Source organism: Rhipicephalus sanguineus, unplaced genomic scaffold (genome assembly GCF_013339695.2).
Source record: "Rhipicephalus sanguineus isolate Rsan-2018 unplaced genomic scaffold, BIME_Rsan_1.4 Seq1005, whole genome shotgun sequence".
NCBI lineage: Eukaryota > Metazoa > Arthropoda > Arachnida > Ixodida > Ixodidae > Rhipicephalus > Rhipicephalus sanguineus.
In genome coordinates, this window is record NW_023614150.1 from 1 (window position 1) to 60,001 (window position 60,001).

The 60,001-nt window shown below is 46.6% G+C and overlaps 1 protein-coding gene across 1 annotated transcript; it reads left to right on the forward strand.

Annotated features, from left to right (window-relative positions):
- The first annotated feature begins 1,446 nt into the window (after positions 1–1,446).
- On the forward strand, positions 1,447–29,998 carry LOC119375896 (uncharacterized). The gene is made up of 5 exons (XM_037645927.2): positions 1,447–1,563; positions 18,617–18,774; positions 20,341–20,414; positions 27,898–27,981; positions 29,773–29,998. Exons 1-5 carry the CDS (start codon positions 1,447–1,449, stop codon positions 29,892–29,894), a joined length of 555 nt encoding a protein of 184 aa, XP_037501855.1. The 3' UTR covers positions 29,895–29,998.
- The last annotated feature ends 30,003 nt before the right edge of the window (positions 29,999–60,001 follow it).

Genomic DNA, 60,001 nt, shown 5'->3' on the forward strand with positions numbered 1-60,001 from the left:
TTCAAGTGATCCACTCAGGCAAGTTACTGCAGTGCAACCGCCTACCACCGGTGGACGAATGGCCTCACCGAGCGTCTAAATAAAATAAAAGCGTCGCCGTCGTGCTGTCTATCAGGTTTCCAGGTTTGACTACTTTGTGTTAATATGGCTACTTTTTTTATGCCGGTGGCGGCAGAAAAACATCTTGGCGGCAAAAAAACAAACAAAAAAAACAGTGTTGTTGGAAGTGAACAGGCTTTCGAAAGCGATCCGCATCCAGGACGCTCTGCAGGCATCGATGTTAGAATTAGAGTATCCGACAAGTTGTCTGTGTTATTTCTTAGAATTAGGCACGGACTGCCACCCGTGACATTCAGCTGCTCGGACTTTGTCATCGCTCCACAAACGGTTGCAAAGCTGACTACAACATAGGTTTCAGTCCCGGCAACTGTGCTTTTGAGCACACTGATCAAGTACGTATTTTTATTGCAGACACAAGGATCGTACATCTAGTACTTTTAAGAAAAGTCGTGCATTACGCGTGAATGGAGTGTCATTTCTTCTACTGCGCAAGAAACATGATGATTGTTAAAATCAACAATTTATGCTTGGCTCTCAGTAATTATGATTTTGAAGCCTTCTTAGTCCACTTATTTACATTTCCAACAAAAAGGCACTTGCATTTGGTCATTTAACTAAAACCTCGACGTTGTTTTCACACACGCGTGGCTACTTTTGCGGCCTTTCGATCGCGTTGGACACTTTCCGACAAACTTTTTTCCAATTCATTGGTTTTTTGTCTTTTCAACCTGAATTTTCTGCCTGTTTTTTTTTTGCTGTCTTTTCCTGTCTTTTCAACCAAATGAAATTATTAAGTATATTTCCGCTTCACTGCACGCCAGCCTGCACGCAAGCCGGGTTTCAGCCAGCTGCACTCGGCTGAAGGTAAGATAACGGACATTTTATGATGCGAGCTGCGAAAGCAAGCAGTGCTCTTTGCGCGCATACAAAAAAAAATAATGATAAGCGTTTCCTCCACGTGCACATCGGCAAGTAAATATAGCAACATAGAGCCTGCAGTTAAATCCACGCATTTTTTTTTGGGGGGGGGGGGGGTATGGGGGGGGGGGGCATCGGTGCTACTTTCCATCGGTGCATTGGAGCTCTTGCAACGATGTATGCGGGTGCATGGAGCATAACTCCTGTGCCACGTCAAGCCGCATTATTACTGTTTTTCTCTAAAAGTTCGTCCCCTTGTTACGACATGGTTGCGGCAGTTGTAAGGGGAACAGCCAAAAAACCACGCAGCAAGTAATTTAGCTGCTAAAAGCGAGGGCACGAGACGGCGACCATTCATTTCATCCTTTCGGCCTCCCACATATCACTCTGAGCGGGCACTTTGTTTATTCGGCTCCCTTACACCTACACCCCGGTTCTTCACCACAAGTTAAAGCTGATCAGGTAGAAATGGCTCCTTCGGCTGCTATCATGATCCTTTCCTTTGCAGCAACTATTTTCCAGACGCACTGTCAAGGTTTACCTGAGAGACAGCCGGATTTGGGCGTTTATCAAGACGAATCAAAGGTAAATAACCTCCCTTGAAAGCTCCAATAGTGAACTGAGTGCTTTCCTTCGACAGTCACTGTTCGCAGGCTTCACTGAAGCAGCCCTGCGAAAACCTAACTATTCAGCGTGATGCTCTCATTTCGGGCAGTAAGACTTCGCTGAAGCTACTGCATCCCGCATTCCTCCTTGACAAGTGCATCTAGCGTGCATTTGTGCTAATAACAAATCACAGTAACATATAACTGCAGTGGGTTACTTTACGTATCGTCACAGCATGAAACGACGCCGCTAATAGGCTTGCGCGAAGCCTTGTACTTCAAGCAAACGAAAAACGTCCCTCATGTTGCAAAAAGAGACGTGGAACATGTAACCTTAGCCCACTACGAGTCAGTGCGGTCTCTACCGGGTTCGCGGTTCTTGCCCACGGTTCTTCACCAGAATTTCTCCGAAAACTTCGCGTCTATCAATAACGAATCAGATTGATCTTGACACGGAGGGCCAAGTTTGTTCACTGATACTAGATACATGCACAGTCGAAGCGTTTTCTTTCTTTCTTGTCTGGTGGCAGACATGTCACCGCCCCGTTATAAAGGGGACGCTCATAGCATCCATCCATCCATGTAAATTTACTGTATATGGTACCTTTCGGCAGCAGAGTTCCGCGTAGGTCTGGCAAGCAACCAAAGCTATGCAGTATTGTCGAACTCCGTTTTTGCGGGCTACATATCTACCGAGTCGCCGATTGACATGTCTGGCGTTTCGAAGACCGGCGATAAACATTGGCTGTCGATGACTAGTGTTAATTCAGTTCGCTGCAGCGGCGGCGTCGAGAAATACCCGAAGTAGGAGGATTCGTCTTCTGGCCTTCGCGTTGGTCGTGCTTTCTTGGACTAGCGGCGGTTGTTCTGCCGCCCAATACGCAACAGCCGCCCCTTCGCTCCCGCGCTCGCGATTCGTTTTTCGTGGTCGCGTGGTTATTCGCCCCATAAATAGTCCTCCTCACTCGCCTGCCTTGTTCCTCTCAGCAGCCGACGCAGGGCGCTTTGGAAGGTGATTGTTTTTATAGCTTTAAAACAGAGCACGCGAACTTCACGGTATCCGACGCTTGATCGTTAGCAAACACATCAAAACATCATAGACTGCTTGAGTGGTGCGCTTTCAGATGCAGCAACCGGCGAGAATCTGGCAAAACGCGCTTTGCTGTACCGAGCGGGAAAAAAGACGCCAAGTGACGGGCCGCACAGAATACGGCGGGATAAATTTGTTCCCGCGAATGATACCCTCCTTTCTGAGGTAAACGTTGCGCTGAGTACTCGCAAATGTTGTTTCGGTGAATGTTTAGGTCTCCCCTATACTAGTGCGACGTGGTTCGCGCGGTTTTGCGGGGTATAATGCATGCACAGTAATGTTACCAGAGAGCTGTTATTGAGTTCGGCGTAAAATTGACACCTTTGGCTCACAGATAACGATCAGCGCGCCATGGAAACTGACTGTTACAACATTTCCACTGCAATCACTTTCCACTGGGTTCACTTTTGATCGTTGGTTTTCATGGCGTGCATGCTATTGTTGCTGTTTTCCATGCTTTTGCGGCGAGACAAGCACCAAGCTGCGAATTTCTGTGAATGTTCCTCGCGTGTTCTTTTTTTCTATATAAGGAGATATGTGTGGCGTACCTGTTCTTAAAAGGCCCCTAAAGAGCCTCTGAAAATACAAAGAACGAGCTTGGTATTCTCTCCTGGCGTTTCTCCTCTTTTCGGCGCACTTCGTGACGCCAGCAGGGTGATTCACGCGACGTCATTAATGTACAAACTCTGAATTTGCCATTATACGAGAGATATCAGTTGTGACTTGTCTCTTACCCTGATTTTCCATGCAGTCGCCCGCCTGTTCTTTCTTGTCTCGCATGGCTATCGTGCGCAGTCAGTCAACTGATTTCACTTCGTTTTGTCCGTTTTCGACTGCTCAGGCGGAGATAACGGTGTGTAGCCAACCAACGCGTAGTTCTGATAAGCTCAACGCTGAGCGATAACACTGTACACGTGCTTTATGAAGAAATAAGCGGCGAGGAGGAGATATCACCTGTAAGAAGGGTAGTAAACGCGAGAAAGAAACCGCTCTCTCGTCTTTGAACTCGGAGTGGTTTAGAGGCCCTTTAAATCTCATTGAAGCCATAGTGCCGATAAGACAGGGACCACAGAAAGAGGACGGGACGTGCGCTACTCACAACTGAATCCTTATTTCGGAAGACATGTAGTACTTATACAGCAATGAAAAAAACCGCAACCATCACCACAAGACCGTATCACACGCGCAAGCCTGCATCATCCAGATAGGCGATTTCTTTTGCACTAAGAACAATCGAGGGTGCACTAACACAATTGGTATCTTCTTTAGCGATCAACCAGGCTTCGACAATCTCCCGCGTATCCTTATCAAAGTTCCTATATAGAAGTGTGGCGGCTTGGGCTATTGTTTTGTCCTATACAGAACTACACACTCATTGAACAAGGGTCGGCAGCCGCAGTCATAACAATGCACTGATACATGCCCGTCGCGGTAACAGTTAGCCTTCTGTTTGTGCTCTCTGAGCCTATCATTCATAGCGTCTGCTCGTCTGCCCGATATATACCTTGCCGTACGAAAATGGGAATCTATAAGCAACACTTTGAGCACAGGCCACGAAAGGGCACTGGTGCTTCTTCTCGCATCCTCGGCGTTTCTTCTGGAAGGGGTCGGTAGCCTTACAAAAGCTCATTAGTTTTTGTTGAGCTGGAAACACCTCATATACTTCCGCTTTGCTGGCTACATTCTTAAGGTTGTGGGATAACCCACGCATGTGTGGCACGGATACTGACTTTCGCCTGTCTTGATTGTGCCTACTCGAGCTTGCCGGTTCTGTCAACTTTCGCAGTGCGCAAGAGTTGCGCAATGCGCCTTGGAAAGAGCAACGAGCAACTGTTGCTATACGCCGCTGTACCTTCACGTGATTACTGAGAGAGTGTGAGGGGGAGGGGCCAGAGCTGGCACCGTGCCAGGGCACGGACGGAAACCGACGGTCGGACACCGCGAGTATGAGACAATAAAGGCTTTCGCCTTAATAGTGGTTAGAATCATCCTTGATTACATCATGCGCGTCTCTAGTGTGTGTTTATTAACAGACAGATTACAGGAGCTTGACAATAAATGCCGACACCGGATCGCGTAAGTGCCGCGCCATTCGCATTTGTCTCATCGTGTAAGTACGCGTGCGTGCATGCACAATGCAAGTGAAAACTGCACCTATTTCATGAAAAATTAGTTGGAGAACAATGGTATGCTTCGTTCGGGGCTTCAAGAACGCACGCAATTTGTAAAACATGCGTTATTCCACCTGAGGTCAACACCGCGCCAACGCTGCTTCAACCGCACTGGACCAAGTATGGCGGCGGGCCGTACGGTCGCGGTACTTTTCCCGTTCACTGACCTTAGCACGGGGCAGACTACAGTGCAGGCCACCTGCGACAGAGTGCTTGTCAGCTTCGCTGGCAGTACACATGGTTTTACGAGTTTCTCGTGTTAGCTAGCCTTGACAAGAATGGCGCCTACAAAACACAAGAAAACTCAGGGACCGTGTTTTGCGCCAGGGTGCGATTCGGGGTACAGAAAATACGCGCAAAAGACATTACTTTTCCTTGCGCCGGCAGGCAGGCAGATTCCCATATTGGGAGCGGGCCCTACCAAGGTCTGACAGAGAGCTCTACAGGAGAGTTCAGCCGTCGGCGAAGAAAAATTTCACGCAAGGTAAATGCGTTGAGCCCGTTCAAGTGCTGCAAAATATTTGCGTGCGTGTGTGAGAAGCAAGGGCAAGTGGATTCACTAAACGCTTTGTGGCGCTCTTGAAGAATCGGCATTTGCTTTTAGGTAAATACATTCATCTGGACGTTTTATTTTCTTGCTCGGTGTTATTTTATTTATTTTGTTTTCATCGACTATATAGAGCTATGTACCGATGCTCCCCTTGTGTGTTATATTACTGGCTACGTAGCCGCAGAGCGCATTCTGCGTTCGGGCTGCAGACATTGCAAACAAGCCTGCATCGTGCCCATAGAAAGCACTGCGGGACAGCTGCGAAATCAGATAACTAGAAAATGGGGCCTTGTAGAGCTGTCGTACTTCTTGACACATATCACGTAAAGTAGGCTGACACATGTGTTCCGCACAGTGCGCTTGCATTAAGGTGGGGTGAAGCTTCCTTTCGTAAAAAATCCAATTTTGGGATTTTGCGATCACGTGATAGAGAATATCTTTATCTTTTAGAAAATATATCACACTTGGGCACTTGTGCTTTCAAAAATAAATTTTCGTCCTTTGTCTTTGACACGTTGACATTGAAATGCACGTGTACCCCTACATAATTTCTGCGTTTTCTTAAAATAACATTTTTGAAGTTGTTGTATCTTTTTCTCGGAAACTATCGGGTGTAAGCAAACAAAAAACTGTAGATGTGTTATTTAGCGGCATTCAGACAGCTGGAACTAGAATTAGAAGCCTAGGCGCATTTTCCTTTTTTAGCATAAAAAACCATTTATAAATGGTAATTTCCACACATTGACAAAAGTAAAAAAACATAACAAATATAGTTTTTGTTGTGCGCTCACAATTTTAGATCCACTTCTGGAAAGTGGTAGTAGCTACCTTTGTGCAAAATTGCAATGCTCTACAAATAGCAGATCTTTACAAAAATGTATATGTAAATAAACTAAAAAAAACAAAACAAAAATAAAACATACTAAACGCAATTTGAAGCTAATTTTGAGCTCCAATGGGAAGCTGAGTCTACATTTAAATACCTTGCAAATTTTACAGCCATAGCTTTTATTACCACTTCTGTACGTCCAAACTTTGAGACTCACTATTAAACTCTCAACCCCACCTTGAAAGATTGTAGGCAGTTTGCTGCAGCCCTGTAGGCAGGATTTTGCTGAAGTTGACTGCGTCGAGCATGTAAAGAATTGAGAAAATAAGTGGTTAAATTATTTTGCATTACTAGGGTTAGTTTTCTTTTGAAGGGGCTCAACCAGGCGGAAAGCGAACATAAATAAAGAAATGGGACCCATGCATGGACTCAAAGAGCACCCACGAGTGTGTTGTTCAGGAATTGCTGCTAATACAATTGTCTGAAGCGACGAAAGTGCCTCACTTTCTTTACAACTTTGAGCATACTGGCTCTGTGACGCCGCGACCACAAGTGTAATGCACATCCAGCATTGAATAAAAGGCAAGGCACAAATAGGCAAGGGAACTCGCACTATCATGGTACATTTAGTAGTAGGAGTGGTCCCGATGTATCATTTGTTAGCGCGTGATAATGTTGTAAGAAACTGGCGAGAACGAGGTTTCTTTTTGCTGCCTATATACATAGATAAATATTATGAAGATGTAGATGATTTTGCCTTAACAGACATCTAAACAGTGGTGCATTCAAAATAACACTTCATCGACAAATGGTTGCATAGCAAGGGTTGAATTATGCATGGCTTATTTGGGCAATTAACAGGCGAAAGGTTCGCACTAATGGCGTGATCGTTCATTGACAAGAGGCTATTGGTAATTTATAGAATTGTTGTTAAATGTACACGTCGATAAAGCTCTTTCACCGAGTAAACGTCGCCTACACTAATTACTTTAAGAGCAATATCAAGCTGTCGGACTCACCACTGTGCGTTCAATGTAACGTCTCAGAAGACCTGCAACACGTTCTATGTGAATGCAGGCGATACGTATCAGAAAGACGATCTCTGAAGGCGGCCTTGCACCTTCAACGGGACTCGTGTTCAGAACTGCGCCACATTCTGGGCCCATGGCAAAGCAGCACCTGTGCTTTACGCGCCACGAAAGCGCTGCTGACTTTCTTGCCGGCCACAAGCCTGACCGAAACTTTGTAAACAGTGTAGTCTATGTATGTGTGTGTCGTTATCAGTGTATATATCATAATCATCACCCAGCACCTGGAGTAGCATGTCAGGCGAATAGCCCGGCAAACACCTCCAGCTTTTCATTAAAACATTTCTCTCTCTCTCTCTTTACCGACGAAAATCTAGCAACGACCGACGCAAGTGTATTGCCACAAAGAAAGTTGGTGGCGCCTCCGACTGCAACGCCACCGCGGCGGGATCGCGAATGGGAGCCAGTTTGGAGCCGTCTTCTTTTTTTTAAGTGCGACATAGACTTGCCCTTAAGGCGTAATATTTTGTGTGTATTAGGTGTGGACCGAAGCACACCTTGCTTCAGTGGACCGTAAGCCCGTTGTTGTGTATTAAGTGAAGGAGTGTCTTGGGCAGTCTGGTATCATGTATCTAGCTATGATAGCTGGTCGTGTCACTGTAGCGAACGCCGGCTTACAGGAGGTGATGGGAGCGTCCCGACTGTAACCTTTGGCATTTCTATATAGGATGGCATATATCTGCTTGCATCACTGGAACAGAACGTTACGGACACGTAGCATCTAGAGGTAAATGCGACTAGTTCCACGTTCAGATGACAGACTGTGTAATTGCCACCCCAGCCCGGAGCCTCCTAAGCACGACTTCCTCCGCCCTAGTAAGGCGAAGGGGGAGGGAGCAGACGCGCGGCAGAAGAGCGCGTGTATCCTTCCGGAGAACTTTTTTATGGGCTCGGAGGGAGTTGAGGGGTTGAGGTGGAAGGAGAATGGATGGAAGACCTGTATAAGGAGGATAGGGGTGCTATGCAGAATGGCCCGAGCTTCTTGGGCACACGAGTTTGCTCCGAGCTCGCATTACGGCGGTCATGACAGGAAGACAGTGCGGAGCACGCGATAGCAGCGTTGATAAAAACGGCTACAAGAACGAGCATGGCGTCACATACGCATGTGCGGCATTTGCGGTGGTTTTCAAAGGAACGCCGCGTGCGAACGCGTGAGCGCCGCCACTCAGTCAACATTTTGACAGTATAGCGACGTCAGCGTGATTGTCGCGCTATCTTTTTGCCAACTGTTCATCGCGCCTCCCATGGGCGTGTTCGTGGGCGTTTGTCCTCTTTCGGGGAATTCTTTAGTTCCACCTGCAGCATGGAAATTTCCACTCTCGAAGGTAACAAGGCGCTCAATCAGCACTCTGGTGCAGCTCGTTTCGCTTCTCTGGAATATTGCAGACAAATAAATGGACAGGTTACTGCTATACTTACATTACATGTCTGAAGATATTTCTGTAGTAACGAATCGGCAGAAACAATGTCTCCACAAACAAGTAAATAATATTATTTCTCGCCGCAAATCCCACCAGGGGCGCTTGCTTCGTGACTGAGTGGTACATCGTGAGCGCGGTGAAGTTGAATGCGAGACATCGTAGCCACGTGATGATATGACCTTTAGTTCTTCGCGCGTGTGTGCATACTCTGTGCGATTAAGCTGATAGATTAATCGTGCCGCTCGCTGGCGTTGCGCCGTGAGCGCTGCTCCTCCCCAAGAGCAAACGCGATGGGCGGACCCGATCTTCGCCGCGGGCGTCTGTAAATCAAACTGACTGACGTGCGAACTCGGGCACATTCTCGTTGATTCTGAAAAGGCCCCAGTTCAACTCGGGACTGTCATAGTGCCGTTATGCCTCTCAAGTGTTTCATGCAGTGGACGGTACTCAGCAGCTTCTTCGCATATAAAATAATTTGGTCAGCTTGCACTACTTGTGCAAGGCTGGCGCCATCGGAAGAGCTTGTGGTCACCTAGCTTCTTCGAGCTTATTACGTGGCTCGTCTACTTAGTATGCTTGGTCTGCTTCGGAGTAATGAGTTCGGTCTCAATATTCATGCTATTGATTAGCTAGGCTTTAATTAACATGATGTTAATTGATGTTTTAGTTAACACCGCATTAATAATCAGATTTCATTATCAAGGCCCTCATTAGCACGAGTGTACCTAATATAATGCTAATTAGGGTAATCATAAGTACCGTGTACATGGAAAGATTTTAATTAGCTTGGTTTGAATTAGCGCGCTCCTAATATGCGTTGTGCTAATTAGCATGGCACTGTTTAGCTCGGTCTTAACTAATATGATGCTGAACAGTCCTGTCTTAATTGTTGATGTTTTAATTACCACGACATTAATAACTCAGGCTTAATTCGCAAGGTCCTGAATAGTACAGATGTAATTAGCATAATCCTATTTAGCACTACGGTAATTAACACAAGCTCGGTATTATCTTTGTTTTAATTTCCCGTTCCTAATTAGTGTCGTATTAATTAGTTTGTTCTTAGCTTTACACGGTTCATTAGCATGATCTTAGTAAGACGTGGCTTATTTAGCTCGGCCTTAGCATGATTTGGCTTATTCAGCTGCGTCATAGCATGTCCTGACTTAGCTAGGTATACCGCCCAGCCAATTAGCTAATTAGCCGGGCGCACGTGCTCTGAGAGCAGACGATGAAGAAGAGAACGACGAGGGCGCGCGCCGGCCGAGCAACGCGCTAGAATGTACTGGCTGACCATGGTGATTATACACGTGGCCTTGGCGATTAGCTCTAGCCGCGGTGTCGTAAGGCGCTCGGTCGGAACTAATCTCAGAGGCAAAGGTGCTGATTATTCTAAAGGATACTTAGTGCAGACATTAAACGCTTGAAAATGAATTCAAACGGCCCGCGCACTTTCTGCCACTTTTCTTGCATGGGTGCACTTCTGCACTCAGTGGAACGACAAACAAATGAAAGAAGGTGCCTCTAGTTTGACGACACCACCCAACCTTCGCGACCGCCCTTGACGTGGCGCCGCGTTCCATCGTAACCAATGAAACGGATCGCGCGCTGAGGGATGGATTTCACCTTCTCGTACTGTTAGCTCGTTCAAAAGGGGGTGTCGCCAGAGCTCGGAAAGATCCCGAGTTTCGCCAAACTTGGGCCATCCTGCATAGCACCCCAGGCCTGCTGGTCAGCAACAGTAGTGTGAGGGTTCGCAGTATGGCCTTGGATTCAGTGTAGCCTGACGCAAGTAGCTGCATTACGATTCATGGCGTGTATCGCCTCGCAGATTTCTATCGCCTTGGAAACATTCTTGAATTCCTGAATTGCCACTAAAGAATCAGTGAAGATGTCCAGTCGTTTGATTCCAGGCAGCTTAGAAATGGCGTCTCGCACAGCGTCATGGATAGCTTGAAGTTCTATTTCTAGCGAACTGGCTTCCCTAGATAATTAACGCCGGTGACCACTTATGAAATTGTGCCTAGTACTCAGAAATGATGTTCTGCCGCCGTCTTGTAGGGTAGCAGCATCTGCGTAGACTTTGCGTGTATCAGCGCATGATGCTTCTATGCTAGTGCGTTCTTCAGTAATAGATGTCACACCTCCAAATTCTAGCCATCTTAGGTGAGCTATATTTCATGATCATCATCATCAGCCCCATAATCAACTTGCACGCTGGCCTTGAAAATGCGTGCGGTACAAAAACTCGGGTGAGCTCTTCAGCTCCCACGATGATGATGATGGTTTCTCCATCGAGTAGCCTTAAGCGAATGCATAAGTGACCCTCTGAGATTTTATTTGGTCACTTTAGCGGAAATGTTTAAATTGAGACCTTGAAGCCGCGAGTGAAAACCTAATATCTGAACTGTCTAGACGTACAAGAATAATTTTCGGGGTTTTGCGTGCCAAAACCAAGATATGATTTGAGACACGTCGTAGTATAGAAGGCTACGGGAACCTTTCGGTCAGCAGCCGTGCGCAGTAACCACTGTTCCACCGTGGCGGACTGTACAGATATTCGCTGCGAATTGTAATAAAGGTTGCATTACCTTTGTACCTAGTAGTACTAATGTGTCATTTAATGTGTCCCCAGCGTTCTTTAGAGAAACTAAATTAAAGCGTGAGCACTTTCCACTGCACATTTTAAGATGAATGTTCCCGAATGTTTTTGACGCTTGCGACGCGCTGTCTGAACAGGTAGAAAGACGAAAAAAAAAACACGTGTTACACAACAGGAGTGCGAACGTGATTTTTTTGTGCGTCTTCCTTCGTGTTCAGATAGCGCGTCACACGTATCAACTGTGCACAACCAACTAGCCCCTACTCTGGCCCTTAGTGTTTTAAAAAGTGACTTCTCAAACATCTGCTTTAATTTCGTCGTACCGTTAGGTATATCGCGATTAAATAAGTTACACTGAATTGATTAATCTTATTGGCAACCGAGAAATTGCCATCTATGTACATGCTAAACCTGCATTTTGAAGTAATAATCTGCGTCGGGTAAGGTCGAGTCACGTCGATATTTGACACGCATGTTTAAACCATGAACGAGCATACATTTTTCGCGTAGGTTTCGGAGTCTGAAACACTCATTCGCCTAATGCCGAGCATTCACCTCATATGCCCCTGAGAAAGAGGAGCGCACGCGAATGCGCCCCGCGAAGCACTTCGCCCATATCGTTCCTCCTTCCGTCTACCTGTTTAGTTGCATTTTCAATAAGCTCTTCACAACGCACTACAACCATCACAGCTTTGGTAGCACTCAATCTCGGCTTCAATATCGCTGATATCGTGGTTATTGTTCAGCAAAATAAAAAGTTAGGGGTTCCTTTTTCTTACTAACGAGACTTCCGTAATGAAACTACCAGCCACCGACGCAAGGCGGCGCTGATTAGCACGATGATATGAATTATTACAGAGGAAGAATGCGTCTTTAAAAATTGGCCGCGTATCTGCGTGCTTCGCTGCAAATGTCGTCTAAAGACGATAGAAGAGGCGCTGCGTGAGATATGGACGCCATCTGGCAATACGTCGGGAAACATGAGTGCTGTGTTGCGGGCTGCTAGTCCCGGCGCAGCAGCAGGCGAAGACCGGCGGTGACCAACGCGACCGGCGGGGACGCCAGCCAGCCCGAACACGCGGTTTGGCGCGATGCGCTGAAGCAGAAGAAACGTCCGCACTCAACGAGTACTCTCCACACACTCTTTTATTTACACGTCGCCTGCGTAAAACAGGAATGCCAGAGCGGCGCCCCATGGCATTCGTACAGTGGAATACAGAACCGAAACCGAAACACAACAACGAGCTCGTGCAACGGTTACGGAGGAAGGCAAGTTTCAGCGCAGTCGCATTTTCAGCGCAGCTTAAGAAACTAGGGTCGTTAGAATTACGTAGGTATGCATTTTCTAATAAAGGAACACACCACCTAATATTAGCTAGTGATGTTGCGCCTCAGATATGCGTGACATTTACTTTTTGATCGACAACGTTCACAAGTATGAACAGCCGTACCAGTTCAAGATGGCTGGCCCTTGGGCAAGTGGTTCAACTTTGGCCGAGTGGCTGAATCGAGTGACGTGCCGACAAACAGAAAGGCAGACCAAAATTTCTCCGTTTAAGTATCCCAAGAAAGACTATCGTCTTTAAAATTGCAAAGGCTGCGACGCATCGCATTTACGGCACCAAGTTGATGCCGCTTTTTTTTTATCCAGCACACGACCCACTACAATGTCACTCTTTCGCTGATTGCAGACCATCACAGACAGTTACTGGTGTATCGCGCATGTCGCTCATTTTATGCACTAATTAAGTGCAAAATCCTTGCAAAGAGCTTGATATTTGTCCGCATTACTCTCAGGGTTCTTCATTTTTTTTCCTCATTTACTGATAAACGCTATTTTACAGCCACACATTTATATTTATTGCCGCAAGTATGCGGCGGTATAGCGGCTGCCCAAATTGAATAATATTATTTTTATGTCTCCGTAGTATGTAGCACTTCGTGGCAAAGTATGTGCTCAAAAGAATTTATGTGGTATAAATCGGCGAATGTCGCTACATTTATATACAGACACTTGCGCGTATTTTCAGCGTATTTCACATACTGTATGAAATTGTATTAAAGAAAATTTGACGGCGTCACATTTTACGTTTAGCTCTTTTGGTCTGTAAAAAGGTAACTGTACCCATGACTGTCGGTGGTGATGTCGCTGTGCAGTACAAAACACACTCATATCAATTCGAGTCTTGCAGTAAAAAAAGAATGTCTGGCGTCACCGTTCTTGTTCTCTCAAGAGAGCGTGGAAGTTCGCTCATAAAGTGATCGATCGCGAAACGACGAACACTGGAAGGGGCATTTACTTTGGTACTGCTACGTATTACATCAGTCTCTACAGCCGCTGGAAACGCGCCGCATGAACTGTACGCCTGATATTGTTGCAACTGCACACCAAATGCAAATGACAGTTACAAAGAGACACCTAACGGGCACTGATAAAGTAAGTTTTGATAGCACTGGAACTAATAATTCAAAGGCAGCTACACTGTTGCACAATCATCATCATCATTGTCAGCCTGACTGCGTCCACTGCGGGGCAAAGGCCTCTCCCATGTTCCGCCCATCAACCCGGTCCTGTGCTTTCTGCGGCCACGTTATACCTGCAAAGTTCTTAATCTCATCTACCCACCTAACTTTTTCTCTCTCCCTCGCTCTTCTGCCTTCTCTTGGAATCCAGTCAGTTTCTATTAATGCGCAGCGGTTATCTTGCCTATGCGCTATGAGCGCTACACGCCCTGCCCATGCCCATTTCTACTTCCTGATTTCGACTAAGGTGTCCTTAACCCCCATTTGTTCCCTGACCCATTCTGCTCTTTTCTTGTAAGTTAAAGGGCAGCTGCATCTTAGCGCTACTTACCTGCGGGGAAGAAACCTGGAGACTTACAAAGAAGGTTCAAAGTTATTTCATGTTATAACCTCATGTAAGGGATATCGTGTTCACAAGGATGTCCCTTTTTTTCTGCTACCACTCTGTATATTCTATGATGACATTTGTTGCACGCATTGTTCGTTCTAGTGGTTTAACTGTTATGTTGCAATGTCTTTGCTTCTCGCGTGAACTGATATTCTGCAAGACTAGATGCGTATATGCAAAGAGCGACCGTGTAATTTTACATCTTCCCGGTGCCGCAACTGGCGCCGGAAATGGTGGTGACTGAATGCTCATCGTTGTCTTCCATGACTCGCTAAGAGAAAGTGGCTTCCGAGAATAGCTTTATTTGTGCGAGGTCTCCGACGGTATTAGGATAAACGTTCTATTAAGATAAATGTTTTTATAAGTTGTAATTGATGAAGAACAAAAAAAACGCCAGGCCTGCGCGGAAAGCGCAGCACAGTCATAGCCAAAGCTGGAAGAGCGGCATTTCTAGAGCCCGTTATAAATTTTTTGTGGCTGAATCGGTGGAAAGGCCAGCGCCTCAACCGTAAACTCAGAAAGAAGGTTGCCGAGCTAAACAAGGCTATTGAGGAACACTGTCGTATCCTGTGTAGACAACAATGGGATGAGCTTTGTAATTCCGTTGATGGTCAGCTACATAACGGAAAGACATGGCAGATTCTCCGACACCTCCTTGACAGCACAAAGACCAAAACCCATCAGAGACAATGCCTCGCCAGGCTTCTCCATACAAGTGTGCGAGAACTAGGAGAGCAAGCAGTGGTCGATGTGCTAATTCATAAGTATCTTCCATTGGGCCCAGCTGTCACACACACGGATTACAGCGGTGAAGCAAACACACCACTGGACGAAGACTTCTCCAAGGAAGAAATCCGAGCAGCACTGCACGACCTCAACGGACGCTCGGCGCCTGGGCCGGATGGTGTTACTAATAAAGCGCTTCGGAACCTTGATGAGAACTCGCTAGTAAGGCTCACGGATTACATAAATGAACGTTGGAGGGCTGGAAACATACCAGTGCAGTGGAAGACGGCCAAGACAGTCCTAATCCCCAAGCCTGGCAAAACCCCCGGTCTCGACACTCTTAGACCTATCTCCCTAACCTCATGTGTAGGGAAGGTAATGGAGCACGCCGTCCTCAACCGCGTCAACAACTACCTCGAGTCTACGGAAGCATACCCGCACACCATCATAGGCTTCCGGGCACACCTGTCGACGCAGGATGCGATGCTCCAGCTCAAGCATCAGGTTCTCGATAACAGGTCTCGCAACACTAAGGCGATCTTGGGCCTAGACCTGGAGAGTGCTTTTGACAATGTCAGCCATTCCGCCATTCTGAGACAAATATCCGAGCTCGACCTTGGTGAGAGGATTTATAACTATGTTAGAGATTTCCTCACTGGAAGGAAAGCCATCCTTCTAGCGGGCGATATCGCAAGCGAAGAAAAGGAGCTCGGCAGCAGAGGAACCCCGCAGGGTTCGGTAATCTCTCCAATGCTCTTCAATTTGATCATGATTAGCCTTGCCAAAAGGCTTCAAACAGTGAGCAATGTCAATCACACAATATATGCGGATGACATCACGATCTGGTCCTTTAAGGGTAGCGACGGACAGATTGAGACGGCCCTGCAGGATGCCATTGAGGTAGTCGAGGAGTGCCTGGCTGGCACCGGTCTTCGATGTTCTCCCAAAAAGTCAGAACTCTTGCTGTACCGGCCTACCCTCAAGGGCAGGCCCCCCAAGAGTTTCGTTAAAACAAGAGAAAACGAAGAGATCCAATTACAGACCAAAGACGGGGGCACCATCCCTATTGTCAATCGCATCCGAGTCCTTGGAATGATTATCGAATCCAACGGGGTGAATGGTGAAACTATAAAAAGACTCACTCACAAGACCACTAACGCCGTCAGACTTCTCAACAGGATCACAAACAGAAGAGGTGGGCTGACGGAGGACAGCCTCATCAGGCTGATCCACTCCTTTGTCATTTGTCACATCGCATATGTAGCGTCTATGCACAATTGGTATAAAGGCGAAAAGAATAAGATTAACACTATCATCCACAGGGCATACAAAGTCGCCCTCGGCCTACCGGAATCCACCAGCACTGAGAGGTTACTCCAACTGGGGATCCATAACACTTTGGACGAGATAGCGGAAGCGCAAAGAATTTCACACCTCGAAAGGCTCACCATCACCAGCACGGGAAGGCATATATTACAAGAGTTGGGCATCACATATCACCGACAGCACGGTGACAAGGCGGACATACCTAAGGGGATAAGAGAGAAGATACAAGTCACCCCGGTGCCAAGAAACATCAACCCGATTTACAACCCAGGTCGCAGAAAAGCCAGAGCTACACTTCTATTGAAAGCATACTGTACCGATAAGAACGCGCGTTTCACTGACGCCGCGTGCTATCCGGACGGACGAGGGTTCGCGATCGTCGTGATCAACACAGAGAAAACAACAACGCACGCAGCTAGTGTCAAGACCCGACACCCGGAGGTAGCTGAAGAAATGGCCATTGCTCTGGCCATAACTGACGCTGACACTCAGACTGTACTCAGTGACTCGCGCACAGCTGTACGGAATTTCGCTAAGGGTAGGATTTCGATCGAAGCCCTTCGTATACTCGCGAATGCCGGCCATGTTTCTCAGGCTACCTTGATCTGGTTTCCCGCCCATATGGGCGAAGTCTGCCCGCACTTCCCCAACCTTAACGAGGCAGTGCACTCCGCCGCACGCGACGCAACAACCCGTGCGGGAGGAGCTGGCCTTGTCGAAGAGTTCGCGGACCGGGATCGACTTACGGGATACAACGAACTGACCAAGACCTTCTACTTGGCCCGGCGATGCTACCCTCCGCCTCGTGGCAATCTATGCAGAGCTCAAGCGGTTACCTGGAGACAGCTGCAAACGAACACTTACCCTAATCCACTGTTATATCACCGAATATACCCCGAGATCTATAACACCAGCATCTGTAAGGTCTGCCAGACAGACACAGCTACGCTTAAGCATATGCTCTGGGAATGCGAGGCTAAAGCCAAACGTATTAATCCCGATGCTCTCTCGGCGAGGTGGGAAGCCGCTCTGCGCAGCTCCAAGCTCGCCGACCAACTCTGGGCAGTCCAGCAGGCCCGTGAAGCGGCGGAGAGGCAAGGCCTTCACGTCCCGACATGGGAGACCTGAGCCCGGGCCGTTAATCTGCCGGACAAACAATAAAGTTCTTTCATCCATCCATACTAATACAAGTGCATTAGCAACGTACCCACTACGCCACAAATCATAATTTTTGGGAAGTTGGGAAGCACCGACCACGACATTATCCGTTATTCTGCGGAGAAGCGAGGTACAGTCTGTAAGGCATTATGTGCACTTTGTTGATGCGACGGTTCATGGGTATAAAGAATTATGGCTAAGCCCTTTGTAATGGGTTGGAAGCTTTAAACAACCCACTAGTTACGTAATTCATGTTGTGTGATGCCCGGTCGTTGTTTAACTGTCCCACCACGCTTTATAACATAAGTTAAATAGAGAAACGGAGAGCGAGAGAGAGAGAGAGTTAACTTTATTGAGAGCCTGAGGAAATGGATCATGAGAGCCTTATGGGCTTCCTTGGCAACCAATAGAAGTCCTCTTGCGAGCAACCCACTACGCTATAAATCATCATAACTTTTGTGAAATAGGGAAGCAGCCATTATGCAATTTTTCGTCATTCTGCGGAGAACCGTGGTACTCGCTAAACACCTGTAAGGCATTATGTGCACTTTATTGATGCTGTGGCTGATGACGATGAAGAATTATCGCAGAGGTCTTTGCAATGGGTTGGAAGCATTCAACAACCCACTCGTTGCGCAATTCGCATTGTGTGACGCCCGGTTACAGAATGCGCTTTTGTGTGACGCCTGGTTGTTATTTTACTTTTCGACCACACTACATTACATATGGTAATGTGGTTCCTTCCCGACATGAAGCCTGTATAGGGTCTTTTTGCAACGCAGTTTCAAGCACCGGCATGGCTCCGAGGTAGAGCACCGGGCTCCCACGCAGAGGGCCCAGGTTTGAACCTCGTTCTATATATCGTGCGATAGCGATTACGGACAACGGCGGTGGCGGCGGCGGACAACTACGGCGCCAAAACGGCCGTTGAAATGATCTCATAACAGCTTTCGCTCTAAAACGTATAGATAACTGTTTCTTGTATCATAGCTGCCGTTAAAACGTACACTTTCATTGCACGTCCAACTATAATAAAGAAAGCTGCTTCTTATGCAGCAAAAAATGTGTCAACATTGCACAAACTGTACAGACGAAGACAAGGATGTAGTTTAACGAAGTACAATCGCATTTTCTCTACATACGCTCTTATTTCTTCAACAGTGCTTCCCATTCCAAGGAACCTTGTACCAGATCTACAGAAACTTTGAAGAGGACAAGTATTTCGGGGGCAAAGCGAAATGCGTTCGTAGCAGTCAATCCGGCGACACTAAAGACAGCGCCATTCCAGTCTCGTTCGAGTTGGGAGAAGGCGAACAGATGTACGTGAGGCTTCTTCATCTCTATTTGTGCAGCTCGTTTGGTTCGGCACTGGAAAAGTGAATATCTTCGTCACAGTTCTGTAGTTTCTGCGTGTTAGACTATCCAGAAAGACTGCGAACGTTCAGTGAACTTCATCGTTAGTTAAAAAGTATATATGTTGGCAAGCCCATAGCCAGGAATTTTTTAAGGGGGGGGGGTGGTCCCTTGCTGAAAACCTTGACTATTTGAGAAAAATACCTATTTTTTTATTTCTTTTTGGTAAAAACACCTACTTCACCAAAATCTCGGGCGGGGGGGTGGGGTCTAGGGTTGCCCCTCCCCCCTGGTTACGGGCCTGCATATATGTTAGTCATTATTATCCTTAAATAAGTGTTCTTGAGTACGTTTTCGCGCTGTTGTGCGTCCACGAAGTGAAGATGTACTCGCGTATGCGACCTATCTACGACTTTGAAATATACAAGCTGATTTTAACACAGAAACTTTTTAAGCACCTAACAGCGAAATAAGTACGTTGTGCAACCTAGAAAGCTTTCATTTGGGACTGCAATGTATCCTACAGCACTCAAGTGAGCGCACATACCTGTCTGGCTGTAATGTCCACACTAATTGTTTTGGTGTTACGTCCTTTGTTGCGGCGTCAATTACCCTAAGCCACAGCACGTGCTCCAGTATATATGGCTGCGTTCTTTTTCCGTAATTTGTTGAAGTTGCAAGTTCCATGTTGCTCGAGCTTCGCATGCATGCTTTTAAATTCGGTTTAACTTTCGGGCATCAGATTCTGTAGACATACGTTCAATATATCCTCTTATAACAACTAACACAAACACAAGCTTTCACCCAGCGCCAAGTTCTGTCTTTTATCTCAATGTCTCTTGTCAGCAATGCCGCGACTCATTGCATCCAACGTGTGCATCCACCACAATGAATAATTACAGCAGCAGCGCCGGACATCTTGTTCGGATGGGTCAAGCAACGTTAGTGCGAATGGCGCGTCTCTTCTAGCAACAATTTTACGGCCAATTTGGCCTGGTCGGCACGCTGCGTGTGACAGCCAGCTGCGCCGATATGTCGGCACTACGAACAAGGATCCGTGAGAAAAGTCTGTTCAGCAAAATCGCAATGTAGACCTGTTTTGGATGAGTATCGCGTACCTAATATTAGCTTATTTACAAATTTGTGTCACAGGAAGCCAGTGAACGACAATTTGTTCGTATTAATTAAATTCGGCAACGAACCTTAGTGATATATCCTGCTTTGAAGCTCGTTACGGTACGTGCACTGCGCCACCCACTTAAACATTTTGCTTCAGAATTACTAGTTCGCCGGTAATATTGTCTGCGAAAAGATTAGAAAACTGCCCGGCATGCCATTGTTAACATATAAGCTTCCTGCAATGTCGGGCCTGTTAGACATATTTTGTGGGTTTCTATACACTATGAAGTGGCCGTCGGCCGCTTACTTGAGACGCGTAGACTTGCCCTCCCCTGCAGTTAATAATCGTATCAAACAAGTGATTTAACACTGTCATGCTATGTGCATTTTATAGCGTGTATTTCTCATTGCAGTGAAACGACTTTCCGACTTATGTCATCACCTGGTTATGATTCCTCAAATGTCCTAAACGTCACGCCTGAAGACAGTAAGTCATTCACTTAGAACTACGATGTGGGCGAGTTGGTTTGCGTACATTTTACACAATATGCAGCTCAAGCACGTACGCACTCAGATCAGATCAAAGAACTCTATTAAGTGCCTTACGAATTGGGGGGATGGGCCTGAACCCCGCCTAGGCTTCGTCGCCAAGGGCTGCTGGCCCTTCGCGGCTTCCTCGGCTAGCTGAAAGATAGGTAACACAGCAAAGGAAGGAAGGTAGACAGGGACGCACACGAGCGTTGTGAATGTTGTGTAAAATGTACTTCACGTAGCCATTGTAGCAACTGTGTTGTCAAACTGGACATCACTTATTTATGCATAGTGTCAGTATTGACCACGAGTAGAACTCGTAGGGCAAAAATCAGCAACTGGATAATAGTCACCCCATTCTGTCACTGAAGAGATGCAGTTCTTAATATAAAGTATAGTAGCAACGAATTCTGCCGTGAGTACCAACCAGAAAGGCAAGGACCAAGGCACGATAAATTCGGCATGCAGAAGAAAAAAAAAATCACAGCATATCCACGGAGTGAATGATGATGAGTGGCGAAGCTGCGGAGGTCATCGGTAAACCGTGAATCTTCCGTGAATTCTGCCCAGTACATCATCACCGACGTGAGATTGGGCGCGTTTATACTAAAGGTTCGATGAGTTATGACGACTTGCAGCTCACTTTAATTTTACATGTACGCTGTGAATTTTCATTGTTTAGATAACCATTGCTTTAGGAAAATCTGGCGTCTTTCGTTAAGCAGCTGGCGTCTCTTCGTCTTGCTTTAGAAACATATGGCGTTCTTTCGTTCTGCTTTAACAAAACATCTGGCGTTATTCGTTGGTTTATTTCATCGATCAACGGCGTTTGAACAAAATTTTTATTGTTTAATCACGCACAGGAGATATCTCACCAGGCACTACCTTGGAAGTAAACAATGGGTGCTAATGGGAATGAGAGAAAGAAGAAGTCGGCTTTTAGCTAACACTTACACTTCTACTTCTACTAACGTTTCCTACTGGAACATGCCAATGGCTGCTAATGGGAATGAGAGACAGAAGAATTCGGCTTTTAGTTAACGCGCACGCTGCGAATTTTTTATAGTTCAACAACGCACAGGAAAAATCTCCCACCGGCACCACCTTGGAGGTCAAAGCGCAAGACTTGTTACGGACTACGACTACTACTACTAGTACTACTACGACGACGACGACTACGAGGGACGAACGGGTGCCGCCTTAAAGAGCTTCGCCCCTAAAACAAGACGCAGGTTGCTCATTTGGAGCATGCGAAAACGAAGGACAGATGTAGAACAATAAAATTAAGTTATAGATACGACACTAACAATAATTACCTGGCAACAAAATCGCGTGCAAACTGTATTTGGGTGTGACGACTAGTAGATCCTCCTCAAGCAGCATTCAGATATGGTCTAAAGAAGTGAAAACATGCGGCGCATTTGCGGTGTCTTGATTTCTATGGCTCTTTAGCTTGTCGTACTTGTTGACCAAAGTTTATCTGCCTGTTCACAGGGGTATCGCACAAACTAAATGGCAAACGACGGTCAGCTCTTGCGGCGCACGTGTTTTCGCTCATGCGCACGTAAGAACTGTGGAGTACCCGGAGGTTTAAATGTATGGTGCGAGTAAGTCGCTTATGGCGCTGGATTGCTGCTCCAGGGCCGGTGGTTGCAGGGACCGTCTATTGTCCCCTTCGCTTCTGTTAACGAACTATGCCGACTCAAGAAAGTTGTTCTGCTCTTACTGGCGCCCCCAGTGCGCAGGACGTAGAGAGTTGAAAAGTAGAAAAACAGGGAGGCTAATACTACTGCGAATTTAATGTCTGGCCTTCCTCGAGTAAACGAATGGAAATGTGCCACCATTGTCGGCACGCTGTCATGATTCCGCTTTAAGCACTTAAAGATGTTCTCACGATGCGGTCATTTCCTCGCGCACTTTGGATTGACTTGCCGAAATTTATTTTGGCCTCCCTGCCGTTGTCGCCTTCATGTCACAGCGTCATCGCCACACTTTCATGCTATCTGCTACTTGGTAGCAATAATTTTGCCGCTATTAACAAAACTTATTATCAGCGTCACCAACACCGCATAAAACTACTGCATTTTCGTTCATTTGATTACCCGCCTATATCTGGTTGAGCTGCTCGATACCTACAGTTTGTAGGGTTTTGCAGCTGCAGCCAGCCCTGAACCCTTTAGGGATGAGGCCGAGACCCAAAGAGACACGTCTTTACTAGTGCAAGCCTCGGCCGCAACTGCCCGCTGCCAGCAGCTGCCGCGTGACACGAGTGCACATGCGATCGTCGTTGTCTTCCACGCGCGCACAGTTATGGGATTCTAGAAATCGTACATTACCTCCCCTGTCCTTCATGGCCACTTAAGAGGGCCCCACGTCGCTTCATAGAAACCAAGTGAATTTTAACGGGAAGGCTTGTGCTAGTTGGTATCCATTGCACAAGATATTGACAGCGTGAAAAGAAAATAAGCGAAGGACGACGCGAGGGGACAGAGACAAGCACTGTACGTCCAATAAAAATTCCTTTTGAAAAACACTGTGATAAGTACAGACACATAAGTAAAACTGCGCTGCTGCGCACCTGCGAAAAATAACAAACAGTCGCGAACTAAAATGAGACACTATCCCGGAGATATATGTGCAGAAAACAGGTAATCGTGTTCTTTGGGCGAGAGGCTGTGAGAAGGCATGCTTACATAAACGCTCACCTAGTCGAACCATCTCGGCCACCTGAACAATCTCTCTCGTCAGCTGATTTGCGCTCCTGAAAAGAAGTGCACATTTATTATAAACGGGGACACACCCACACCGCTCAAATGTACCCTTAAATACTAGGTACTGCCAGTCTGCACATTCCAAAGGTGATCGTGCAGTCGCACATTGACGCACCTTGACGTCGGCCCGGCATGCGTGATTATACGCAGGTTAAAGGAATAATATACACTACACCACCTGGTTAACACAATGTACATACAACTTCTTGTATTTGATCATGCTCCACACCGCTTTAAGCAAATCGGGGTGAACGCCGATGTGATTTTTGTTTTTTCTGCGGTCCGGGAATTGCATAGCCTGTATAAGCAAGCATCTCCCGGTTACAGTAAAATAGGCGAATGCTGGATTGAGAAACTTGCGCGTATAACGTGGCCGCAGCAAGCACAGGATCGGGTTGATTGGAGGATCATGTGATAGGCTTTTGCCCTGCAGTGGGCATAGTCCGGATGATGATGATGAGAATTTAGGACAGTTGGTGACCGCGGAGCCGAACCATGAGACTGAAGTAACCAGAAGAATAGGAATTGGGTTGAGCACGTTTGGCAGGCATTCTCGAGTCATGAATGGTAGCCCTCAAGAGAAAACTATATAACAGCTGCATCTTACCGGTACTTACTTACGGAGAAGAAACCTGGAGGTTCAGGAAGAGGACTCAACTTAAATTGAGGACGACGCAGCGAGCCATGGAAAGGAAATTGATAGGTGTAACCTTAAGGGACAGGAAGAGATCAGAGTGGGTCAGGGAACAAACGGGTGTTAAAGACATCCTGGTCGAAATCAAGAAGAAATGGGCATGGGCGCAGCATCTTACGCGTAGGCAAGATAACCGCTGGCTACTAAGAATACCAGACTGGATTCCAAGACAAGGCAAGTGCGCGAGGGGGAGGCCGAAAATTCGTTGGGCAGATGAGGTAGACGTTTATTTCACTCTGACATAAAATGTTTTTTTTGGTACCAATCAATCAATCAATCAATCAATCAATCTGATTTTTATTTACAAATCAAAGAAAGCATTTCAAGATGTCTGCACCGTTAGCCTACATTGGCTAGTGAGCGGGGCTTATCGGAGTACATAAAAGCAGATTAGCAGAGCAGATATAACAATAAACAAATATATACACACCTATCTATATATATATAGCTATTCTCGTATGCTCATACCTACATATATACGCAAGTGCATGCACATAATCGCATTTTCACAACAAATATGACAAGTAAATTGGTACAAAGCATTGACTAGTGCAGGAGAAAGAGAAAAAAAAGCCTATTTACATGTCTTGATGCTGTAAGCAAAATAATTTCACATTGTGCTTAAAAGTTTCTTGCCACCTTAACTGCTAAGCGTAGTAGGTTTCAAATTTCTGTCCCGTGAAATTCCGATAAGGGTTTTCCATACAAGTATAGCTTGTAGGTAAATTAAAATTGCCATTCCATGCGTGCCTAGTGTTTCGCGTTGGTATTGTAAATACAGTGGAGGAGAGGGCAAAGCTAGTGCCTATAATTTTCGTGAAGAAAAAGGGCTACCCTAAAGGGCTGAACAAAAAAGGCCTTACGTGTTCCTTCAAGCATCTTCTAGACGCTTCACCAGCTTTTTCGTGGGCTTTTTCTCGTTGTTGTCCCGCTGACGCCGATATTAGGGATCAGCAAATCAGCGCTGTAACCTCCATGTAAGAACGCCTACGTATGAGCTTCGACAGTCTATAACCTTATGAAAAAAAAAAACAGTAAGGAAGAACGGCCTTCATTATGCGATGTTTCAGCCATGAATCTGCACGTTGACACATATTTCCAGTGTCCTTTCTGTCGGTGACCGTACGGCCACTGGGCATACCTCAACGCAGAAGACTCGCAGGGTCCCTTATGCATTCACCTAAGGCAACTGCAAGATGAAAGCCATCTTCTTTTTCTTCTTCTCAGGCTATGTATTGACCCTGCCCCGCCACCCTCCGAAAGAATTCTGTACCTATCGTGGTTTGCCACTGCCTCCAGAGCCAGAGACGCCTTACCTGGTTTAGCAGTGCCTCCGTGATCTGCCAAGCATTGACCAAGCTACGATTTCAAATTATGATGTCCTCATGTGACGTCACATGGCTTCACTGTAGTTTCATGGTGACGTCATAGTGACGTCACATATTTTGGTGATTTGTGACGTGAAGATGACGTCATACAGTGACGTCATCGCGAGATGATGATCTTTTGCCTCAGTGTTGACCCCGCCGAAGGGGGACGCCGACGCGGGACGCCGGTCAACTTTCGCGTTTGATGAGGCATCAAGGCTTTCGTCTTAATAACGTTAATGACTTTCAAGCGTGGCGTCTTATTCAATGACTCTCCCCGGTTGTTCTGTTGAAGTACGAAAGCGCCTCAATAGGTTCCTAAGTCGACCACAGCTATCGGGCCAAGATCACGTGCTGGGGCGTTTATGCCATGCTTCAAGTAAGGAGGCCTCGAAATGTTGAGTAAGAGACGGGTACTTCTTTTTCTATTAAGAGCAATGCGTCTAGTGCAAAAGCTTGATGGATGAGGCCGCCCACAGCAGGACAGCTTTGCTTGTTCCTTAGAGTTGATATGAATTCAATGGGACCAAATTTAGGCTGTGCAACGCGCCTGCCCCTGTTCACACATAGTTACAAAGATGCTCTGAAGCTGAAAAATATGAGAAGCGCCTTAGTGCCTGTACTGTCTCGATGACATTGGAATTTTTCACGAGATATGGGACGCATCTCCTACAAAACCAAAGTATTGCCGTCGAGTGCCTGAGTTTGCGTAGTCTACAAACATACACGAAATATTGTTTCGGTGATCTAAAACTCCTTAATGTGCTGCAGAAGAACGTGTTGTTGGGCAAGTTGGTGCTTGCTTAGGCACATAATGCAGCGCTAAAACACAGTCACTAAGAAGATGAAAAAATTCGTAAACAGGGGGTGGGTGCTGGAGGCCGGATTTTTGCACGGGTTTTTTCATCGCAAGCTTCCATCTTCCACTTCCTGCCGTTTTTTGAATCACTAAGAAGAGGAACACAAGACGACGGGACAGGTGCTGTCCCGTCATCTTGTCTTTCTCTTCTCAGTGATTGTGTTTTAGCGCTGCGTTATGCCTCCTTAATGTGATTCCGTCGTCTTTTGCCGTCCTCCCGAATTCACCGAAACTTCGTGCCATCGCTGTGTTTTCTGCGCCGAAGACACACGACAAACTAGATGCACTGTCGGGCACTTGCTTGCATTTTTGTCGTTTGATCCGCAATTTGTCTCCATCAAAAAAACCTTTGATATATTTCCGCAGTAACCGCGACCATTCGGCACAGGGCGATGTATTCAACGCACTGCGCCGGCTCTCCATGTCACATCTGATATTCTGTGCCATTTGGTGGGAATTTTTGATAAGGTGGCACCGGCGGAAGTTGAAAAGCGCGCTAACGATGCAGGGGCCTAGGCTGAAATTTTTTTCGGGCGGGGGGGCACCACCTTCATCTGAAGTGGGGGCCGGCGAGGCAGATGTGGTCGAGTGATATTTCGTGCTCTATGTGCCATGACAAAAAAAAAGCCAAGGGGGCACGGGCCCAGTGTGCCCCCCCCCCCTTGGCTACACCACTGTAAGGATGTCAGTCTTGGCGTTGTGCGCACCCAGCGTAAACTTGTGTGTGGTAAATACTACGGCGATTCAAGGAAACGCGAACAATACGTATTCTACAGTCTCTGCTGTTTTTTCCATTTGATTTCAAGCGGTTGCAGCCTGGATGGTAATAACAAGCCAATAGAGTCATTCATAATATCATCAATAACCACTCTAGCATCTGTTTATTGTCGCAAAGGTCAGAGAGCGATGAAAACAACCACTCGCTCTGTTCGCGTTTCTTTAAATCCGCCCTGTGCGTCCGTCCTTGCGCCAGCAGTGGGCTCGTCAAAGTAGAAGATAACTCTGTAGACACGGGAAAGTGTCTACCCATGGGGAACTTCTGTACTCACCTTGACAGACGCTCTTTCAAAGTTGACGAAAACTGCCATAAGTTATTTCGTCTCGTCTCCTTCATAAATCGATCCGATAGGCTTACCTTTCGAACACTCCGGTGCTAAATGCGCGATGTTTGCCGCATTCACGAGGTTTAAACTACACCAGAGTTAGCTCCCTCGGCGTACTCTTCGCAATAGTCTTTTGGTTTTCGCACCTAAAACACAACAATATATCGAAGCTTTGTCGATTCTAAAAAAAAAATACATGCTTTGCGGTTGTCCTCGGTATTGGTAAACTTCGGCATTAAAATTGTAAAATTCATAGAAAAAACAAATTCAATGTCAAAGCGGGAGCCGGCAGATGGAAACACAAAGTGCACATCGATTAAATGATCAGGAGAAGGTGCCTGAGATAGGTTGGCCGACGTTTCATGTGGGTTAGCTGCTGGCGTCACGTCGTCAACAGCTAACCCACATAACACGTCGGCGAGACTGTCTGAGGCGACTTCTCCTAGTCCTTCATCAACTCCACATAGAAGAAGCAAAGCATACTCGTTTGCTATATGAAGTCCTGGCGCTCGCACGAATTTCAAAGAATCTGTAAGGACAGTGAAGTTAATTGCATCATCGCTTTAGATTATGATTCACCTAGGCATGGAGCGAACAAGAAGGTACTAATATTTGCGAACTTTCAAAACACCATCCACGTTTCAGATCCGAATGATGCGTTCAACCTGACAGTTGCATTTGTAGACTGCAAGCAGTGTAAAGTGCTTCGCCATAGCTACATTGCCAATGGTAAGTGAGCTCAATATTTCATTAGCTGTTCTAAACCTGTTAACAGCAGCAGCGTCGAATGTAGTGCCACGGTATTAGGCACATCACACTACAATAATGGCGTCCCAGGTAACCATTCTTGTTAAATCACGTCAAATGTGTCAATTAGAGCTCACGTAGAGCAGTCTTCGACCTTCTGGTTCTGCCTATTGTTATCTTTTATTTTTTTATACGCATACTTTACAACGGATGGACGTTCTTGCACATGTTTTACCCCGGATTCTTCTGGAGCAGGGATCAGCAACCTGCGGCCGCATGCGGCCCAGGCGGCAGTATTATGCGGCCTCCCTCTCGACGTCAGAACACCCACCCACTTGCCCTTGTCAGTTCCTGCTTGAAAGCCAACATGGCAGTTTTGATTTCAAATGGGTTTAGACAGGAACAAAGAACGATTGCTTCCAGTTGGGATCGTCCCCATCTTCACGTGTAGCCCGATAACGTCTTCACTTTCTTTGCAGGGGTCCAGATAAGGGGGAAGAAAAACATTGTGAAAATACTAGGCCAGGGAAGGACTTTCATCCCAAAATCGCCAAGTTGATGTCAAGGGTTACTCCTCCCCGCCCTCCAACACCCCTCTCCCACCCCCACACAAACACCGACTCAATGGGCGACTGTCCTCGTCGTACGCGAGTGAGAGCGACGGTGAATGAAAGTCGCATTGAAAGTATTTGTTATTTTTGCTTGTAACCTTTGTTTGCAAATTGCAGCCTTGTAACATGCGTGCTCAGAGTAAACATAATTTTTATTCCAGTTTTGTACGCTATTATCATTTCGCCGAATTTTTATCTTTGCCTGCAAAGCCCCGCTATTTGCCGTGTGGCCCCCGCCGTGTAGGCTTTATGAAACTCGGCCCTTCCACTCAAAAGGTTGACGACCCCTGCTCTGGAACAAACCCACTATTAAAAACGCTTCCCTCGCTCGTATTTTGCTCCTGTTCAATGTCACTCAGACAGCCGCTCTATCCAGATATTGCCACTCCAACTAACCTTAACGCTGACATTAGACACCTGACACTCTCAAAGAAATTTATTATTCGGTAACAAGCGCAACTGCGGCACTCACTCTCAGCCGAATGCGACATCAGTGTACTGTGGCACAAATTTATTCGTATGGTTTTTCGTTGCGACCAAACAGTGGTTAATTATTTCCATATCAATATATGCGAAGAAGGTTTAAATGGCTGCGGCTGTGTATTCGTACATCGCCTAACTAAATTTAATTTAAGTTGAGTTGGAGAAAGAGAGACAGGATACTCTGCATTAATATTGTGCTTCGGTACTTGTAACTACCGCTTTTGAACAGACAGCAAACACAATTTTTTAGACTAGTATAGTTGTGTCATACAAAGTGTAGACGCATTGTTTACCCGAATTCACTCGAAGGTCGTAACGTGTAGAAAAGTATAAAAGGGAACACTGCCGATTCGACTACAGATTACACTAGTAAAATTGTACATTATGTTTTATGTACATTATGGATATTGTACATTATGGACAAATAGGCCTCTGAAGGTTGTCTAATTCGATAGCTGAAAAACGATGAAGAGGTAGAAGAAACCCCGAAAAAGTACAACTTCATTTAACTTCCTAGCCTGTCTCAAATAGGCATTGGGATTAGCAATACTACCATGTTACGTACCTCCACATTACTCATCTATTAGCTATCCTGCATTGCGAATGCGAAAACACAGACATTTATGCTAGTAATGTTACCAAAATGGTTTAACTACCTTGCTGTGGTAATCTCTTTCAGGAGAAGGCTGCAGTTATTGGGTGACGGACCAGGCACTTGACCAACCAAATACTTGCTGCCAATTCGTTTATGCCCTCTTGTGTGGCACTAAGAAATACCAAATATACGAAGATGGCTGCTAGAAAAGCGAGTACGTGGTGCAAACACCCCATTTGGAGCTGAAGAACGCCGTTCTAGCTCGATGTATTCAATTAGAGATATGTGAAAAAAAATAAAATGAGAAAGTTTCTTCTGCGCAAGTGCTGATTTGATGAACCTGACAATGATTTTCTGTATTAGATTACATGTATTACCAGGAAGCTCAGTGAAAAGTTGTTTCGATGATACTTCAGGTCACTTAGGTCATTGCGATATTTCGACACCATGGCACAATAAACTACGACGTCATCAATGACAGCATTACCGACTCGTAGTGGCGCCGGGCACTACTTGAGTTCATCCATGTAGGGCGCCGTAGAACGTCATACGCGCGCTATAGCGAAATTCTCCAACGTTATTTTGTAGCGTTAACTACGCTGGCCTATACGAGCCAGTTCCACGTGGCTCCTCAAGAGCCGTGCTGCGCATGCGCGATGATCAGTGATGTCATACAGCTGGCGCATCGGAGCCGGCACCTCCCGCGCACTCCGCCGCTGCCGCGCGCGACTCGCTACCGCCGGTCTGCGCTTTCCAGAGGAGTGACGTCGTAGCCGAGGTAGACGTAATGGCGCTGGCGCGCGCGCAGCAATTCGCCTTCGCTGTGTAGTCGCCGTCTGACACTGTGCTGGAGCCGCTTGATAGCGCCTCTGACTGGCGTTTGCCAGCGTGGTTTAGCCATGGAGGAGAGCGTAAATGCTGCTCAAAGGCGCAGAAGAGCGGAGAAGCTGAACTCATCGAATCCTGAAGTAGTTGCCTGGTAAAATAAATATATATGTGCCACATAATATGTACACCATGTGTGTGTCATTGGAGCAGCAGTAAGCATGATAATCGAGCTAATCCTAGACAATCAGGAAAGCTAAGAACAATCAGCTGAACCTTTGCTAAGGCTACGTTATCCTGGCATAGCCGAGCTAAGCCACTGCAACATTTTTTTCCCTTGCCTTGCGTTTTCCTGTGTGCATCCTTTTGCTCGCTTTCGCGTTTGGCTTGGATCATCAGGACGATGCTTTTCCAGAGGGGGCATTGACACGCATACTTCTCTTTGCTTTCATTGTGACCACGCGTCAATGGCTAGAACTCTTGCAAGGGCTCTTTCTCTCGGCGCAGGCCTCGCCAAAATACACGGAAACCTTCGCGAGTGTTGTGCAATGTTCTGATAAGATTGCACGCTTGCCACGAGTAATTCAGCTTATTATGGAACTTACATGTGCACCTACGGCGACACTAGAATAGATGATGCTACATGTATAAAAGCCGAGGCGTTTCATTTACCTGAATATTATAGATGACCGTGCTGGCTGCGATCATTGTAGTGCGAGTGTTACTTGCGTATGCTGTGAGTGTTCCTCTTGCTGAGCGAAGTTCATCTAACAAATAAATAGATCTTTAGAGGTTTCGTAGCTTGGTTCTTCAACTTCATGACCCTGTCGCCATTTATAAAATAAAAAATTACACCATTTCCCGCTAAAGGGGACCATGAGGTGATGCTAAGCCAGCGCACTTGCACGATCGCGATCCATTGGTGTTCATTGGGCATGCTAGCGACCTCGCGTCGTGGAACGCGAAAAGGAATGCCACGCGCGTCTTGTCTTCCCTCTAGCCTGGCCGTCAATTCCCACAGGGCGAGCGGGGAACGCGGCCGAGAGGCGTGCGAGAGGGGGGCAGCGTAGGAGAGGAGAGAGAGAGGGGGAAGGGACGCGCATACGCTGGCGCTCATCGCGGCGTTGCGCAGGAGAGAATTTCGGCATGTCTAACCCGCGTTTCAGAGGAAAAGTGGAAAGGAGGAGGGGAGAGGGAAACTTGAGAGAGGGAAATGGGAGAGGGGAATTGGAGAGGGGAATTGGAGAGGAAGAGGTGAGAGGGGAAGTGGACAGAAGGAGCGGTGAGGGGGAATGGAGAGGAGGCGTGTGGAGAGGGTATGCGCATGCGAAGTAAGGGTGGGCACGCCACACACCACCGCCACCACCAGTTTGAACTCCGCTATAAGGTGCTTCGCATCTAAAACATGACAGCGCTTTAGCTGTCCAAGATGAAGAAGGGAGCCGACAGATGGATAAACGTTATAGGTTTCAAAACAGGAGAAAGTGCCTCAGATTAGGCTGGCCGACGTTTCGATAGGGGACCTATCTTTGTCAAAGGCGCCTTGTCATCCGTGGCGTGTTAGTTTTAAAGGGGTTAGTGATGACGTCATGTCCAGCGGTGGCGCGTCTGTTGCTGTTGGTAATTTCTGCCTGGAAAGAGAGAAACTCGAAAGCAGAGGAGTGTAGCCCTTGCCACATTTCAAGAGAGTTTGCAAACACGTTCGGGTCTGCCATGTCAGAGTTGAAGGAAGCTGCAAAGAAAGAAAAAAAGAAAAAAACGGAAAGGGGGGGGGGGTACAACCAAGCGAGAGGACGAGTGCAGCCATCACAAAGAGCTGCAGAAGGTGGTGAGGAAGGAGACTACAGGCGGGGAGAAAAACCGGGCGGCTTACGTTTAAATGTCCGCCAAGAAGCTGCAGAAGGTGGTGGGGAAGGCAGCTACGAAGGAAAAAAAAAAGGGTACTCGGGCGGCGTATGTTTAAAATTCCGCCTGCCTACTTTAAGTGATATTGAAAGGGTTGCCTGAAAAGCTCCTGCTTAAAGGGGTCATGAACCACTTTTCCAAGTAATGATCTAATGGCCTCAGTATCGGAGTGTACTGCCTCACGAATCGATTGCCGCAAAAATTTCTCGAATCCGTCAAGAATCAGCGGAGTTACGGGGGTTTGGCGCACGCTCCCAGCGCTTTCTCTCTTTTCTCGTGCCGACGAGCGCACTGGAAGCTAGACAGGGAGGGATGGCATGGGGGAAAGAAGTTACGCCAGCGCGCGTCATGAAACGCGATCGCTCTCCCGCTGTGATTCGCTTGCGCGAGTGCGGCTACCGTGTACTGAGGAGTGCGGCGCCGGCAAGTGGCGGCACCCCGCGGCAAGAAGCGCATCTGATCTGAACGCCGCTCTCGATTTACGTCGGCTATCGGCCAATAAGCATGCTATGTCTCTTGCGACGTACAGCGGACAGACGCCCCGCCCACCGACGAGAGTGAGAACCGGCCTCTGTTTGAAAAGAGGGTGCCTGGGGAAACGGCGACTTCGCGCTCCGCTTGTGGCCATTACGCGGCGCGCACGACTGTAATATTTGGCAGAGCAGTTCATAGCCGTGTCGGCTTTCCGCAGGATGTGTTTTTTCAATCAGCCCAAGGGGTGCTTCATGACCCCTTTAATGGGTGAAGTAATTGGCTGGCATATGCATGCAGTGTCGTCGGTGGCTTCCACAAATTTGGGCGCCCGTCAACTAAGAGGGAAAAAAAGAAGGGAAAAGAAAAAAAAGGAAAAAGGAAGGAGGGGCGGCCGGGGGGAAACAATCGGAATAAGACTCGTAGAACTTCCTGAGAAGGCGAGGGCTGTGACAATGCTGGGCAGAAGCGGCCTTTGGAGCGCGGAAAGGGGAAAGGAAACCGTGGTTCGGAGTCACTAGAAAATGAAAACATCTTAAGAGTATAATATCTACACGTATGTGCACATTTATACATGCAAGATTAAGAGATATTAAAAAAGAATATTGATAGTGTATTATGGGAGCTGGTCGGGATTTTATTTTGCGAATAGGTTAAGGTTTTTGAAAGCTGAGCGTACTTCATCTCTTAATATTATAGGAACCATGCTATGGCTTTTAATGATTCCAAATTACCACTTGCTAGATTTATTCCTGATGGGTGTAGGGATTGAAATTTGTGTATCAAATAAGATTCCATGTATTTCCTCTCACGTGGTGACCGGAAGTTTGTTTGTAGAATGTAAATTTTGGCTTGATCGAAATTGTGGTCTTGTTGATTGAAGCGGCTGGCTACTGCTTTTGGTAAGTTGTGCTTTGTGTCTGCGCGGTGGCCGTTCAGTCTTACATGAATTGGTTGTCCAGTTTCGCCTATGTACTGTTTTTTACAGGTGCCACACTCAATGCAGTAGATCAGGTTGTTTGAGGTGCACGTGAAGTTCGATGTTACCTTGTGAAGGTAGTCGGATGCTGTGCTTTTTACGATGGTGGCTGGCTGTATATGTTTGCACGTAGGACATCTTGGACGCCCACAGGGTCCAGACGTTGGTGTAGTTCTTGTTGCGAGTTTTGCATGCACGAGGATATCTTTAAAACTGGCGTTGCGTCTGTAGGCAACCTTAGGCGGTTCGGGGAAGATTTTTAAAGTTTCTGGTTGGTTGTTAGAATCGGATAGTATTTTGCGAGGATGTTGTTTATGTTCGGAAGTGCGTTGGAAAATTTTGTAGTGAGAAGAGGCGTTGTTGTTGTTGTGGTTTTAGGGCGTGGTTTGAGTGTCTCAGTGCGATCTAGTTTTAGTGCGTCCGTGTAAGCCTTATGAAGGAACGCGTTTGGATGGCTTCTGCTTGCTAGTGTTTCTTTTAGGGTAGTAAGTCTGTTTACGTAATCCTGATCCTCTACGCATATGCGACGTAACCTTGTTGCTTGGCTCCTGAAAATGCCCTGTTTACAATGTTTTGGGTGATGGCTAGTATAATCTAGGTATTGTTGCTTGTCAAATGGTTTTTTATACAGCGTTGTCTTTAATATACCATTCTCAAGATATATGGTTGTGTCAAGAAAGTTGATGCACTCAGCTGAGGTCTCGGACGGGAACTTTATTGTTGGATGAACGGAGTTTAGGAATGATGTAAATTTAGCTAGATTGTCCCTGCCGTGACCCCATATTATAAGTATGTCATCAATGTAACGAAGGTATGTGTGGGGTCGCACCACCGCTGGACATGACGTCATCACTAACCCCTTTAAGACTAACACGCCAGGGATGACAAGGCGCCTTTGACAAAGATAAGTCCCCTATCGAAACGTCGGCCAGCCTGATCTGAGGCACTTTCTCCTGTTTTGAAACTTATAGCGCTTTAGCTGGTCACTCTTAACGGCAAAAGACACACGAGAAGTTGTGCCGTACGGTAACTTGGCCAGGTATGAAACAAGATGTATTACGTAACGCGCATTCCTGTTCAGCTAGTGAAGAGGCGATAGCACATGGCGGTTTTCCGCTAAGAACAATGCAGTGAGTTCAGCGTACATCTCCATGGCCAATAGTTGCATGTTACGTAATGGCTCCGTTCTCCATGAGCCCGCGACGTAACCATGTATGTACCATGTTGTCGCGACTGGCCATTTCACGAAATGGGTGGAATTGTTACCTCTGCGCTAGCTGACCTCGCAGAAGTTGCGGGACTGATATTTCGAAACCTTCACGAGGTTCGCATTCCCTGCCTAGCTGATGAGGAAGAACGTGACGTACTTCGCCAGCCACGTGTCCACGGATTCCTGTGACGTCCTGGGAATTCGCCACAAGCGCATATCTCTGTATCATCGATAAGCTAAGATTACGGAAAACGTAAATAGAAATTTTAAATGTACGCTTGTTGTGCATGCTGATCGTCAGAAAGACTGGGATCTGAAACTGGCCGAAATAGCGTTTGCAACTACAACGACAGTGAACCACTCAACAGGTCCCACTCCTGCTCAACTTAACCTGGACAAGGTAGTTTCTGCAGGACAATACTTTTACATCGGTGAACGCTACTCGAAAATCTTACGCGAAGTTTTCAGGTGACGTTGAGCAGAGGTTGACCGATGCCCTAGAACAGGCAAGTTTTGCAGGCTCCCTGGCTAACAGGTGGGACGGACTGTATAGGTCACCCAGTAGTCTAGGTTTTAGGGGCGAAGCTCCTTAAGGCGGCACCCGTTCGTCCCTCGTAGTTGTCGTAGTCGTAGTGTGCAACCAGTCGTAACGCTAGTACCAGATCTTGACCTCCAAGGTGGTGCCGGTGGGAGATTTTTCCTGTGCGTTGTTGAACAATAAAAAATTCGCAGCGCGCGCGTTAACTAAAAGCCGAATTCTTCTGTCTCTCATTCCCCATCAGCAGCCATTGGCATGTTCCAGTAGGAAACGTTAGTAGAAGTAGAAGTGTAAGTGTTAGCTAAAAGCCGACTTCTCTCATTCCCATTAGCAGCCATTGTTTACCTCCAAGGTAGTGCCTGGTGAGATTTCTCCTGTGCGTGATTAAACAATAAAAATTTTGTTCAAAACGCCGTTGATTGATGAAATAAACCAACGAAAGACGCCAGACGTTTTCTAAAAGCAAAACGAAAGAACATCAGATGTTTCTAAAGCAAAACGAAAAGACGCCAGCTGCTTAACGAAAGACGCCAGATGTTTTCTAAAGCAATGGTTTTCTAAACAATGAAAATTCACAGCGTACATGTAAAATTAAAGTGAGCTGCAAGTCGTCATAACTCATCGAACCTTTAGTATAAACGCGCCCGATCTCACGTCGGTGATGATGTACTGGGCAGAATTCACGGAAGATTCACGGTTTACCGATGAACCTCCGCAGCTTCGCCCACTCATCATTCACTCCGTAGATATGCTGTGATTTTTTTTGTGCAAGTTGAAACAATATTTCTTTAATAAAGTGTGTCGCCCTATTCATCTCTGGGATCTGAAACTTTTTTATGCACTTCAAGACACAGTTACCAAGATCCAGAAACTTTCGTCCAGAGATTGGCCTCCCAGTCGCCAACTCCGCCACGCAGGTGGTGCAATCTGCGCCTTCGGTAGCAAAGGGAAGATTACTTACGGAAATTGGCGTCTTGTGCCTTCCCATATCTCTCTTTATTGCTTTCCGTTTTTCCGCTTCCTCTACTATTGGCGGGAAGGAGCATGCATTCATAACGCCTCCCCCAACATCGGTGCTCTGGCGAAGTTCTCTGGCGATACTCTGGCGAAGCACCAGGAATCCCACCGGCGGTCTTGGGCGTGGCTGACCTGCAGCTGGATCTTCTGAACCATTCTCCAGTCCCCACACCGCCTTTTGGAGGGGGGCGGGGGGCGGAATGTGTGGGCACAACGCGCGCCGCCATTAGTACATTCTACCGCCATCACGAGATAGCACCGATTTCTGCGCGTTGGCATTGCGCTTATGCCAACGGCGTGGCTTAAAAAGGGCAACCTGCGCGTTGGCTGGGGGGGGGGGGGGGCAGGGGGCGACGTTCCTTGGCTGCCGTGAATGATAGACGCTGCCGCCCGCGCGTGCCGATTGCTGGTGCCCGAAATGTGCTAGAAATATGCCACAGCGGCGATTCAATATCGAGCTTTTGTATTCCCTCTCCACGGCAGAACCGGAAAAGAGCTAAGTTACCATGGAAGTGCACATCAATAGGCAGGCAGGCAGGCAGGCAGGCAGGCAGGCAGGCAGGCAGGCAGGCAGGCAGGCAGGCAAGCAGGGAGGCAGATAGATAGATAGATAGATAGATAGATAGATAGATAGATAGATAGATAGATAGATAGATAGATAGATAGATAGATAGATAGATAGATAGATAGATAGATAGATAGATAGATAGATAGATAGATAGCACGGTGAATGCACTCGGTGAGCGTCAACCTGGCACGTTTTCATGTGCACTAAAAGACCAAATTTCCCTTTGTTTCACAGACCAGCAATCAGTCAGGGCACTCACAATGATATGTGTGTGCATGCTAAGCACATTACGACAAATGTTTCATTTTCTCTAGTATTAAGCATATAATAATCTCGCGCTACAGAACTGTTATCGCCTTCACTAGGCGCGCCAGATCGCCAACACTCTCTTAAATAAAAACAGCAAAAAGCGCGAAATTTTGTTTTTATGTCTTTCTAGTTGAAAAAGCGTGATTACTCAGTAAGGCCTATCATTAGGCCGCTTAATGTAACATTTGCAGTGCCTTCCAAAAATCTCTAGATCCAACAAAAAGACGCCAAATACCTGAAACAGACAGAAGATCCCTAGAGATGGCATCTCTGCGACGCAGTGCCGTGACTACGCCAGAGATATTCGCAATGCCCACGAACTATAGGAGGTGCGCTGTGTGATTCAAGATGACGCCCGGAGGATGGTCAACCCGTTCGCTAGCATAGGAATAGATAGGACGTGCGGACTTACGGCCCGCGCAACCTTTACCGAATGAGGTCATGAACTGCACTGAAGTGGATATCAGGCCAAAATACTTGCTCAAACCATGAAAAGAGCGAACTTTTCGCTACCTCGTTATTTACAGCGGTGCGAGATGGCTTCGTTACCTTGCATGAACGATGCTTTAGGAAATTGTGTGTGCGCTACAGAATACGCGTGAACTGAAAAGCACTCCAAGTAAATGTACCGTGCCTGCCTGTCGGATTTGCCGTAGTAATAGGCAGCTAGCGAGTAACGCCATCGTTGCTGCACCGGACCACATGTTTAGCGTGACGATGGCTTCTAAACCAGTTGCTCCGTCATCTTTACTTGTGTGGTGGGAAACGCGGAGCGTACAGTTCACTTGTCTCGGATGTTACAGGTTTGATGAGCACATCGAAACGAACTAACACAGAAGCTTTTCGCAACGTCGAAGGATTTTAGGGGCGAAGCTTCTTCGGGTAAAGCCATGTCCCTCCCTTGTTGAGACACTCTAGTACTGGAAGCACTCGCTCTCACGCTCAGCGCTCGCTTTTGGCGCTTGCTCTGGTTGGCGAAGAAGACCAAGAAGAAGGGATTCGGCTACACGCTCAAGACACCTACCTGGGCAGCAGAAATCAAGATGCTCTGCAGAAGGCGAGAGACAAGGTGGTGCGGATGTCCCACACAGAATTTGCGAACCGTCCCAGAGAGATTCTACTCGTACTCAACAAGCCGTACATGACCGCTGCAAACATCTATGTCATAGACGCATTGGTTAAGGGGGCAGTGGGCACTCTTAGATTGAGCGAGCGAGGAGTAGACGACGAGTCCCAAAAACGGCTGTGGTTACAGTTTGACGTGCCTGCAACGGGAAAGCTCGCTCGCCTTCGTTCGAGACTAATGGTAAACAAGGCGATGCAAAATGGCCACGATGTGCACTCTATGCCGATCCGCTTTCAACCTCGAGCGGCTACGTTAACCTTAGATGGCAAGACGGGCGCTTCGTGCTAACCAAGGCAGTTTGCACAAGTGATTTCAATGTATATATCTTGGAGCCCCGCCACGGTGGTCTAGTGGTTATGGTGCTCGACTGCTGACCCGAAGGTCGCGGGATCGAATCCCGGCCGCGGCGGCTGCATTTTCGACGGAGGCGAAAATGTTTGAGGCCCGTGTACTTAGATTTAGGTGCACGTTAAAGAACCCCAGGTGGTCGAAATTTCCGGAGCCCTCCACTACGGCGTCTCTCATAATCATATCGTGGTTTTGGGACGTTAAACCCCAGATGTTATTATGTATATATCTTGGAAGATGACTGGTTCATACAACATATGACATCGTGATATGCTTTAAGATGCATATCGTATGATCATAAACAACTGACAACGATCACTGGGATTTGCATTGACCTCGTCTTCTCAAATTTTAGGTTGGATCCCATGCACGAACCTATGGCTTTACATTTCACCGATCATAAGGTGGTCATAATGAAAGGAAAAATCCGCCAACATCTCAACACCATATACGCAGTTTGATTACTAAACAACTTTGTATATATTGAACACTCGTGCTGTCACGTCTTTGCATGATCTAGTGGCCAATTTACGGGGGGAATCACGGTGAATGACCCCTCGGAGCTTCGCCGACTCGTCATCATTCACTTCGTGAATATGATGTTCATTCACTTCGGACAGCAATGGTCAAGTTCATTTGGCGACTCGGCGGTGCGGCTTGTGTACGCGATTGGACATTTCGCTTCCACACGTCGAGCTTGTTGGCAGCGTGCGGCCACAAAAGCTGCGCTACATGCATCGCATCAGAAAAATCATGGTTTCATTTTCATCACAACACTATTGTACATGAAGTACTGTCAAAGTTACTTACGCTTGTATAAAGCTTGCCGTCCAGATGGTTAACGAGGAAAGCACGTTAAAGAGAATCGCTGCTGCAGCATCTTCATCGACGCGGTCGCTATGCGTGCTTTCACAGCCTTCAATGTTCAGTAAAAAAAAAAACTCTCTTCGTCATGGTGTACGGTCCCTTTGAACATCGATGTCAAAATCAATCTAAAGAATTTCCTCCCCCGAGAGCTGCCTCGCGTTCTCCGCGTTCTGGGCTCAGAGAACACTTTGCTGGCAGCGTGTTTCCACCTGTTAACAAAGTAACAAACTTGCAGTGCAGCACTTTGAAAACAATACACGGGTAAAGGTCGACGTTGACAGCGCGGCTGCCGATCAAATTTTGCCAGCTGGGGCCCACTAACGTGGATATACACATATTCCATCAATCAACCAATCAATCAATCACATTTATTCACCGTCGGAATGCGTCAGCTGAGGACAACATTGAGCCCGCGACGCGGTTGGTACTTGGTAGTAGTTCACAATAGGCGTGGAGTGAGCGTAGCCCCAAATGGCTGAATGGTCGCTCGCAAGATTCACACAGCTGATGTCTGACAAAATGTAAAGCGTTTCAGTTTTGCGTATCACCTGTTTATTAAGAAGGCCCTGATATTATTAAGTTATAGAAGAGGACATCGTGAGCTTGCAGGTCGCCGCGTATGTAGATATTGGTTTCATAGATTACAAGAACACCGACGGATATTATATACAAGCCAAATGGCGCGACTTTCAACACAAAAAGACAGATACTAACATTTCACTAACCTGCATGGACATAAACAACTTCGCGGACCTGAAATGTGCACGCTGTGTGCCATCATTGGCAGCACGACTTGCCCAGCGTGCTTCACCACGTATTTTCACGAAAACTTCGTGTCTCGAAAGCAAGAATCAAATTTATGTTGTCACGAGCGGCCCGGTTTGTTCACGTATTCACGAAACATGCAAAATCGTAGCCTTTCTTTCCAACCAGGGCGTTGACAATCGGTCTAGCACAGCCGAACTAGGCAGCGGCCGCCGGTTTGTCGTCCGCTAACCCTCCTACTGACATCCGCTTGGCTGAGTGACAGTCTAAGGGCATTGCCAAAACAGCGCAGCGTCGCGACGTGTCGAGACCAGCTCCAGACTCCATGGGTGCGGCGAAACGTAAAAGCAGCACGACACGCTCATCCACGCATACGTGTATATCAAAGGCACCGAGGCTTAGTTCCTAGATCGGCAATCTATCCGAGCGCGACACAACAGCCAACACCCCGGTACAAACACAGGTGGGAAGAATGACCCGAGCGAGGAGGACGGTTAGTTCTCTGGACAGCGGTTTGCACACGGAACGTATCTCTGCACACGGTCTTCATCTCCCGTGCGGTTCATACCTTTGCAGACTAACTGGTTTGCACACGGCTCGCATCCCTCTGCGTTTGCTCCTCGACGGTCTATCCGTTTATCGCGCTCGCCTATTGGGCTCCGTTACTGCTCTTTCGGGTAATATTGCCTTAGAGTGCAGCTATGCACATCTAGGCTCAGCTATAATATTGTTGGGCTTGGACATAAAATGGCGTTCAAATTGCAATAAGAAATAAATAGTTCCAAAAGTGCGGACAGCTGGGATTGTTGGTTGTACGTTATTAGAAAAAAAAGGCACAGTTCCACCGCAAGGGCGAAGCAATGAATGCTATAGCAACAAATTGTAGTGTTACATGAAGGGAGGCTGGCAGGTAACTGTTTTGTATCTGATCTCGCGTAACTACAAAACGTTGGTGTAAGAGAATACGGCCGCTCCAGGGAGAGATGCTCTCCGCATAGTCCCTTCGCGTTGAGAGCGCAGCACGTAGAAGGGTATACGAGCCGCCGGCTGTGGTAGCTTTCGAGTTAGCGCGCGCGCCAGCGATCGCAACCGCCCCCTTAGATTCAAAGTTCAAAGTGGCTGCTCACACGACAACCCCTTTCCCCGCCCCCCACCTCGTGTCTTTTTATAGTCGTTAAAGACGGGCGGGGCGTTTCATGTCTGCTTCGACGGCATGCCTTCCGAGCGGGGGGATGTTGTCGCATGCTCCCTCCGAGCGACGGAAATGGGCCGGCTCGTTTGATATCTGCTTCGGCAGCGTTCCCCCGCTCGTGCGCTTTTACCCGCGGTAGAACATACTATGCGCGGGGGATCTTATCAATTTGGACTTCATACCGGAAGGACATGAGGGCGACGACAACGGCGGCGGCAAAGGCCCGTCGAGACTGTCCGTATAATTGCTATCGCAATAAAACAGCGCGAAAACCACAGGACGCACAGGAAGGGAACGCACACAGCGCTGAACACTCGACAAATTTATTGTAAAAAATCAAGTGCATCGCATATAAATACTCATGACTACCACACGCATAATACTGCGTCACTGGACATATCGCAGATCGGCCACTCACACCACGACCGAGACAGATTACGACACACGCCTCCGTAGATACTCCATTTCTTTTTGCAATAATGCGATTGACGGGGTGTTGACACAGTTTTCACCTAACTGCGCAATCTTACACGCTTCAACTTCACATGTAGAGTCAGCACACACAGTCAGCCCTGTGTGCGTTCCCTTCCTTGGTGTCCTTTGGCTTTCGAGCTGTCTTTTTCTAATAAATTAAGAGATTCATTTTCTTTTACTGTGAGGTTCAGCGTCGTCTTTGTTGTTACCTTAAAACAATTATGTAACCACGTGGCAACAATTGCCTGCATTTTGGTGTGATTTTCCGGCTCATAGGCGCGCGGGTACCTCATTGGAAAAGCTAATATCATAATCGCATATCTTATATAACGACAAAGCTACTTAAAACGCAGTGATGCACTTTATTTATTCGAATTGCCAAAAGAAAATGGTGCAGTCTATTAGCAAAGCAGTAAGTTAGGCGCAACAGCCTGCTTCTGTTGTTCGTGTTCGAGCATTGCCTTAGCGTTCAGCCCATGCCTCCAGTTAAGGGGTCGATCACAGTTGGATCGATCCCAGCTTATTCATTGGCAGCACTTGCCAATGACACTGATCTTCCTTGTTCGAAAGGGCCCGCAGCCTGAGTAACCATGACTCCTGTGAAGAAACAAGGTAAATCAGAAATCGCCTAAATACCCTCAATACAAGCATTCCCACCAATACATGTAGCACTGTTTCGTACGATGAAATGAGGTCTAACTGGTAATGCAAGGGTAGTCATATCTTGTCAAATCAATGATGAAATTCGTGGAATTAACTAACTTTTATGTATTAAGTCTAATTCAACCGTTACAGTATTTATAGATTAAAAAGAGCATCGATTCCCGCTAACAAGAACTAATTAGACCCCCTTAAGCTTCCCAGATGTGAAGCTTCGTGTTGGATGTGTTCTGTCTATAAAACGTAAGCGTTCACACATTGATAACGTTGCGACATAATATTGAGTCGTTTTGAACAGTTCTTTTCTCACCTAAAAATAAACGATGGAATGCATTCCAACTGATATTTGAGACATCGGCTTGAAGTTGTGGATTACCAATCTCAGAAAGAAAGACAGGATTGCGTTGTCACGACAGAGCCGTTGGAATAAGAGTATTTACCTTGCCGTATGCAAGAATCCGCGCTATGTTTGAATGACGTCTCGAGGTTGAAGATTAATTGTATGCAAAAGAGCGACGTTTAAGAGTTATCCGTAAAAGTTAGTTGGGTTAAATCGACTTCATGGTTTAAATTTGCGCAAGTCCTTCGTGGCTTTCTGATTGTAAGCAATTATATCTGTGGTAAGCTATAAATTGTTTGAACTCACCGTAAGCGAACACAAGAGAGACCAGAATAAATGCTGCCGCACGTCCTGCCATGGCACCCATGATAATATGCGCTGATTTTTCTGTTCTGTTATTGCAAAGGAAACCAGAATCACGCGGAGAAGAAATCTTATGTAGATTCAGTGACACGCTTTTCAACAAGTCAGCCTTTTTTTTATCAGGCAAGATGACCGCATTTCTGAGTCCGAATCAACTGTGAGTGCCCCTCCACTAGCATGTGCTGATGGAAATAACTAACAATTGGGCGCCGATAGTAACCACTGTGCTCCAACTATTGGCCGATATACGCAATGGCGTGCTTCTATTTGTGCTTTCGGTTAGAGTTATTATATTTTGCCAGTGCGACATCTATGACGGAGCCTTTCATGATTCCCGGCAGCGCGGGTACTCATCTCCTTGGACACTTTATCCTGTGCCACCAAATATTCTACTGCGCTGTAGTGGACAGAAAGTCGTTGAGTTCTCTCGAGCTCTAAAGGGAACTGATCGCAACATATTGCTCATCCTAATGTTCCGAAATCTCAGCATATATAGGACAACAGCTTAAGCTACTGAATGAATATACAGCTGCCGTTGCGCCAGCTGCGGGAACCATGACGCAAGACATCAGTACTTTAGAAAAGTGCCATGGTATGACTCTGTAATTTTACCTCTTTGGAATAATGGCTACAGCTTTAGAAGCTACAGACATTCGTCACGTATAGACACAAATGTGTTATTGCATATATAAGTTCCTTCGTGCAGCCCTTCATTTCCCTGCAATATGGGACAGTGAAACTGAAGCTTGTAACCTCTCTATTGTCGTTGCGTGGATTACAGTGCGAGATTACATACACATTCTTTATTGACTGGCTAGAGACAGTCATAAGCCTGGATAACTCAAATACTTAAAGGAATATAGCCAGGATATTCAACCGTAGTTCGATTTAATTCCAAGCAGCAACGAATACGTGCAAAATTGCAGGCTGTGCTAAGGGAAAATAGAAAGGAAGGGCCTTGCTGGAAAGAGTCAGCTGAACGGGTACTTACGAACTCTCCCGTTGGTTTGGACAGTGGAAATAAGATGCCACTTCCAACCTATTTATACACGAGTTCTGTTATTCTCTCAAAGGAAATGGTAATTGTGCGGAAACGTCCACAGCACAATTACAATTTCCACAAATTACAATACAAGTTATTTAAATGTAATCGACGTTTGGTATGAACATAGACAAGAACCCAGGCATGCTTTGGCTGTCATGGCGAATGCCGAGTCTGTCATCGCCGTCCCTTCCGTGTTAGAAACGACGTTTCTTTGCGAAGCATTATTACACCAGAAAAGACGTATAATGGCGACAATGCAGGATTTCCTGTCAGGTTATTTGCGAACAAATGCGGCGATTTCGGTCAAAATTGACAGAATAATCTGTTCGACATGATTACGCGAATGACATGTTTACGCGTTATCAAGTTTTCCAATTCGAAATCAGAAACATGGCCGCAGGATAATTTAGCATGACATCCTATTGATACATACATTTCCACGAAAAACGTTGCTATCCTCTTATCCAAGTGCTAAGTGGTTTCAGTAAAAAAGGAGCAAGTCCTTTGGTGTTCAAGCAACAGCTAAAGAACACTTTTCATGCCTAAATTGCAAGCTCCGGAAACAACACCATAATTTTAAGCGAACTGTAATGCGAAGAGACATCGGCGTCCGCATGGTTCTCCATTAGGGGAGGAGGGTTGAACTTTCAGCGCAGCCCCCCCTTGCCCCTCCCCTCCTTGACCGAGTAAAAAAGAAAGAACAAGCTTCCCAATGAATACAAACGTGAAGATGAAGCAATAGCGGCTTCTCAAAGCGTGCATATACATATGTATATATATATATATATATATATATATATATATATATATATATATATATATATATATATATATATATATATATATATATATATATATATATATATGCGCTCGAATAGCAATACCCTAACAGTTATATGCTTAACAGGTGCTCGTGCAGGCACCTTGACGTCTGCGCGACATGCGTCTACGCAGGTTAACGAAATAATATACACCACTTAACACCAAGTGCAAACAACTTCTTGTGTTTGATCATGTTGCACAGTGCCTTAAGCAAATCGGGGTTTTCCTGCGCCTCGAAAACTTCATAGCCTGTGGAAGCAAACTTCTCTCGGCTCCAGTAAAACAGGCGGGTTCCAGATTATGAAGTTTCTGAGGATAACGTGACCTCAGCAAGCACAGTACAGGGTTGATTGACGAAACATGGGAGGCGGTATTGCCGTGCAGTGGGCGCAGTCAGGCTGTCGATGATGACGACTTAGTTGGTCACCGCGGAGCCGAGCCGTGAGACTGATGTGACCAGAAGAATAAGAATGGGGTGTAGTGCACTTGGCAGACATTCTCAAGTCACGAATGATAGTTTACCCCTATCCCTCAATGAAAAGTAAATAAGAGGGGCCAATTACCGGTACTTACCTATGGAGCAGAAACCGGGATACTTACGAATAGGTTCAGCTGAAATTGAGGACGACGCAGCGAGTGATCTAAGGAAAATGATAGGTGCAACCTTAAGGGACAAGAACAGATGAGGGTCGATGAGGGAAGAAACGGGTGTTAAGGACATCTTAGCTGAAATGCAGAAGAAATGGGCATGGGCAGCGCAGTAAGCGTGTAGGCAAGATAACCGCTGGTCATGAATATTAACAGGCTGGATTCCAAGAAAAGGCAAGCGTGCGAGAGGGAGGCACAAAGTTAGTTGGGCCAGATGGGATAGACCTTTATTTCCCTCTGACATAAAATGATATTCGCCTTTGGTGTTCCTTGAAGCACCTGCTGCACACCTCACCATCTTTTTCTTAGGCGTTTCTTTTGTTATTGTTGCACTGACGCCAATCTTAAAGGGGTATTGACAGAAAATTTCGCGGCCGAGATAGCCAGCGGGATGGATTCCCGTGAATATGCGTATATCGCCTGCAAAATATTAACAGCAATTATCGCTTGGAATGTGTTTTACATGAATTTTGAAGTTTGCGTGTACGATCGAGCACCGCCCTCTCAAGAGTGACCGACCCACGGTGACTCCCCTACTTCCCTCACGTCACCACGCTGCAGTGAATACAACAAGTTATGATGACGTCATAGCCGCCATTCTTCTTTTTGCCGCGTTTGTTCCATTAGACTATTACGCGGCGGCTGCTCGCGAGTCCGTGGCCACGGCGCACGCGTTGAAAATTTTGTGTTTGGCGACACTGCTGTCCCGTTTCCTGTTTGAACGGACTTCTTGATGCGTACCGTGTGGATGTGCGTCACAGTTCTGTGTGCTGACGTTGTCTAGCACTGCACACGCTAGGTGGTGACAGTTGTACCCGGCAGCTTGTCGTTTTTGGAGCTGTCTCCGACCGAAACTGAGACTGGTCGGTAATAAGGAGCCTGTAATTGATCATCTGTCGCGTGCGGCAGCAAACGATGTTCCGTGTTACGACTAAGAGGCCCCAAGCAACACATTGCAACAAAAAAAAACGCGAGGCCAAAATTTTTGCGTCAGTGCCACTTTAAAAAGCCGCAAATCACCCCTATAAAGTCCATGTTTGAGCGATTTCGTGCGAGAATCGACAGTATACTACCTTCATTAAAGGGCCCCTCACCAGGTTTGACCATTTTGAGCTGACGGGCGAAATGCATACGCTGGGCGTCAACGATCACGTCTGCCAAAATCTGCAACGCTACGCGCCGCGGAAATGGGTCAAATTTCAATGTGAACGCTGCTTGCCCTTCTTCTCGCGGGCGCGCGCCCAGAGAATGAGGGGATGACGCACATAATGGAATGGCCCTACATAGATGGTAGTGCTGTGATGTCGGTCCTCTACGTAGACGACTGCGCTCTGACGTCGCCAACAGTACCACGTGAGACTGCGATAATTATTTTACACGACATGTATAGTTTGTGCAATTTGTTACTTGAGTAGATTAATAAAACTTCGGAGAAATAATGACACACACAAAGAGAACGTGTGCGTCTTTATCATTTTTTCCCGTGAATTTCAGCGAGATGCGGGGCTAATGTGCCTCCGTTTCGCATGCGTTCGTGTCCCCGCGGTTAACGCATCGAGAATACGCCAGCCCTGGAAGCAAAAGTAATGTTCTGGCGCGTTCTAACACTCGTTAGGCTCGTTTATTCTCCCGCGTCTACCTAAATGTTCATGCGGCACTGGCTCGATGCCACTAGTTTCGTGCCCGTACAAATGTCGCAAATTTCATGCCTGTCCCGCAGAAACAGCCAGTACACCTAAGGAGGTTTAAAAAAATCTTGGAGTGGAAGCTCTCGCAACGCCTTGCCAGCCAAAGTGATGCCAGCTTTTGCCCACCAAAGAGCTCGGAAATACGCTCTTTTCTGGTGGTGCCTACGTAGAGATAAAATGGCTTTGGTCTGTTAGTGTAAACAGTACGTTAATTATAAAATAATAGATCGTTGTCGCCGACTAAAGTAGCCCATAGAGAGGAGTATTCGCGACTTAATCTCCAATAAAATTAGCCATGAACTCGAGGCTTACTAATTGGAGCGGTATCTGACTCGTAAAAGTGTACATATTTAACTCGTCTGGCGTGCGAGGAAAACGCGCCGTTTCCATTCGCACAACGCCGAACGCCGATGGTTTATCGTGCCACCTACTAAGATAGCGGCCGCATTCGCCATCTTTCGGTGGGCACGGCTTCACTATTGAGCAATAAGTGGCACTCCAGCAATTTTTTAAATCTCCTTGAGTTCAGCACAGAGAACGCCGACACAACGCCGACGGCCGCCATGTAAAAAGAAACAAAAAAAGAGGTCGTGGCCGTGCAACGCCGCTCGCGTGCTCGGGCTGGCTCTGGCACGTCATGCGCACTTGACCATGCACGCGCATCACGTGTTCATCCATATGTGTCAGGTGAAGAGGGTAGGGAAGGGATTTGGCTTGTGAAAGATACACGGGGCGAATGCCAAGGGCTTGAAGCACGCCTCCTCAAATCATGCTTTCACGCCGCTATGAATTATTGTTTTTCTCAGCTCGTAATGCACCGATTTGAAACCTTCTTGCGGCATAATGCTCTTCATTCGGCAAACAACAACTTGCAACGCCTAACTAAAATTTGCTATCTGACTTGGCGAGGGGCCCTTTAAAGCGAGGGTCGGTAATTGGGCGAGCTGGTAAATGATTGCTGGTGAAAAATTCAGCAAGAAATAACGGCCTTCATTAGGCCACATTTCAGCCATGACTCTGCCCGTTCACACAGATTTCCAGTGTCCTTTGTGTCAGTGCCCATACTGTGTGTCTGCCACTGATGATAACATCATCGCAAAAAACTCACAGGGTCCCTTATGCGCTCACCTAAGACGACTAGAAGGCGAAAGTCGTACTCTTTTTCTTCTCAGTCGAAGTACTGACCCCGTCCCGCCTTCCGACAGCTTTCTGCACCTAACGTGGTTTTCCAGTGCCTCCAGGATCAGAGGAGTCTCACCTGGTTTTGCACTGCCTCCGTGACCAGCCCAGCTATGACGAAGTCACGATGTCATGTGGTGACGTCATAATGCGACGATATGTCACGTGACGTCGCTGTTACTTCATGATCACGTCATAATGACGTCAAATATTTTCTCAATTTGAGACTTCACGATGACGTCATAAGGTGACGTCATCAAGGGATGATCTTTGGCACCACTAGTGTTGACGCCGCCTACAGGTCGCACCGACGCGGGAAGCCGGTCCACTTTCGCGTTTGATCCGGCATATAACGCGTCCGCCTAAGAACGTGAATGACTTTCATGCGCGGCGTCATCATCAAAGAGTCTCCCCGTTTGTTCTGTTGAAGCACGAAATCGCCTGCGCCTGCCACTTTTGACACATATTTACTGAAATACAAACACCGGTACTGTCTGAATGACATTGGGATTTTTCACGCGATTTGTGACACACCTCATTCAAAATCAAAGTATTGAAGTGAGTTACCTGAGTTTGCGTACTCTACAAAGAAATAAATAATACAGTTTCGACGACCTAAAACTCCACAATGTGATTACATCGTCTTCTGCCGTCCTCTGGAATTCACCGAACCTTCGTACCGTCGCTGTGTTTTCTTCACCGCAGACATAGGACAAACCAGATGCTCCGTCGGTCACTTGCATTTTCGTCGTTTGATCCGCAGTTTGCCTCCATCAAAAACCTTCGACATACTTTCGCAGTAACCGCGACCTTTCGGCACAGGCGATGCATTCAACACACTCCGCTGCATCTCCATGTCATATCTGATATTCTGTGCCATTTGGTGGAATTGTTTGATCAGGTGGCAGAGGCGAAAGTTTAAACGCGCTCTAACGAAGTCAGCCTAGGCATTGTCTGCGGCCAGTGTAAATTTGGGTGTGGTAAGTACTACGGCGATTGAAGGAAACGCGAATAGCGGGGCATCTACAGTCTGTGCTGTTTTGCAATTCATTTGAAGCGGTTTCAGCCTGGATGGTAATAAAAAGCCAATAGAGTCATCCATGATGTCATCAAGAAGCTCTCTAGCATCTGTTTAGTGCCGCCAAAGTCAGAACGCGATCAAAACAGCGTGTCGCGCTGTTCGCGTTTCTTTCAATCCCTCCTGTGCGTCCGTCCTTGCGCAAGCAGGGGCTCGACAATGTAGAAGCTAGCTGTGCGCACACTGAAAACTGTGCTTAGCTATAGAGAACTTCTGTCTTCACCTTGACAGACGCTGTCTCAAAGATGAAAAATAGTGCCATGAGTTATTTGGTCTCGTCTTTTTCATAGATCCATCCGATCGGTTCACCTTTCGAACACCTCGGCGCTAAATACGCAACGTTTGCCGCATTTACGAGGTTTAAACTAAATCGGAATTCGCCCTCTGGGCGTACACTTCGCAATAGTGTTTTGGCTTGAACACTTAAAACACCTTAATTTAGCATAGCTTTGTCGCTCCTAAAAAATGCATGCTTCCCGGTTTTCCTCGGTCTGATAAAACTTCGGCAATAAAATTGTAAAATCCATAGAGCAAGCGAATTCAGTGTCAAGGCGGGAGCCGACGGATGGAAACACAAAGTGCGAAGCGACTGAACGAACAGAAGACGCCTCAGACAGTTTTTCCGACGTGTCATGTGGGTTAGCTGTTGGCGTCACGACGTCAACGGCTAACTCACGTAACACGTTGGCCACCCTGTCTCAGGCGGCCTCTTCTAATCTTTAATCTATCTGCACTAGAGCACTGCACGGGCTCGGACCTACCCGAAAACCCGGGTAAAGTAGCTTTCACGGAGGGCCGGGGCGGACTCGGGCCTGAAGCTCCGGGCTTAGGGCCGGGCCCGGGTTTGAGGTGGCGGGCTCGGGTCTGGCCGGGCTTGGACTTTGTTCGGTTCTTAAATGGACACTGTAGTGAAGCACTGAATCGTTTTAGACTGATAGAGTGTACTCTAAGAACTCGAATGCCATTCATTTCGCCGGCAAAAACTATTATCAGACGAGAAAATGAAGGTCGAAATTCCATTTTTTTTTTAAATTTCGCGCCGAAACTTTGCGCATGACGTCACGGATTTGAAACTATATTTGCCGTATTTGGGGGATATTGTCTCTACGAAATTTCTGACACTGGGTATTTTAAGGTCAATGGTCCCCTCAGAGGTCAATGTACTTCACTTCAAGTGATTAGGAACTACGTAGGACTCATAAAACGCCGTCAGAATTTAACATGTCACGGTGTGTGCTGCGCGAATTTCGAGGGGGCGTCGCCACCCGCATTTATCTTCTTGCGCGTTTTCTCGCTTACCAAAAGTCTTGTCTCGGCGAGCGTGGTGGTTTAGAAAATGCAAAATAGTAATTTACTGATAATTGAAACATTGGGTTTCTATCTAGTGCCCCTTGTTCCACATACGTTGTGCATACATGTATGTTTCACATTTTCTCTAAAAAAACGCTGTTTTTTATGCGGGGCAAGCTATTGGGAGAAATTTTATTACGGAAAAGTACTGAACTCGTTTTGCTCCTTGCATATGGGGCTACTTCATTTATCTTAAACGGCTGAGCTAAAAGTAGGTATACCAGGTGCTTATATAGCTGGGTGATTCCACGTAAGATCGAACAAACGATGGCTGGTCGACCTCTCAAATTTATTTCAAAATTTTATATATTATTGCCTGATGAGTGGAAAGAAGAGATCCGCAATTTGTTTTGCCGCCAAAAATTTTTTCGAACCACAGGAAATCAATAACGACGAAGAGGTGGAGTGGAGCGCTCATCCGCTCTGCTGTTTTGGCCAACTTTCGTTATGAATTGCACAAAATATATTAAAGTTAGGTAGCTGAAATTTATTTACCTAAATATATGCATGTTTTTGCTTCTGCTCAGGTATTTTAGTTTTTATGTGTAGTGTAGATGTTTTATAAAAACCTCAAAATGGCCCAATCGGCAAAATTTTCTTTACATTGAAGGTCTTTATCTCAAAAAAACCTTGTAGCAGAGCGACAAAAATTCTGCATTACGTTCTTCGTATGCTTATCTACCAAACTGCCAAATCTTGTATTTATATAACTTTTCAGTAAAGAGATATGATCGGGCTAACTTCAAGAAAACACCGAACAATGAAACTTCTGACGACAATTAAAAAAAAAACCCATTTTTTAAATTTCTTAAACTTTGTCCACTTATTCTCCTCCACATCAGCTTTCACAATCATTAAAAACATGTTGCATAATGTCGTTGCACTAATAGTTACGGCCCCTCCAATGAGACCCTTGGCAAGGATGGGCAATTCCGACTTCTTGCCCAGCAAGTGTATAAAATGCAGGCAGGATTGAATTTTTAATAGTATACGTTGTTCGGCTACTTGGTTCATAATCTTCAAAATTGGCTAGCGCGAAAATCGACGAGGACTAAGAAGGAACACTGATGAACACTAGCGCCTGTCCTGTACATCAGTGTTCCTTCTTACTCCTTGTCGATTTTCGCGCTAGCCAATTTTGAAAAAGGATTGAATTTCTTTTCATTAAAAGGCCAGCAGGTACCTAAAAAGGTGTCGCCGGCACTGAAGACGTTAATTTTGAAAATATTTGGTCACAGCAGCGGCCACGAGCGCGGGGCTATCGACCAGGCGCGCGCGCACCCGAGATGCTCGTTGTAAGAGACGGCGCAGTGAGAGCTCGTTTTCGCGTCCTCAGACCGATTGAGTTCGAAACAGCAACACCTCTCGGGTGACTTGAACGCACGTGCACCGGTAGTCGCAGTGATCTGGTTAATTGCATCCATGAAGATCTTTCATTGCAGTGGTAGCAAAAGCACGCGTAGCACAAGTAGTCCGTCTCACTGACAGTCACTGATCTTTCGGCCGTTAAACGTTCCTTCAAAGAATTTATGTCTAGGTCGGTAACTCTGCGAAATTTTGGCTTCTTTGCAATAATTAAAGGAGTACTGACACGATTTTGAGACATCGCAAAAGGGACATTTTTTGCTTCGTTGGTATGCAGTGTCCACGCTGTCCACACACTGGAGTCGGAGAACACGTATAAAATATTTAATTTGACTTTGAAGTTTTCGTCGCTGAGCATATGCAAGCCAGCCACACTGCAAGGACATTCTCCCGACAAGTCAAGACAGTTCCTCCGAGTTCGCGAGTTCTGCGTCCTGCATGCAGCCTAAATCGTAGAAATCACTGTCAGGGTCACTGGACGACAATTCACTCATCGTTGTCTATTGCACCACGGGCAGATGACGGATTTCCCGCTAGTACGTCGCGAATTTCTGTATCTCCGTGACGTCACACTGCTATGAAACGACACTGAGAAGCCACCCCCTCGATATCGAAACCGAAAGTGTCTTTTTAAGGTGGCGCTAATTAAAATATATAGGACGCATCCCCAGGCACGACAATAGTCGTTTTAGGTTTCTCGACACCAGTATTTTTATTTAGAGCAACAATCCGAATTTTTTTAAAATTCGTGTCAGTACTCCTTTAAGCTTCTTGTGCTTCGAAAGGTAGTCTCCACAATAGACTCATTCAGAGCTATACTTTCTCGTCATGAGACGCACAGGAGGAGTAGAGTAAGAGCAAAGCACAAGAACTATCCGCGCCGAATGAAGTGTGAACAGCGCACCAAACGCGCGGCCAGTTCACGCCGTCCGCTGCCGACATCTAATATAGACAAGCGCATCCGGTTACCGATAGTTTTGCTTTTCTTTCCTTTGAAAATTTATATTTTGCTTTGCCACTGGAGCGCCACGTTCATGCTTTCCACTGATCGCAACTGGCGCAGCGCAGTTTCTGTGGCAGCAGCGTGCGTGAAGCGAGCGCTCACATAGCTCCTTTATAGAGTTTTCGTCTTGCTTCCATCTCCGCCGTGTTATCAGCGCCTAGCTGAGATGCGAACAGAGGGCGGATAGAATAGCGAAGCTCCAGTGCACGTGCGTTCAAGTCACCCGAGAGGTGTTGCTGTTTCGAACTCAATCGGTCTGAGGGCGCGAGAACGAGCTCTCACTGCGCCGTCTCTTAAAACGAGCATCTCGGGTGCGCGCGCGCCTACTCGCTAGCTCCGCGCTCGTGGCCGCTGCAGTGACCAAATAATTTCAAAATTTACGTCCTGAGTGCCGGCGACAACTTTTTAGGTACCTGCTGACCTTTTAATAAAAAGAAATTCAATCCTGCCTGCATTTTATACACTTGCCGGGCAAGAAGTCGGAATTGCCCATCCTTGCAAAAGGGTCTCATTGGAGGGGCCGTAACTATTAGTGCAACGACATTATGCAACATGTTTTTAATGATTGTGAAAGCTGATGTGGAGGAGAATAAGTGGACAAAGTTTAAGAAATTTAAAAAATGGGTTTTTTTTTTTAATTGTCGTCAGAAGTTTTCATTGTTCGGTGTTTTCTTGAAGTTAGCCCGATCCTATCTCTTTACTGAAAAGTTATATAAATACAAGATTTGGCAGTTTGGTAGATAAGCATGCGAAGAACGTAATGAAGAATTTTTGTCGCTCTGCTACAAGGCTTTTTTTGAGATAAAGACCTTCAAAGTAAAGAAAATTTTGCCGATTGGGCCATTTTTGAGGTTTTTCATAAAAACATCTACACTACACATAAAAACTAAAAATACCTGAGCAGAAGCAAAAACATGCATATATTTAGGTAAATAAATTTCAGCTACCTAACTTTAATGTATTTTGTGCAATTCATAACGAAAGTTGGCCAAAACAGCAGAGCGGATGAGCGCTCTACTCCACCTCTTCGTCATTATTGATTTCCTGTGGTTCGAAAAAATTTTTGGCGGCAAAACAAAATGCGGATCTCTTCTTTCCACTCATCAGGCAATAATATATAAAATTTTCAAATAAATTTGAGAGGTCGACCAGCCATCGTTTGTTCGATCTTACGTGGAATCACCCAGCTAACATGTCGTTATTCTGTGTTTTATTTGCATTCGTTATCATTTTATTGCGATACCAAATATATGAACACTCTTGGTTGATTTTTCTGTCGCCGTATGACGACGCCGTCATATCCGGGATATGTATATGTATGTATATATATATATATATATACATATATACATATATATATATCTATATATATATATAAGCACAAAGAAACAAAGCGAAGAAAATATTTCTGATGTGCGCGACCGCGGATTCGAACCAGCAACCCCTCGCTCCCCAGCGCGCTGCGTTCAACAACTCTGCCACACGCCATGTATGCGCCGGTGAATTAACGGTGAGCTATTTATATACACCATGCAGCGCTGGAGGTAAGCACATCTCGGAGGAGCGTGAGCATGTATTCTTTCACGCAACGCTCCTAATTTTCTGTTCATTTGAAAGCTGCCCTTGAGTGGCGCACGAGAAAGCGACCATTTTCTGCACCCACTCGGAATGTGGAATTGAAAAGCGTTTATTAAAAAAGAAGAGGGGTTTGAGAAGCAGGTGGGTGGGGCCCCTAGTCCAGGGCTCCACTGGCCTCAGCAGCCCGCCGCGCCTGGTCCAGGAGAGCCACTTGGGCCTCCTTTTCCTCGCTGGCGAGCAGGGTCTCCCACTGCTCCGTCCTGAATTTTTGCGCCGGAAACTGAGGCGACTTAATTTTTGGGGGCCTTAATTCACATTCCCACGTAATGTGAGAAAGAGTTGGCTGTCCTCCACACCACGGGCAAGCAGGAAACAAAAAAGAAAGAACATCGGGAACACCTTGCATCAGACGCCCCCGCGAGGCTAGAGACGCTGGGGGTAACTGCACGGGCCACAGTTAAAAAAGAAAAAGAAATATCTAAGAGCGTCTGATTCTCCACTGTCGACACTTGCAGACGAAGCGCTCCTAATTTTTTTTCATTTCGAACACTGCCCTTGAGACGCGTACGAGAAAGCGACCATTTTCTGTACCCACTGGGGATGTGGAAAGAAAAAAATCACAGCATATTGACGGAGTGAATGATGATGAGTGGGCGAAGCTGCGGAGGTTCATCGGTAAACCGTGAATCTTCCGTGAATTCTGCCCAGTACATCATCACCGACGTGAGATCGGGCGCGTTTATACTAAAGGTTCGATGAGTTATGACGACTTGCAGCTCACTTTAATTTTACATGTACGCTGTGAATTTTCATTGTTTAGAAAACCATTGCTTTAGAAAACTTCTGGCGTCTTTCGTTTAAGCAGCTGGCGTTCTTTCGTTATGCTTTTAAAAACATCTGGCGCCTTTCGTTGGTTTATTTCATCAATCAACGGCGTTTTGAACAACATTTTTATTGTTTAATCACGCACAGGAGAAATCTCACCAGGCACTGCCTTGGAGGTAAGCAATGGCTGCTAATGGGAATGAGAGACAGAAGAAGTCGGCTTTTAGCTAACACTTACACTTCTACTTCTACTAAAGTTTCCTACCGGAACATGCCAATGGCTGCTAATGGGGAATGAGAGACAGAAGAATTCGGCTTTTAGTTAACGCGCATGCTGCGAATTTTTTATTGTTCAACAACGCACAGGAAAAATCTCCCACCGGCACCACCTTGGAGGTCAAGATCTGGTACTAGCGTTACGACTGGTTACGCACTACGACTACTACGACTAGAGGGACGAACGGGTGCCGCCTTAAGGAGCTTCGCCCCTAAAAAAATCACAGCATATCCACGGAGTGAATGATGATGAGTGGGTGAAGCTGCGGATGTTCATCGGTAAACCCTGAATCTTCCGTGAATTCTGCCCAGTACATCATCACCGACGTGAGATCGGGCGCGTTTACACTAAAGGTTCGATGAGTTATGACGACTTGCAGCTCACTTTAATTTTACATGTACGCTGTGAATTTTCATTTAGAAAACCATTGCTTTAGAAAACATCTGGCGTCTTTTGTTAAGCAGCTGGCGTGTTTTCGTTTTGCTTTAGAAACATCTGGCGTGCTTTCGTTTTGCTTTTAGAAAACATCTGGCGTCTTTCGTTGGTTTATTTCATCAATCAACGGCGTTTTGAACAAAATTTTATTGTTTAATCACGCACAGGAGAAATCTCACCAGGCACTACCTTGGAGGTAAACAATGGCTGCTAATGGGAATGAGAGACAGAAGAAGTCGGGTTTTAGCTAACACTTACACTTCTACTAACGTTTCCTACTGGAACATGCCAATGGCTGCTATTGGGGAATGAGAGACAGAAGAATTCGGCTTTTAGTTAACGCGCACGCTGCGAATTTTTTATTGTTCAACAACGCACAGGGAAAATCTCCCAACGGCACCACCTTGGAGGTCAAGATCTGGTACTAGCGTTACAACTGGTTACGCACTACTACGAGGGACGAACGGGTGCCACCTTAAGGAGAAGCAAAACGGAAAGGCGAGCTAGTTGCTACTGATTCATAATGGTGTAATAGTAGCTCAAAAAAGACGAGGACAAGAAAGTGAACACCACAAGCGCTTACTCACAACTGAAAGCTTTATTGCTTGAACAGAAAATATATCTAAACTTGACGCTCGACTAATTCCCGCGCATGCGCATCATGGGCAAGGCAGAAGGCAAAAACCAGAACAAAAACACATCGCCTTCAATCCTCCGCCCCCCAACAGGCTACCCCCTCTCCTTGAGTAGCATCACTTCCCTCTCCGATATGGCTAAAGACGGATGACTAACGCACGTAGATGCCCTCGTGCTAATATGAAAAGCTTCAGCGAGTTCTCGTGTCGTGCGATCGCGGTGTTTGAACAAGATCTCCGTCGCGGGGAATTGCGCTTCGCACCGGCACTCAGCGCAGTGCATGGCCAAGTGCGTTAAGGGTCTCCCCTGCAAGGAAGACTGGTGCTCCCTTAGACGTATGTTCAAACATCGGCCTGTCTGGCCGACGTAGACACGACCACACGACAGAGGGATGCAATAGACGACGTTGGCCCTGCACGACACAAACCTAACTTTGTGGTTAATAGAGCAACCGCGCGTCCCGACGTTGTCAAGCCTGTTGCCGACCATTGAACATAGTCTGTCTAGCCTGTTACTAGCAGAGAAAACCACCTTTAGCCCAAATCGCTGGGCTGTCTTCTTAAGCCGATGTGAGAGCGCGTGTACGTATGGCATAACAGCCATTTTATCATTTTGATCGGTGCTCTGGCCGCGTGCATCGATACCTTTTATCTGTTTGATGAGGCGCTGGCAGGTGATTTGTATTACCGATATAGGAAAGGATGCGTTCTTTAGACGTTCCACCTGCTCCTGAAAGCTGCGGAGAGCGAAATGCGCACACGATCTGTTGACAGCGGATTTAAGACACGACATAGCAATGCCGTCCTTCACCAGCTTAGAGTGGAAGGAACGGTAGCTCAAGAGCGGTTGCAGGGTGTTGCTCAAGCACATAGGCGTAACAACTGTGACAGTTGTTAGTGCACGCTTGCCCGGTGCATGCCTGTGCGTTCATTTAGGGCGTCCTTTTTTTTGCTTCAGCGGCACGCTGCAAGTATCGAGCTGCTTCTGGTTCTTCGTGTGACATTTCGATTTCTTGCTATCGCATTCATTGCTTCGCCCTTGCGTTGAAACTGTGACTTTCTATATCCAAAATTCTAAGAGGAGAGGGGCTAGGTCGCATCAAATGTCAGCTGACGTTGCCATTTAAAAGAAGAGCTTTCCGATATATCACATATGGGTCGTTCCAGAAGGGTATTTGGCGGCAGGATTCCAACAACATATCGATACCTATCTTCAGCACAACTAAAATCTGGACGCCGATTTCGAAATATAGAGTTTTGTTTCACGTTTAGGTATCAACACATGGTATCCGCACGGGATGCCTCATGACAACAAAGCCTTAGACCTGTCATGCTTGTGCAGCTTAGAGGGCTACTGACACCATTTTTCGAAGGCGAGTTTACTCTGCCATACATATCTCCTGTATGCAGAGACGGCTCTTAGCAAGTGTGAAGTTCAGCAAATGCTGATAAGATATTTTTATATTAAAGTAAATTTTTCCATGGCGCACCTACTGACATCGTCAATAGCTTGACGTAAGGCTACAGTACAAATTCTTGTGACTTCACGCAGAAGTCAGGCTAGTTCTGATGACGTTCGGTGCAAAAACGTCCAAGATGCCCGCTTGTGTGCCATCAAAACTTCCAAAATGGCCGCTTGTGCGTCCCCAACGGAGCCACGGTGCGAAGCGGCCGTGGAAACGTCACCATATTATGTGCGAACACGTGACGAGAAGCTCATAACGTGTTGTGACGTCAGGGTACAGTAGGAACCGGAACTATCTTTTAAAAACATACTGTCATTAATTTTTCAGGGCGCACTCGCGCTTAGCACTACCTAGGCTCTTCTAGGCTCTTCAGGGCTTGGCCTTCCATTTAACGGGAAAAAAAGCGACAATTGAAAATATTCGTGTCAGTATCCCTTTAAAAACATATACTTATCAAGAAAATGAAAAAAAGTCACTGTTTCGCCGCAAGGGCGAAGCAATGAATGCGATAGTAAGAAATTAATGCTATACGAAGTGAGGCTCGCCAATGGATACTCTCAGTTTGAACAGCGCTCCTGTTGCAAAGGCGGCCCAAGCAGCAAAGGAAACTAGCGTGCTTCAAGTGTCGAGCTGTGACAGGGGCGTAGCCAAGGGGGGGGGGGGGTTGGGGGGCCCCGAAATTTTTCAATTTTGCTTGCGTATATATGCACGCACACATACAAACGCACGCACGAACATATATAAAGTATGGTTGAACCCCCCCCCCGAAAAAAATTTCTGGCTACGCCCCTGAGCTGTGAGCGCTCATCTTGTGTTTGTTCGTTTAGCGGCGTCCCTTGAGCGCGAGTGGCTTTCGTACGCTCCGTAACATGAGCGCGGACATCACGGTGAAAGCGTGAAACATCCCTCTTCCTCTCAGCACGAGAAAACCGCGCGAGCAGACAGCGGAAGGGCAAGGTTCT

What these genes read in the sequence shown, in the direction of transcription:
- LOC119375896 (XM_037645927.2), top strand. Translation starts at nt 1,447, where the DNA reads ATGGCTCCTTCGGCTGCTATCATGATCCTTTCCTTTGCAGCAACTATT. An exon ending in TTTATCAAGACGAATCAAAG is followed by an intron (nt 1,564 to 18,616) that starts GTAAATAACCTC and finishes TTTCTTCAACAG; the next exon opens with TGCTTCCCATTCCAAGGAAC. An exon ending in CCATAGCTACATTGCCAATG is followed by an intron (nt 27,982 to 29,772) that starts GTAAGTGAGCTC and finishes AATCTCTTTCAG; the next exon opens with GAGAAGGCTGCAGTTATTGG.